Here is a 72,089-nt window from a genome sequence, read left to right on the forward strand (position 1 = left end):
TCCACCAAGAGAGAACCTGTTGCAGTAAGCAACTGGGTGTGGGAACCATAAGAAGATGATTATGTGTTAAGTGCTCTATCCACAGCTATGGGTCCTTAGAAGAAATCACTAAAACAAACAGCTTTCAGAGTTTCATCCTTCCATTTCAGGAGTCAAAAAATAATTTAAATTATAGAGCAAAAACTTACACTATATCTAGGGAGTTGGGGTTGTCCTGTCTGCTATCAACTCCTCTACTTACTACTGTGAATATCTTTGGGAAAATAGAATTCCTTCATCAGTGCAATACACAATAATCTGCAGACTAGCAGAACAATTCTGCTCTTTTTCAGAGAGTTGTTGTAAACATCAAATGGGATACATGAAATCTAGAGTTATAAAGGTCATATAAATATATTATATATACATATAAACATACACGTTTTATACATATATATATGTATGCATGTGTATGTGCACCTAATGTGTATAGATATATACCTGTATGTGTGTGTGTATATATATTATATATACACACAATTATATATATATATATATATATATATATATACACATACAAACATATAAAATCATGTGAAAGGACCATATGTGATGTATTAAGGAGAATTGTTCACCAAATTTTATGATAAGCTGTTACTGAGTCATGTCTGCTAATTATCCAATACCTCTTTTCAAAATACCAAGTTGCAGTATTTCCACATTATATTTTTTGACTTAATATCTTGTTTATTTTAAAAGATCAAATTATATTTGTTTTATCAAAGCCAAGTTTTTTATATTTAAGAGCTGAGTCTGATAGGTTACATATATTAAAAATTGAGTGAGCTCTTGCCATCCTAGAGAGACATCATATTAACATGTTATTGATATAATACTGTGCATCTGGCCTTAACTCTAGTGCCTAAATTTAGTCATCCATTCACATCCAGTTTTCTTGAAAAAATGAAGATGCATATTTTATTTGTTTAAAGATATGTAGTAAGGTTTTTTTAATTTATTTTTTTTTAATTTACACCCAAATTAGTTAGCATATAGTAAGGTTTTAAAGTCAAACATATTAGGTTTAAGTCTGTCTCCTCAGATATGTGAGTAGGTTCTAAAGTAGTATCTAGATACTAAAGTAGTGTCTTTAGTCTCAATTTTCTGTCTACTAAAAGGGGAATCTGCATACAAACACAGTCACTTCTTTGAAATTCTAATGTTAAATATTATGAAGAACAGAAGCATTTTGTAACTTAGTTATTGGAAAATGAACTAACATGAATCCATTCATCCAGATAACCTGACTTGAACTGATGTAAGACAGCTTATAATCTTTACCTATACCACTTAGTGTTAATATGCAGACATTTCACTCTAGAAAGTAATGTGTTTTATTAGATGGTTCTGCTCTAGATTCTGCTGGAGGTGTTACATTATATAAGATACAGGCTTTTGTATTACTTTTCTAAAATTCCCCAAACTCTCATCCCCAAGACATATCTGGCCCTAATATGGACCTATTATGCTTTCCTTGTCAATGTTCTTATGGGAATTACATGTTATCAGTGTTAAGCACCTGGCAAGCTTTCAGGGTGCCCTGAGATGGGGTCACATTGGAGTCCCTAGGGAAGGAGGATTCAGAACTCCATTTTCCTCATAGCTGATAGAGAACATCAGATATCCTAGCTGTTAAACCTGTTGGGATTTTAAATTTTAAAAAGCTGTCTAATTGGTCTATATGCTTCTACTCAAACTTCTAATAAATTTCCCCACACTGTGGCAAAAATCATTCTTTTGGAAGAAAAATCTGATACTCACTTACCCGTTTGCAGTCCTTCAAAGCCTTCCCATCAATCTTATAGTAAACACAGAAGCCCTTACTTTGGGTGCAAGGCCTTTGCAGGACCTTACCCAAGCTGTTGTCACTATCTACTTAGTTAACGTCTACTCATTCTTCCAGAGCAAGCTCAAATGTAGTTGTCTATGGCAAGCCCTCCAACATTCTTCTATCTTTTAACTCAGCCAAATCTCCCATCGAAACTCTCATTGCATCATAGCTGTATCCTTTGCAGCAATTCCCATAGTTGTGATTTTATATTTGTGTTAATTGTTGGTGAATTTCTCTTTCTCCCCCCCAGTATACTCTGAGGCCCTTAAGTTAGGTGTCTTTTTTTCTTCTTATTATTTTTCAATAGTGTGCCTTTATTTTTTATACAGGTACAGAATAAGCAACACTGTTTATGCTACAATAAATATATTGAGCTTTTAGTATATAATTTATTTTTGCTTTATATGGTTTTTTGATATTAAATATAATTTATGACCTTGCATTTTGTACATGATAGACTTCATTCTCTCCTTGCTGGGGGAAGAGTGACTCTTTCAACCTTCTCAACCAGCACCTGGGGCGGTGTCTATGTTAATTAAGCTGAGAAACACCTGACTGCTATCTCTTTTTTTTAAATGTAATTTATTGTCAAATCAGCTAACATACAGTGTGTAAAGTGTGCTCTTGGTTTTTGGGGTAGATTCCCATGGTTCATTGCTTACACACAATACCCAGTGCTCATCCCAACAAGTGCCCTCCTCAATGCCCATCACCCATTTTCCCCTCTCCCCCAGTTTGTTCTCTGTATTTAAGAGTCTCTTATGGTTTGCCTCCCTCCCTCTCTGTCTGTAACTATTCTTTTACCCTTCTCTTCCCCCATGGTCTTCTGTTAAGTTTGTGAAGATCCACATATGAGTGAAAACATATGATATCTGTCCTTCTCTTACTGACGTATTTCACTCAGCATAATACCTTCTAGTTCCATCCACTACATAACTGCTCTCTTACCAAAGGGTCATATGAAAGGAAAAAATGTGTTGCCCACCAGATACAGTTTGCCTCAGAGGCCCAAACCAAACAGTTGTATTATTTGCTCAGTTGAATTCCTTGAGAATTTCTCTGATTATTTTTTGGCAAATGTACAATACAGTTCAAAGCATATGAGGATAACTCAGGTACTCTGGTCATAAAATTTGCCTGATTTTGTTCATACTTTGTAGCAAAATCAATACTCTAAAAAGTTTGAGTTTCAGGCAAAGAAACTTTAAGGGTTTATGTAATCCCAGAACTCCCTAGATTGTCCTAGAATGGCCCAGAACAGAGAGACCTGAAGATTCTCATAGTCTATACCAAAAGATGAATCAACACACATTGTTTAGGAACAGAGTGTATGGTCAGCACTATGCTTGTAAGGATGGAAGGATTTATAAGTAGCTACTAAGTGCACATTAAGAATATCAAAGTGGTTAGACAAACTGGAGACACGTAAACACTTCCTTGTTGGCTCTTGACAATGTGCACATCATATGACCCTAGTTAACAGAAGTCCCAGAGTAGTATGGCCATATCAGGCCACACTACTGTCAGTGGTGAAGACCTGATACCTGCAGCCTCAGCTGCTGACCTCCTGAGGGCAAGGCCAAGAAGTATTTTAGAAACCCTTCATCCTCTCCCAAGTACACATTTATTTATATCTTGCAAGTTTACTTGTGATCCATTAGAAAAGATTTAGATTTAGATTCCCAATCTTGGGATTCCCAAGTTGTGACATAAACCCACTATGTCTACAATATCTCTCTGGGCTGCTCTATATCACCCACATGGGACCTGGTAACAAAGGGAACATATGCAAACAGGAATCTCAGGCTTCTTGCTGCACTGAATAATAAAGTCCTTTGTCTTGACGTAGGTGTCTTAAAGTTTCTGTCACAGCATCTATGACACTGGCAGATTAACATGCTCACATCCAAACAGGGTAAAAATCACAGATCCTTTCAGTTTTTTGTATTATCCTACTCTGCTATCTTCCTGATAGTAACAGTCTCTGCTTACTAGACGTACTTTCTTCTGCTCTTTGCCTGCATCTTAACAATGAACAGTCTAATTCAAGCTATCTTTAGTAAGGCCTCAGGGACTTGTGATTTGACCAAGGCCCCTCTCTCAGTAGTCCCACCTGCTGGTCCATTTAGTTACCTAGCTTTCACTCTCATTTTTTCGGCTGCAACCAGATTGATCACTGTCTCTGTACTCGTTGACAATTTAAATTAAAATGATGTTACATTATGCATACCTCCACCTACCTTACATAATGGTGAAGGTGGTATGTTTTATGCCAGGGTATTATCAAATATATGTGAAATGTGAACTCTCTTCTACAAAATAAGAGAACAGTCTTATTTCTAGCTAGCTGCATTATCTATTAAATGTAGCACAGTGAATGCAAAAATTAGATGTTTAATGAATGAATGGAAGAATAAATTAATAAATATCTAAAGCTTTAATCCTTAAAGATTAACCTTTTTATTGTGGTAAAAAATACATAAAGGAAGTCTAACCTCTTAACAAATTTTTAAGTGTATAGTACAGTGTTGTTAACTATATGCACTTTGTCATACAGCACATCTCTAGAAGTTTTCAGCTTGTATTACTGAAACTCTATACTTGTTAAACAGAAACTCCTTTTTTCTCTCAATCCCCATCCCCTGGCAATCACTATCATTCCTTCTGTCTTTATAAATTTGACTACTCTAGGTACTTCATATAAGTGGAATCATACAATATTTGTTCTTTGGTGTCTGGTTTATTTCAGTGACAACGTCCTTGAGGTTCATCCATATTAAAGAATATGACAGGATTCCTTTCTTCTTTAAGGCTGAATAATATTTCATTGTATGCATATACATATTTTTTATTTTTTTATTTTTTTATTATTTTTTAATACGAAATTTATGGTCAAATTGGTTTCCATACAATACCCAGTGCTCATCCCCACAGGTGCCCTCCTCAATACCCATCACCCACCCTCCCCTCCCTCCCACCCATCCACCGTCAAGCCTCAGATTGTTCTCAGTTTTTAAGAGTCTCTTATGTTTTGGCTCCCTCCCTCTCTTTTTTTTTCCTTCCCCTCCCCCATGGTCTTCTGTTAAGTTTCTCAGGATCCACATAAGAGTGAAAATGTATGGTACCTGTCTTTTTCTGTATGACTTATTTCACTCAGCATAACACTCTCCAGTTCCATCCACGTTGCTACAAAAGGCCATATTTCATTCTTTCTCATTGCCAAGTAGTGTTCCATTGTGTATATAAACCACAGTTTCTTTATCCATTCATCAGTTGATGGACATTTAGGCTCTTTCCATAATTTGGCTATTGTTGAAAGTGCTCCTATAAACATTGGGGTACAAGTGCCCCTATGCATCAGCACTCCTGTATCCTTTGGGTGAATTCCTAGCAGTGCTATTGCTGGGTCATAGGGTAGATCTATTTTTAATTTTTTGAGGAACCTCCATACTGTTTTCCAGAGTGGCTGCACCAGTTTGCATTCCCACCAACAGTGCAAGATTCCCATTTCTCCACATCCTCGCCAGCATCTATAGTCTCCTGATTTGTTCATTGTAGCTCTGACTGGCGTAAGGTGGTATCTGAGTGTGGTTTTGATTTGTATTTCCCTGATGAAGAGCGACGCTGGAAAAAAGACAGTCTCTTTAACAAATGATGCTGAGAGAACTGGACAGCAACATGCAGAAGAATGAAACTAGACCACTTTCTTACACCATTCACAAAAACAAACTCAAAATGGATAAAGGACCTGAATGTGAGACAGGAAACCATCAAAACCCTAGAGGAGAAAGCAGGAAAAAACCTCTTGGGCCTCAGCTGCAGAAATTTCTTACTTGATACATTTCCAAAGACAAGGGAATTAAAAGCAAAAATGAACTATTGGGACCTCATGAAGATTAAAAGCTTCTGCACTGCAAAGGAAACAATCAACAAAACTAAAAGGCAACCAATGGAATGGGAAAAGATATTTGCAAATGACATATCGGACAAAGGGCTAGTATCCAAAATCTATAAAGAACTCACCAAACTCCACACCCGAAAAACAAATAATCCAGTGAAGAAATGGGCAGAAGACACTTCTCTAAAGTGAATAGACACTTCTCTAAAGAAGACATCCAGATGGCTAACAGGCACATGAAAAGATACCACATTTTTAAATCCATTTATCCATCAACAGGTATTTAGGTAGCTTCTATCTCTTGGCTGTTGTGAATGATGCCACCATAAATATCAGGGTGCAAATACCTACTCAAGATCCTGTTTTCAGTTCTTTCTGGTAAATAGCCAGAAGTGGGATTGCTGGATTGTTTGGTAATTCTAACAATTAATTTCGAGTAAATTTAATAACGATATGTTAGTTTAATATCAAGTTAATATTCTCATTTCTGAATTTTTTATCAAAAGTTCTTGAACCTGAGAATTCCCATGAATTTGCTACAATTCAGTGAAGCATAGCTATGTCTTTTTCTTCCATCCTGGCAGAGCTAACTTCATACCTGTTATGGAGCTCCAATGAGGAGGCATTTCCTTACACTTTCTCTGTATCACATTCTTCCAGTTACAAAGTACTTGGCAGTTTGAGATCTCTCTACTTCATGAGACTCACCCAGCCTTTCACAGGAACTATTTCCTCCTTTCTAAGTAATCCTCTCTTATAGTGAAATAGAAAAACCATATCTAAAACCTCTTCACCTTTTCCTGAAATTAGACCACAAGTTTGCAATTAGCCCATAGAGCAGATGGTTGCCTGTGGCAGAATCCTGGCATCCACTACAATTGGACTGAATTGAAAGATCAGTTTTATTGGCCCTATAATTTCTAGATGTGAAATCAATTTATGATCACTGCTTCTTCCCTCAATAAATATCAATGTTTTCTGTCTATTTACTAGGCTTGTGGGTCTTGAAAAGTTACTTCTTAAACTTTGCCTGTACGTATATAATAGGCAGTTCACTGATTACTAGAATTAGGAATGATTAGGTCCAACTTCCTGTACTGAGTACAATATCAAAACTATTTGCCCTCACCCTGCTGGCTGACATTTCTAAATCTTTCATTTGTTACCTTGGTTTTGCACCTCATCCCTAGGAGTTTATACTGGCACTTAAAATTTTTTCATTTGGTTTCAAATATTTTGACAATTCTATTTTAAAATCCAACAGCTTTTGTCAATGGAAACATTTGCATTGTGCTGTGCAAGGAACATTTTAAAGTACCCAAGGGAGCCCAAAGCATCCCACAAAAGATAACTCACTTGCAATGTCTCTGAGGTGATTAAGGGAATCAGGACATATGTGTTTCTGGATGCCAGTATGATGGGTTCACTGGCTTTATCAGTAGGGTGGATAAGGTCATTGATAATTATACACTCTATTCATGACTCATTTTTATTGAGTTTCATAAGCATATCTGGTAACTATTATGCTCCTATCAGTCATATTCTCTTTACTCTTCCTGGATTTATCACACCTGCCACAAACATTAATGTGCCTAAAGTATAACTGGCAATGAGTGCCATGATGCATTTGATGTTTGAGGAATAATGAAATGTCAGTTCCATTATAGAACAATGTGGCATTTAATGGAGCTATGCAGAGTTATTTGCATTACTATATCACTGTAATGATGTTGCTTGCAGTCACAACTGACAAAAATATCACTGAATGTTAATTCAGATGAACTTTAAAGTGAGCCACATGGGGATTGACCTGAAATGAAAGTTTCTGGTCTTTGCCTTGAAAAGAGCCTGCCCTTAAGGGTATCATTAGAGGTTCATCCCAACCTCTCAGGCTTCAAAGTTGGAAAGGTGTGTAAGAAGAGGAGACAGAGAAATAGCATAAAACACATTCATGCACATGCCTAAAGAGCTATTGGTTTTCTTCAAGTTGAAGCTATGACCTTGACCCTTATTAGGTGGTGCAAGTCTAAGCAACCAGGGTACTGATTGAGAAGTTAATGAGACTAATGTTTAGAATGTATTCACAGGAGTGTAGGCTTTGCTTGCAAAAAAAAATTAATTTCAAATAAAAGCTTCTCAAAAATCTCCTCAAACACATGAGCCAGGAAGTACCTTTAAATATAAAAGGAGGAAACCTTTCCTATATTTTATAGGTTCACAATGATTGGCTAGAAATAGTTTCTCTATTGCCCAGCTCCTCCAAATTTAGAAATATTTATTCAAACTAGAATGTATCCAGAATTTCAGTTCAATAATATACATACTGAAGAATAGTTTTAAAAAAGCTGCCTATTTTCGCTGTTATTCTACAAGAAATTATAGTTTTTTGTGTGTGTGAGAGGCAGCTTACTAGAAGGTAGCTGACACTCGTTATCCTCCTCTATGCAACTTTGACCATGTTCTCTGTTCTTTTTAATTCCCAAAGTTAGATTCATAATGTTAATACCATATTATAAATATCTCATAAAATTTATATTTCAAAGTTCTCTGCCTAGAAGAGATATTTAATAATAAAACAAAAAAGATTTTAAAAACATAAAAAAGATAAAGTATTTTGTAAAAGAACACTTTCAAATATTCAACAATTTACTTTCAAATATCAAATAATTCATGAAAAAAATAAGATCAGATGGTCAAATAGATGCTGTTTCTTAGTCATCTGATTCTTGGGCCTTTCATTTCTGTGCATCTTTAATGATAATGACCTTTCCTTCTAGTCTACCCCAGCCTCTGCACTGTGACCACATCCTAGAACTTCTCAACATGAGAAACTGTGCTATGATTAAAATCCTAAATTGAAATATGTCACTTGCCGACTATAATATCCAACCTATCCAAATTACTTTACTCATACCATTGTGTTACAGCTGATATTTCTCTACTTTGTAATGTTCAAACCATTGATCCCACTATGCATCAATTACCATTTTGACTATACTTGCCTTTTGTTAGACTCCATGGTGTATCATTAAAACCAGTCTGTAGGAAACAACCTGCACTCTCTTGCATATCTCTACCTTTGCCATAGATATCAGACCATAGTCTAATCCTGGAAGAACTCAACCACCTGCCTTCTCTTGTCCACATCTGAACCACTAAACATTGCTGGGGAGAAAAAAAAATCACACAACCAAGCAAACTGGTTTCACAATAAATTCATTATCACAATCTGTAAGTACTTATCACATTGCATACATAGGCTTGATATTGCAAAAACCAAGATAGTTATTTCCCGCATGGTCCTTTCTTCTAAAACCTCGTCTTTTGTCTCTCTTTCTCTCAGCTGACTTTGTCTCACACTGTAATAGATTTTCTTTTCAAGAAAGCAAATGAAATGCATTTATTTATATCTGCCTCCATTTGAAACCATTGCAAGATAATTACAAATAAAGTTTAAAAGTTACATACATCAGAGATGACTACAAATTTGGAAGATGAATGGTGGACAAATGAGCAATAAGTGATTTACTAGAGACAATTCTGTGCTACAGAAAACATTTAGAGGAAGATGACAAGAAGAAAGCACATTTTCACCCCAAGAAAAACTCATAAATTGGAGGCAGAAGTTGGGAAACTAGAGTGAGTAGAAAGCAGAAAAATTGGTTGAATTTCAGTGAATTCACTAAAGAATCATTCGGACACATAATGCCACAAAATACTATACAAAGATAGTTGACTGTCCATTTCTCACCCGAGGAGGAAACAGGGGGTTTAAATTAGCAAGATTGTAAAAAATTAATGTACCATGCTAAAAAAAGGAGGAACATATGAAAATTCAAACATTGAATGGTGAAATTGCCAGCTCCATTCCTGTGCTCTCTTTCCAGAACATTTGTTACTATGTTTAATTCTTAGGTAGAAAACTTGGAAGATCTCTGAAAAGAGAATGGACTTAGAGAAAAGAATTTTAGATGCACTCTTTGAAACTCCATTAATGAATGTGATCTCCGTCCTACAGAAAAACTGCCAACAGGGGTGCCTGGGTGGCTCAGTCTGTTGAGCGTCCCACTTTGGCTCAGGTCATGATCTCGCAGTTTCTGGGTTCAAGCCCCACCATGGGGCTCTGTGCTGACATCTCAGAGCCTGGAAACTGCTTCAGATTCTGTGTCTACTTCTCTCTCTGCCCCTCCCCGACTTGTGCTCTGTCTCTGTCTGTCAAAAGTAAATAAATGTAAAAAAAAAAAAAATTAAAAGAAAAACTGCCAACTAACCAGCCCACAAACCCAAAACTCCCATGCAGCTTTTTGTTGCCACCTTTTCAATTTTGCACTGAGAACTGCATATCACCAGACTTTGAGCAACACGAATGTAGGATTAAAACATTACCAGTAAAAACAAAATGAATACAAGAAAAATACATGGAGAAAATAAGCAAATGCACAAATAATAAAAATTTAAAATATATAAATAATATCTTGCCAGAAGTAAAAGATAAATTTCACCCATGACAAAAGACAGGATGCTTTTTTAAAAGAACTGAGTCCTGTCAATCGATGCAGAAAAGGCATTTGACAAAATTCGGCAAACTTTCTTAATAAAAACCCTCGAGAAAGTCGGGATAGAAGGAACATACTTAAAGATCATAAAAGCCATTTATGAAAAGCCCACAGCTAACATCATCCTCAATGGGGAAAAACTGAGAGCTTTTTCCCTGAGATCAGGAACACGACAGGGATGTCCACTCTCACCGCTGTTGTTTAACATAGTGTTGGAAGTTCTAGCATCAGCAATCAGACAACAAAAGGAAATCAAAGACATCAAAATTGGCAAAGATGAAGTTAAGCTTTCACTTTTTGCAGATGACATGATATTATACATGGAAAATCCAATAGACTCCACCAAAAGTCTGCTAGAACTGATACATAAATTTAGCAAAGATACTAGCAAAGATATATTTTGGCAGGATACAAAATCAATGTACAGAAATCAGTTGCATTCTTATACACTAATAATGAAGCAACAGAAAGACAAATAAAGAAACGGATCCCATTCACAATTGCACCAAGAAGCATAAAATACCTCGGAATAAACCTAACCAAAGATGTATAAGATCTGTATGCTGAAAACTATAGAAAGCTTATGAAGGAAATTGAAGAAGATATAAAGAAATGGAAAAACATTCCGTGTTCATGGGTTGGAAAAATACATATTGTCAAAATGTCAATACTACCCAAAGCTATCTACACATTCAATGCAATCCCAATCAAAATTGCAGCAGCATTCTTCTCGAAGCTAGAACAAGCAATCCTAAAATTCATCTGGAACCACAAAAGGCCCCGAATAGCCAAAGTCATTTTGAAGAAGAAGACCAAAGCAGGAGGCATCACAATCCCAGACTTTAGCCTCTCCTACAAAGCTGTCATCATCAAGTCAGCATGGTATTGGCATAAAAACAGACACATAGACCAATGGAATAGAATAGAAACCCCAGAACTAGACCCACAAAAGTATGGCCAACTCATCTTTGGCAAAGCAGGAAAGAATATTCAATTGAAAAAAAGGCAGTCTCTTTAACAAATGGTGCTGGGAGAACTGGACAGCAACATTCAGAAGGATGCAACTAGACCACTTTCTCACACCATTCACAAAAATAAACTCAAAATGGATAAAGGACCTGAATGTGAGACAGGAAACCATCAAAAGCCTAGAGGAGAAAACAGGAAAAGACCTCTCTGACCTCAGCCGCAGCAATTTCTTACTTGACAAATCCCCAAAGGCAAGTGAATTAAAAGCAAAAATGAATTACTGGGACCTTATGAAGATAAAAAGCTACTGTACAGCAAAGGAAACAACCAACAAAACTAAAGGCAACCAACGGAATGGGTTAAAGATATTTACAAATGACATATCGGACAAAGGGCTAGTATCCAAAATCTATAAAGAGCTCACCAAACTCCACACCCGAAAAACAAATAACCCAGTGAAGAAATGGGCAGAAAACATGAATAGACACTTCTCTAAAGAAGACATCCGGATGGCCAACAGGCATATGAAAAGATGCTCAACATCGCTCCTCATCAGGGAAATGCAAATCAAAACCACACTCAGATATCACCTCACGCCAGTCAGAGTGGCCAAAAGGAACAAATCAGGAGACTCTAGATGCTGGAGAGGATGTGGAGAAATGGGAACCCTCTTGCACTGTTGGTGAGAATGCAAACTGGTGCAGCCGCTCTGGAAAACAGTGTGGAGGTTCCTCAAAAAATTAAAAATAGACCTACCCTATGACCCAGCAATAGCACTGCTAGGAATTTACCCAAGGGATACAGGAGTACTGATGCATAGGGGCACTTGTACCCCAATGTTTATAGCAGCACTCTCAACAATAGCCAAATTATGGGAAGAGCCTAAATGTCCATCAACTGATGAATGGATAAAGAAATTGTGGTTTATATACACAATGGAGTACTACGTGGCAATGAGAAAGAATGAAATATGGCCCTTTGTAGCAACGTGGATGGATCTGGAGAGTGTGATGCTAAGTGAAATAAGCCATACAGAGAAAGACAGATACCATATGTTTTCACTCTTATGTGGATCCTGAGAAACTTAACAGAAACCCATGGGGGAGGGGAAGAAAAAAAAAAAGAGGTTAGAGTGGGAGAGAACCAAAGCATAAGAGACTCTTAGAAACTGAGAATAAACTGAGGGTTGATGGGGAGTGGGAGGGAGGGGAGGGTGGGTGATGGGTATTGAGGAGGGCACCTTTTGGGATGAGCACTGGGTGTTGTATGGAAACCAATTTGACAATAAATTTCATATATTGAAAAAAAAACAAAAAAGAACTGAGGAAGGGGTATCTGTTGGCTCAGTCAGTTAATCATCAAACTCTTGGTCTCAGTTCAGGTTTTGACCTCAGGGTTGTGCCGTGGGCTCCGTGCTAGGTGTGGAAACTATTTTAAAAAATAAAATAAAATAAAATTAAATTAAATTAAATTAAATTAAATTAAATTAAATTAAATTAAAAATAAGCTGAGGGAATGGGAATAAAAGGTACAGAGTAGGGAATATAGTCAAGGATATTGTAATAGTATTGTATGGTGACACTTGTAAGCATAGCATAATGCATAAACATGTTGAATCACCTGGAATGAATACAATATTGTGTGTCAACTATACTGAAATAAAGGGGAAATTTAAAAAAGATCTGAGGGAAAATAGAGATACTATAAACAAAATAAAAATGTTTTATAAGTACTGAAATGTACTTCAGGAAATATCTTTGAAAATAGATAAAAAGTAAAAACTAGGAGAAGTACAAGTGAGGAATAATAGGGAAAGTCAAATATATTATTGAGAATGCAGTTCCATAAAAAGAGAAGAGAACAAAATTGAAAGAAGGAAATTAACCAAAAAAAAAAAAAAATGAAAGATATTTCCTGTAACTGAAGAACATGGTATTCTAGGTTCATAGAACCCACAGTGGGCCTCACCTAATGACTAAGAAAATATTTTTGAAAAAAGCACATTATCATTATATTTCAAATCCTATAGACACACAAAAAATTATAAAAGTTTATATATGGAGAAAAGAATAACAATTTATAAAGAAGGATCATAAATTAGAATTAAATTAAAATTCTCAATAGAAAAATCTAGATAATAGATGACATTAAAGGAAAATATTTTCCAGCATGGAATTTGAAAATCTGTAATTGAAAAAAATTATTCAAGAAAGGCAATTTCTTATGAGTATTGTAGAACTATTTTGTAATAATAGTTTAAATGTAATGAAAGAAAAGGAAAGGAAGTAGAATTCATGAGCCAAAACTCTCTCAATTCTTCACTAAATCTTCCGAAAGTCTTAACTTACCTCTACTTTTTCTTTCTCCTGGTTACAGCTTATAACATGTTTCTTCTATAAAAGGCCAAACTATAAAGCTACAGAGAGATTTCATTGCTTCTATTATACTTCTTCTTTATCACCAGGCCCTTCATCCTTATTAGTCATTTTGATAAGCACAGAAATATTATAACAAATGCTACCTTCAAGTTCTGTAGGTAAACCACTTCAAATCTTACTTATTAAGATTTTAAATCTTTAAATCATTTCTTATTCTCCAGATTCATTCTCATATCTGCTTACATATACAACCAAATTTGTTGAAAGAAATACTCATCCACTCTACCTGTATTTTCCCCCAAATTGTAATCTTTATCTATTTATTTTTGGTGTTTTGTTTAATGTTTTAAGTTTTAATTTAAATTCCAGTTAGCTAACATACAGTGTACTATTAGTTTCAGGTGTACAATGTAGTGATTCAACACTTCCATACAACACCTGGTACTCATCACCAGTGCACTCTTTTGTCCCCATCAGCTATTTTACCCATCCTCCAACTCACCTCCCCTCTAGTAACAATCAGTTTGTTCTCTATAGTTAAGAGTCTGTTTCTTGGTTTACCTCTCTCTCTCTCTCTCTCACTCTCTCTCCCCCTTTCCTCATTTCTTTCTTTTTTTTTTTTTGTCTCTCAAGTTTCACATATTCTTTTTTTATCGCTGAGTAATATTCCAGTGGTGTGTGTGTGTGTGTGTGTGTGTGTGTGTGTGTATACACACCACCTCTTCTTTATCCATTCATCAGTCAATGGGCACTTGGGCTGTTTCCATATCTGGCTATTGTAGATAATGCTACTCTAAACATTGGGGACACATATATCCCTTTGAATTAATATTTTTGTATTCCTTAGGTAAATGTCTAGTAGTGTGATTGCTGTATTATAGGGTAGTTTTATTTTTAACTTTTTCAGGAACCTCCACACTATTTTCAGGAATGGCTGCACCAGTTGGCATTTCACCAGCAGTGCAAGAGGGTGCCCCATTCTCCATATCTTCACCAATACCTGTTGTTTCTTGTGTTGTTGATTTGTCATTTAGATAGCTGTGAGGCAATATCTCACTGTAGTTTTGATTTGTATTTCTTTGATGATCAGTGATGTTGATGTTTTCACATGTTTGTTAGCTATCTGTATGTCTTCTTTGGAAAAATGTCTATTCATGTCTCTGCCCATTTTTAATTGGATTATTTATTTTTTGGGTGTTGAGTTTTGTAAGTTCTTTATACATTTTTGACACTAGCCCTTTACTGGATATGTCATTTGAAGATATCACCTCCCATTCCATAGGTTGCCTTTCAGCTTTGTTGACTGTTTCCTTCACTGAGCAGAAGCTTTTTGTTTTGATGAAGTCCCAATAGTTTATTTTTGCTTTTGTTTCCCTTGCCTCAGGAGACATATCTAGAAAGAAGTTGCTATGGCCAGTGTCAAAGAGGTCACTGCTTGTGTTCTTCTCTAAGATTTTAATGGTTGTCTGTCTCAATTTAGGTCTCCATTCTGGTTTGAATTTATTTTTGTGCATGGTGTAAGAAAGTGGTCCAGTTTCATTATTTTCCATGTCATTGTCCAGTTTTCCCAACACCATTTGTTGAAGAGACTGTCTTTTTCCCATTGGATATTCTTTCCTGCTCTGTTGAAAATTAATTGGCCATTTAGTTGTGGGTCCATTTCTGGGCTTTATATTCTGTTCTATTGATCTATGTGTTTATTTTTGTGCCAATATCATACAGTTTTGATCACTACAGCTTTGTAATATGACCTGAAGTCCAGAATTGTGGTGATTCTGTCTTTTTTTTCCTTTTCATTGCTGCTTTGGCTGGCTATTTGGGGTCTTTTTGCATCCATGTGCATTGAGGATATTGTCCTTTAATTATCTTCTTTAGTGGAGTCTGTATCTGGTTTTGGTATCAGGGTAATGTTGACCTTATGGAATGAATTTGAAAGTTTTCCTTCATTTTCTATTTTTTAGAATAGTTTGAGAAGAATACATATTAACTCTTCTTTAAATGTTTGGTAAAATTTGCCATTGAATCCATCTGGCCCTGCACTTTTGTCTGTTGGGAGATTTTTGATTACTGATTCAATTTATTTGCTGGTTATTAGTCTGTTCAAGTTTTCTACTTCTTCTTGTTTCAGCTTTGGTAGTTTATATGTTTCTAGGAATTTATCCATTTCTTCCAGGGTGTCCAATTGGTTGGCATATAATTTTTCATAATATTTTCTTATAATTGTTTGTATGTCTGTGATGTTGGTTATTCTCTTCTCTCATTTGTGACTTTATTTATTTGGGTCCTTTCTCTTTTCTTTTTGATAAGTCTGGCTAGAGGTTTATCAAGTTTATTTTTACAAAGAACCAGCTCCTGGTTTCATTGATCTGTTCTGTTGTGGGTTTGTTGTTGTTGTTGTTGTTGTTGTTGTTGCTGTTTGGTTTTTTTTGTTGTTGTTGTTGTTCTCTAGGTCATTTATTTCTGCTCTAATCTTTGTTATTTCATTCTTCTGCTGGCTTTAGATTCCATTTGTTGTTCTTTTTCTAGCTCCTTTATGTGGAATGCTATATTGTTTTCTTGAGATATTTTTGCTTCTTTAGGTAGACCTGTATTGCTATATGCTTCCCTGTTAGGGCTGCTTTTGCTGTATCCCAAAGTTTTTGAACCACTATGTTTCATTTCCATTTGTTTCCATGTATTTTTTTCCTTTATTTCCCTGTTGACCCTTTTATTATTTAGCTGAATAATCTATGTATGGGTGGGTAAAAAAAACCAATGAGATTTCACCAAAAAATACAAAAAAAAAAAACAGACAATAAAAAAACTTTGAAGGAAAGAATAATTATCAATAACTGTAAGACCAATACTTCCCAGAGCTCATACACGGGAAAGAAGTACCTAGGCCCCTTCCAATCAGAGTGGAGACACATTTTGAAAGGAGGAGAGAGGCCTTAGAAGTAGATTGATTGTTTTACAGAAAAGGTTTAATACTCTTTAAAGGAAAATAATATTCAGCACTTGGCAATGTAAAATTCAAAATATCCTGGTTCCAATAAAAATTATTAGGTACAAAAAGAAAGAGGAATATGTGGGTAATAACCAGGGAAATATCAGTCAATAGGAATAGAAATAATAGAGATGGCAAAATCAGCAGATAAAGTCATTAAAACAATTGTTGTAAATATGGTCTATAGGCTCAAGCAGGTAGAGCAACACAGAAGCCTAATGAGAAGAAAAGTGGAAGATATAAAACAGAAAACCAAATAAAATTCCTAGAGATAAACAATAATATATCTGAAATGGAAAGGGGATTAATAGCAGATTAGTTATTGTGGAGAAAAGATCTAAGAACCTGAAGAAATGGCAATAGAATCTATACAAAATAGAGTATACAGAGGGGGAAAAAAAGAGAGAAAAACAAAGGAAGTAATAACGACCAGTGAGAAAATATCAGTGATCTAATATGCGTGCAGTTGGAGTCCCAGAAGAAGTAGGGGGGTAAAGTTTTTTTTTTTTTTTAATGACTGAAATATTTATAAATCTGGTGAAAACCATAACTTCACACACACACACACACACTCACACACTCATACGACTGCACTAAGGATTATAATAGTAAAATTTCTGAAAACCAGCAAAGAAGAGAAAATTCTAAAAAGCAGCCAGAGGTAAAACACATATTGCATACTCTGAAACAGACCAAGAGTAGAATTTAGAATTTAGGTTGGAAACAGTACAAGTCAAAGACAGTGGAACTTCATTTTTAATATGCCAAAAGAAAAAAAAAACCCTGTCAACATACAAGTATTTATTCTGTTAAAATATACTTTAAAATAAAGGAGAGATTTTCAGATTTCTGCTCAGGAATTTAGAATACTGAAAGAACATTGCCCCCACACTTACAAGAATAAAGAAAAAACAAGCTTTAAGTTCATGACTTTTCCTGAACCCCTGACAGCTAAGGTGCCAGGGCAAGAAACATGTTTAAACTATAAGGAGAGATAGCTGCCTGCAGGGAGATATAGGACGCAAACCCTTGCTTAAATGGGTCCACATTTGTAAGAATTTTGCTGGAATAATTAATAAACTGGTGGGGGTCAGTTGGGGGCTGGTGAGAGTATATGGAGACCCCGGAGGTCACAGATGTATAGGAGGAGTTTGTTCCTACTTGCCATCATTTTCTACATAAATTCTACCAGGTACTCACATAAAAAGTGATGAGAGTCCCAAGAAAGGACTTGGGAGAGGAAGAGCAGCTACTGCAGGAGGCCATGAACTTCAACCCAGGACTTTCTCTCTTACCTTTGTTACAAAACAAAACTTCTGTAGGACACAAGGGCAATCCTAGGGTACTGGTGAATAACTCTTGCACTGGGTAAGAGAACAGAAAAATACTCTCCACCTGGGAGAGGGACAGGTATTCAGGGTCCAAAACCACAGAAGAAAGACTAAGAGCATTTTTGTTCACAATAGCAGAGATGTATTGACCATTGTAATGAATCAATATTGATGGTATAATTTTAGGGGCATCCTTGAGGATATTCCTAATACATGTCATAACCTGTCTACAACATAATCTTAGTAAGACAAAAGATAGGGAATAGATAGCAACCAAAGCATGAGGCTCCTTTAAAAATCTGCAAATGTGGGGGCACCTGAGTGGCTCCACCAGTTAAGCCTCCAACTCTTGATCTAGGCTCAGGTCATGACCTCACAGTTCGTGAGCTTGAGCCCCCGCATCCCAAGAGCCTGCTTAGATTCTGTCTCTCCTTCTTTTTGCCCCTCACCTGCTTGTGCTTTCTCTCTCTCTCTCAAAATAAATAAATAAATTGTAAAAAATCTGCAAATGTGTTATGAGTATGTTCTGGTTATTCCATTTTTTTCTCAAGATGGGCAGAGGAATTTCCTTGCTGGAGAGCTATGGCTATATGGTAGGAAAAACATGATTTGATTTTATACTCCCAATTTTAGAATCTCAAATTCTCTCTTCAGTAACAAAGGTGTACATTTCACTAATATTGTTTTTAAAAGAAACCTCTAAACCTTTACCATTTACTCAGAAGTAGCAGTATCCTTATCATCCATAAGCTTCAGGGTGAAAAGTGAACAGAAATAATAAATTCTGTAAATTGTATTTTTCTCCTGTTCATCCATAGTTGCTAGTTTTCAAGTTTATTTCTCTTAGACTTATCCATTTATTCATGTTAGCACTCTAGAATTCTTTGTGCAACATCTCTCCCTTTGGTTATGTATTATTATTGTGCTAGAGATATGTCATCAAGTGATATGATAAAGTACTCAATAAATAAAAGCATTTGTCATTCTTTCTCTCTCTCTCTCTCTCTCTCTCTCTCTCTCTCTTTCTCTCACTTTCTCTCTCTCTCTAACCAGAATCAGCAGAGCTCTCAGAAACCCTCAAACTTCCACGACCTGAAGTATTGCCATTTTTCCTGATGGAAATAAGATCTATGCATAGATCTGGGATCCACAGATTATTTCCTTGTGAGTTAATAACAGACTGTCTCTGTGTTTGGAAATGTTACTTCCATGCTTAGATTCATCTCTATTACAATTGGTTAAAATAAATTGCTGCAGGAGACTACTATGATACCAACAAGTACAAGCTGATATTTTCAAAACACTCACCTAACCAGCCATTGCACGATGAGAATCCTAGAGTTTGGATATGCTGGGAAAGACATCATGTAAATACTACATTTGAGACACAATAGAAAAGAACTTACATTGTTAACAACAAAAAGCAGTAAAATTGCAAAGCAATGATCCTCGGATGCATTATTCCCAAATAAAAAGAAATACATCACTTTCTCCTGGCTAATAGATGTTCATTCTATTAAGAGACTTCAGATAAGGATTCTTAGGAATTCTCTAGGAACTGACAACTGTACAAGCTGTACTGCAGCTTCCACACAAGGTGACAGAACAAAAGTAGATCCCTTTGGCACAAAATGCTAGAGAAAGATTACACAAAGATTATCGTAAGCGACTCAGCTCTCATCTTAGCTTTCATGACACACATAGCTGCAAGTGAAGGGGTTGGGAAAAAATATTCCGTGTGAGTGATAACCAAAAGGCAATAAGATTATTGTAATCTTTCTCTAGCATTTCAGAAACTTTACTACCTCTTTTTTCCCTTTTCTTTACCATTAACTTATTATTATACTTTGATACCCTGTATATCTGACTTGCCTTCCTCTCATTCCTTTTAATGAACTCCAGAATTATTTTGTTTCTCAGCTAAAACCACTTGTTTAATCTTTAAAAAAATGAAATTCCTTATTATGCCTTATCTTCTGCCTGGCTTGGTTCGCTTTCTCCTTCACCCACCAAACTTCAATCACACTGGCCTCCTTTCACTTCCTCATTCTTGGAGATTTTTTCTTACCTGAGGACCTTTGTGTGTACTTTTGCTGAAATGCTATTCTGCTTGCTGGTGTGATAATCATAATTAAGAGACCAGTGATGCCTCTTGTTGAAATGTTACCCTGCTCTATTACACAGGCCTAAGTAAGCACTTTTGTTTTAGGGGTATTGACTTCTATTAGTCAAGGTTCCCCAGAGAAACAGAGCCAATAGTATATCAGAAGACGTTAATACTGTAATGGTGGTGCACAAGTCAATTTCAAATCCATTGTAAAAATAAAAAAACAGAAACATTAGAAATAACCCTAACTACAGTTGTAATGGATACACAATATAAAAAAATGTAAATTGTGACACTGATAACATAAAGCATGTATGTGAGAAGTAAAAGTATAGCTTTGTATATCATCAAAGTTCAAATGCTAGCTTAAAAGTAAAATGTTGTAACTACAAAATATTTTATGTAAGACTCACGGTAAACTCACATTAAAACCTGTAGCAGATACCCAAAATATAAAGAGGATACCACAGGCACATCCCTGTAGAAAAATCACCAAATCACAAAAAGATAGCAAGAGAGGGGGAAAAAAAATAAAAGGAACTAAAAACAGTGAGAAAACAGTTAACAAAATGACAGTAATAAATCTTCACCTATCAACAATTACTTTAAATATAAATAGACTAAACCCCGATCAAAAGACATAGAGTGCCACATAGATTTAAAAATAAATAAATAAAAAGAACCAACTATATGCTCACTATAAGAGACTCAGCTCTCACCTCAGCGTTCATGACACACATAGACTGAAAACAAAGGGGTTAGGAAAAATTATTCCATGTGAGTGATAACCAAAAGACAAAGTGTGTTAGACAAAAGAGACTAAGTAAAAATTGTCACAAGAGTTAAAGGGGTCAGTTCAATAGTACATTATAACAATCATAAGGATATATGCACCCAACACTGGAGCCCCTACGTATATAATGCAAATACTAATAGATCTGAAGGGAGAAATAAACATCAATACAATAATAAGAGACTAACACCCCAATTTCAACATTGAATAGATCATCTAGACAGAAAATCAGTGAAGAAATAGATTTCAAGGACACTGTAGTCTAAATGGACCTAGGAGCCATATGTAGAATATTCTATCCAAAAGCAACAAAATACACATTTCTCAGGTGGACATGGAACATTCACCAGGATAGATCATATGTTAGGACACACAAAAAGAGGTAATAAAATTAAGACAATTGAAATATAAAGTATCTTTTCTAACCAAAATGGTATGAAACTAAAAATCAACAGTAGGTGGACAATTGGGTAATTCACAAATACGTGGAAATTAAACAAAATACTCCTGGACAACCAGTTGATAGAGAAGAAATCAAAAGAGAAATAAAAAAAAATATCTTGAGATGAACAAAAAATGGAAATATAACAAAACTTATGGGATATAACAAAGGCAGTTATAAAAGGAAGGTTCACAGTAATAAAACAATTTCTGCATCAAGAAAAAAAGAGAGATCTCAAATAACCTACTTTATACCTCAAGAAAGTAGAAAAAGTAGGATGAACTAAGACCAAATTTAGCAGAAGGAAGGAAATAATACAAATTACAACTGAAATAAATGAAATAGAGACTACAAAAACAATAGAAAAGATCAACAAAAGTAAGAGCTGCTGTTTTGAAAAGATAAATAAAACTCTGTGGTTATACCAATAGCAAAATGCTAATTGGAACATATATCCTCATGTAGGAATAAGGTTTTAACCTTAGAATTCTAAAATGAATAAAATGAATTTGGCAAAGCACCAAGAGAAGTTGTTAGCTGAGGAAGACATTAGGTTGGACATAATGCCAATCAGGCGTAACATTACAGTGTTTTGAGATGTTAGTTCTTGTTATCTACAATGAATTTTTACTTTCATCTGATCTCTGATCACATGTTCAGTTTTCCCAGTGCATGCAGGAATACTTGACCTGCATAATGTCCATTGTTTACTACTAACCAAAATGTCTGCTCACAATACCTTTCTGCTCTTCTCAGATAATAAACGCCTGGGAATGAAGGCCCAATTAAATCCCCTTAAGGCCAAAGCATAGCTAAATGTACCTAGACAGGGCCTAATTTCATGCTTTCTTGGATTTCATCTCCAGATGAAGGCAAACCTTGGTTCATTACACCACCCTGGTAGGAAAGGAGGAAGGCAGTACAGCAAGAAATAAATAATGTCTGGTCTTTTTCCTTCTGCATTTCTCAAAGATTTCCCCCGCAATGATGTAGGTGCCTTGTGTTCATTTTATTACTCATTAATTTGTTTGATTAATATATTTATTATGTGCCTAGCAAATGCCAGACATTGCATACTAAGTACTGGAGATTCAGTGGTGATCAAAACCATGGTCTCTGTCCTTCTGGGGCACAGAGACAACAGAAGGAGAAAGACATAATCAAATAATAACACAGATATATACGAATCACAATTGTGAGAGTGCTCAGAAAGAGTCCCCACCTTCTCATACTTCTTAGCACAAACCCCAATCCTTTTCTGAAGTGAAGAATTTGTTAGAAATAATAGAGGATATGGGGGTGGAGATAGGGTAGGTTCAGCCACTATGTGCAGATACATGTTGGGAACAGAGGAAGCAGAGGGAACAGATGATGATAATAAAGAAATATGCCTTTGATATAAGGAGTCAAGTGGTTCATTAAAGATTGGCAGAATTTGTATTTTCAATGTGATTAATAAGTTAGTGAATTGATTAAAAAAAATCAATTTGGCAAGTGATATCATTGCCAGATGAATCTATACAGCAAGTTCAGGACAGTGGGATGTGGAGCTTTGAAGAGCTGGGAAATGGTAAATGAATTTTTGGAGCCAGGTCTGGCACTTTGTAATTTGAGACATCATGGTGTTTCCGAAGGAGACTAGTCAACCTTCTGTGTGAGAATAAATGACGTTTCTAGCCAACCTCCAACAGGGTGGCCTCTCGTTATCATCACAGAGAGAACAGATTGTCTGTTTAGAAAAGAAACCTTGGCCGAAGAGGATTTCATTAAGAGGAGCCTTGGGGTAAAATTGTGCCAACAGTTTAATAAAAACAAACTTACTTGGTGGGAAGTGGGGGAGAGGGGAGAATGGACTCAGTTGTTCTTGCTCTTAATTCATGCCCTTATTTTAAATTAACTAGTTGAAATGCCTATTAAAATTTTATGGACTTGCACTCCTTTCAAAATCCTTGGACTAATTTTTTTATTATACTATTTTCCATTCAGTAAAAGAACACAATAGGATCTCAGAAGGCATTTGTTGATAGATGCAAGTATTATATTTGTGTTTCAAATTATTACTGCTGTTGTTATTTTTTCATTTTTATCAAATAAACAGGAGGCTGTAGCAGAATCATATTGTAAAATACATAATTCATGCGTTAAGAATACAGGATGAAAAGGATTGCAGAGCATTAAAGATGAAAGTCTGAGGAGAAAATTTGAATATATATTTGGATTCAGTAATGAATGACTTATAAATGGTATTTGCAACTTAGTTTTTCTTTTCTAAAAAATGAAAATACAAATATTTATCCATACTGTGGCAAATACCATTCAGATTTAAGTTACCCACATATATACTAGGCTGTTACTAGAAAGTTCTCATATATAAGCTATAAATATCCACTGAAGTCACAGTGTTCTTTGATACTATAAATAAAATTTATAATCCCCATCTCACATTCCTTGAGAAGCCCTATATCCTCTATGGCATTTCAGTGAATCCTAAAGCCTTCCCTTTTCTTGGCCACCTCTTGTGTTTTTTCTTCCATGGATTTTTTTTTGTCTCATTTCAACTTCCCATGCTGCTGCTGTTCTGCCTTATTCATATTAACCCAGATGTGGAATATATAGGTGTATGTGTGTGTGTGTGTGTGTGTGTGTGTGTGTGTGTATACACATATATATATGTATATATGTGTGTATATATATATATATATACACACACACACACACACACACACATGTATGTATATGTATACACATTCCAGAACTCAAAGAATACATGAAATTTTGCATATGGAAACTCCAACTCCATTTTTCAGGTTGCTCTCCTTAGCTCCTTCCTTTCACACACCTTTGGTCCATTAGCAAATCCTATGAGCTCTACTTTCTGAATATGTTTGAACTGTGTCCATTTCCAAACATTGCTTCTGCCACTCTGTTCCAAGACCTCTTGCTGGGCTTCCTGCCTTTGTTTTCAGTCTATTCTCAACCAGCAGCCAGATTGATTCTGTCGAAACATAACCTGTCGCTTTTCTGCTCAAAATTCTCCAATGGCTTTTAGCTCACTAAGCACAGAAGCCAACAGCCACTAAACCCCTATGTGATCAGATTCCCGGTTACTTCTTTGACAGTCTCTGAATCCTCATCCCATCACTTGCCAACCCCAGCTTCACTGGCCTATATGTTGTTTCTTGAAGATCCCAAGTACATTCCCCCCCCACACTTAGACTTTGCATGTGCTGTTTTCTATGCCCAAAATGCTCTTCCCTCTAGTTCCTTGATAGCCAGCTTCCTCATTCCTTTAAAAGAACTTTATCTCTTAGAGTGCCTAGGTGGCTCAGTTGGTTGAGCACCCAACTTCGGCTCAGGTCATGATCTCACAGTTTGTGAGTTCGAGCCCCACATCGGGCTCTGTGCTGACAGCTCAGAGTCTGGAGCCTGCTTCATATTCTGTGACTCCCTCTCTCTCTGCCCCTCTCCCACTTGCTCTGTCTCTCTCTCAAAAATAAATAAAAACATTAAAAATTAAATAAAAAGAAGTTTATCTCTACAGTTAGGCCTTTCCTCCTGACATTAAATAAAATGTAGCACCCTCACATGCCAGAACATTTTCAGTGCCCAATGTGTCTCTTCTTTCTCTTTCTTCCTCATCCCATTTCCATTATCATCCCCTAATTTTTCAGAACAGCAAAATATCTCTGACTTACACTGTTTTTGCAAATCATGCTTTGAGATCTGAACTTTTTTGTATATGCAGCTTGTCAAGAAATTTAGCTAAACAAGAGATTACCTGATTAGAAGAAGACAAAACTTTAACTTGAAGTCAATGGTGATTTTCAGCCCTGACTAATACAGTAGTATTTTTTTCAAGAATGGAAGTAAAATCTAGTAAATTAATAATAATTAAATTTAATATATCGATGATCGTAAGTAACAAAATAATAATACCTTAGTTACTAACAAATTAAATGTAATTAGTAATTGAATTATTTGTAAAATTAAAATTACAATATATGTAAATAGACTTTAGCCAGTTAAAAGACATGAAATTTTCAGATTGGACATAAAAAAAAAAATCCTGATCTATCTTGTCTATAAAAGACACAGTTTTAAAAAATGGGGGTGGGGCCTGGGTGGCTCAGTCAGTTGAGTGTCCAACTTTGGCTCAGGTAATGACCTCATGGTTCTTTTTTTTTTTTTTTTTTTTTATTTATTTTTTTTATTTTTTAATATATGAAATTTACTGTCAAATTGGTTTCCATACAACACCCAGTGCTCATCCCAAAAGGTGCCCTCCTCAATACCCATCACCCACCCTGCCCTCCCTCCCACCCCCCATCAACCCTCAGTTTGTTCTCAGTTTTTAACAGTCTCTTATGCTTTGGCTCTCTCCCACTCTAACCTCTTATTTTTTTTTTTTTTTCTTCTTTCCTTCCCCTCCCCCATGGGTTTCTGTTATGTTTCTCAGGATCCACATAAGAGTGAAACCATATGGTATCTGTCTTTCTCTGTATGGCTTATTTCACTTAGCATCACACTCTCCAGTTCCATCCATGTTGCTACAAAAGGCCATATTTCATTTTTTCTCATTGCCACGTAGTATTCCATTGTGTATATAAACCACAATTTCTTTATCCATTCATCAGTTGATGGACATTTAGGCTCTTTCCATAATTTGGCTATTGTTGAGAGTGCCGCTATAAACATTGGGGTACAGGTGCCCCTATGCATCAGTACTCCTGTATCCCTTGGATAAATTCCTAGCAGTGCTATTGCTGGGTCATAGGGTAGGTCTATTTTTAATTTTCTGAGGAACCTCCACACTGCTTTCCAGAGCGGCTGCACCAATTTGCATTCCCACCAACAGTGCAAGAGGGTTCCTGTTTCTCCACATCCTCTCCAGCATCTATAGTCTCCTGATTTCTTCATTTTGGCCACTCTGACTGGCATGAGGTGATATCTGAGTGTGGTTTTGATTTGTATTTCCCTGATAAGGAGCGACGTTGAACATCTTTTCATGTGCCTGTTGGCCATCCGGATGTCTTCTTTAGAGAAGTGTCTATTCATGTTTTCTGCCCATTTCTTCACTGGGTTATTTGTTTTTCGGGTGTGGAGTTTGATGAGCTCTTTATAGATTTTGGATACTAGCCCTTTGTCCGATGTGTCATTTGCAAATATCTTTTCCCATTCCGTTGGTTGCCTTTTGTTTTGTTGGTTGTTTCCTTTGCTGTGCAGAAGCTTTTTATCTTCATAAGGTCCCAGTAATTCACTTTTGCTTTTAATTCCCTTGCCTTTGGGGATGTGCCGAGTAAGAGATTGCTACGGCTGAGGTCAGAGAGGTCTTTTCCTGCTTTCTCCTCTAAGGTTTTGATGGTTTCCTGTCTCACATTCAGGTCCTTTATCCATTTTGAGTTTATTTTTGTGAATGGTGTGAGAAAGTGGTCTAGTTTCAACCCTCTGCATGTTGCTGTCCAGTTCTCCCAGCACCATTTGTTAAAGAGACTGTCTTTTTTCCATTGGATGTTCTTTCCTGCTTTGTCAAAGATGAGTTGGCCATACGTTTGTGGGTCTAGTTCTGGGGTTTCTATTCTATTCCATTGGTCTATGTGTCTGTTTTTATGCCAATACCATGCTGACTTGATGATGACAGCTTTGTAGGAGAGGCTAAAGTCTGGGATTGTGATGCCTCCTGCTTTGGTCTTCTTCTTCAAAATGACTTTGGCTATTCGGGGCCTTTTGTGGTTCCATATGAATTTTAGGATTGCTTGTTCTAGTTTCGAGAAGAATGCTGGTGCAATTTTGATTGGGATTGCATTGAATGTGTAGATAGCTTTGGGTAGTATTGACATTTTGACAATATTTATTCTTCCAATCCATGAGCAGGGAATGTCTTTCCATTTCTTTATATCTTCTTCAATTACCTGCATAAGCTTTCTATAGTTTTCAGCATACAGATCTTTTACGTCTTTGGTTAGATTTATTCCTAGGTATTTTATGCTTCTTGGTGCAATTGTGAATGGGATCAGTTTCTTCATTTGTCTTTCTGTTGCTTCATTGTTAGTGTATAAGAATGCAACTGATTTCTGCACATTGATTTTGTATCCTGCAACTTTGCTGAATTCATGTATCAGTTCTAGCAGACTTTTGGTGGAGTCTATCGGATTTTCCATGTATAATATCATGTCATCTGCAAAAAGCGAAAGCTTGACTTCGTCTTTGCCAATTTGGATGCCTTTGATTTCCTTTTGTTGTCTGATTGCTGATGCTAGAACTTCCAGCACTATATTAAACAACAGCGGTGACAGTGGGCATCCCTGTCGTGTTCCTGATCTCAGGGAAAAAGCTCTCAGTTTTTCCCCGTTGAGGATGATGTTAGCTGTGGGCTTTTCATAAATGGCCTTTATGATCTTTAAGTATGTTCCTTCTATCCCGACTTTCTCAAGGGTTTTTATTAAGAAAGGGTGCTGGATTTTGTCAAAGGCCTTTTCTGCATCGATTGACAGGATCATATGGTTCTTCTCTTTTTTTTTGTTAATGTGATGTATCACGTTGATCGATTTGCGAATGTTGAACCAGCCCTGCATCCCAGGAATGAATCCCACTTGATCATGGTGAATAATTCTTTTTATATGCTGTTGAATTCGATTTGCTAGTATCTTATTAAGAATTTTTGCATCCATATTCATCAGGGATATTGGCCTGTAGTTCTCTTTTTTTACTGGGTCTCTGTCTGGTTTAGGAATCAAAGTAATACTGGCTTCATAGAATGAGTCTGGAAGTTTTCCTTCCCTTTCTATTTCTTGGAATAGCTTGAGAAGGATAGGTATTATCTCTGCTTTAAATGTCTGGTAGAACTCCCCTGGGAAGCCATCTGGTCCTGGACTCTTATTTGTTGGGAGATTTTTGATAACCGATTCAATTTCTTCGCTGGTTATGGGTCTGTTCAAGCTTTCTATTTCCTCCTGATTGAGTTTTGGAAGAGTGTGGGTGTTTAGAAATTTGTCCATTTCTTCCAGGTTGTCCAATTTGCTGGCATATAATTTTTCATAGTATTCCCTGATAATTGTTTGTATCTCTGAGGGATTGGTTGTAATCATTCCATTTTCATTCATGATTTTATCTATTTGGGTCATCTCCCTTTTCTTTTTGAGAAGCCTGGCTAGAGGTTTGTCAATTTTGTTTATTTTTTCAAAAAACCAACTCTTGGTTTCGTTGATCTGCTCTACAGTTTTTTTAGATTCTATATTGTTTATTTCTGCTCTGATCTTTATTATTTCTCTTCTTCTGCTGGGTTTAGGCTGCCTTTGCTGTTCTGCTTCTATTTCCTTTAGGTGTGCTGTTAGGTTTTGTATTTGGGATTTTTCTTGTTTCTTGAGATAGGCCTGGATTGCAATGTATTTTCCTCTCAGGACTGCCTTCGCTGCATCCCAAAGCGTTTGGATTGTTGTATTTTCATTTTCGTTTGTTTCCATATATATTTTAATTTCTTCTCTAATTGCCTGGTTGACCCACTCATTCGTTAGTAGGGTGTTCTTTAACCTCCATGCTTTTGGAGGTTTTCCAGACTTTTTCCTGTGGTTGATTTCAAGCTTCATAGCATTGTGGTCTGAAAGTATGCATGGTATAATTTCAATTCTTGTAAACTTATGAAGGGCTGTTTTGTGACCTCATGGTTCTTGAGTGCAAGCCCCACATCAGGCTTTGCCATGGCAGGAGGCTGCTTAGGATTCTCTGTCTCCCTCTCTCTGCCCCTCCCCTACTCACACTCCTCTCTCAAAGATAAATAAATAAACATTTTTTTAATAGAAAAAAAACTTGGGAAAGTCTGAAAGAATAGAAAATGATATACATGGTAAATATTAGCCAGAAGAAATCTGGGGTGGCTATATTAGTTCTAAGACAAGATAGGCATCAAAAAGGTCACTACATAATGATAAAAGATTCAATTCAATGAGTAGTTATAGGTCTATAATAGTTTTACCTAAAATCCTTGAGGTAAATGTGTTTCAAAATTTAGCAGTTACAGTTTTATGTGTGGTTCAAATTCCAAACTTGGTGATTAATGGAACCAGCCGTAGTTACTAGGCTTTAATAGAACTGATAAATGAGGGAAAGAAAGGACAAAGGCAAAGGGATTAGCTAAAAATAAAATGGATTAACTAAAAAGGTTAGAAGAGATCTCTCCATCTCAGAAAGAAAAAGGAATGGGGCAAACAGTTCACATGAATGTTCCACAGGAACTTCAAAGGAAGCCTCTAAACATGTATGTCCTAGGCTCTCCTGGAAATAGCTTAGTAATGTGTGTAAGTCACACCTCCACTTCTTTGTTTTTCTACTTTTGTTATTAGCTTATTTGACATCAGATGGAGAAATGAGTTCATTATGCTCCTTGGTTTATGGCACGTATTAATCTTTAGGTGGGGAAAGTTCCCTCTCTTGCCTGATTGCTTGATTTTCTTTCATCTCCATTCTTCATGCTTAATCTTCTCACCACCATGGACAATCATCTTAATTTCTTAAATATTCATCTTTTTATGTGATTATGTTATTGGAAAATGACTGCTGCTACTTTATGTTCGTGTATCTTTAATTTACTTAAATGATACTATTATATTTCTCCTTCTGTTTCTTAGAAACAGAAACAGACATTTAACAGGGATGAGATAACAAGTAGCCCCCAAGGAAGAAAATAATCCTGGAGGGAATTGTCATTTGATTAATTTACTTCCCCTGTTGTCTGACTAAACTTCTCACAATTGAATCCTTTGTCTGTTTCCAATAAAAAAGAAAATTTCACTTTTATTTAAATTTGCTTAATAAGTTTCTCTTTCTTGCTGCAAAAGTAGATGCCAAACAAGGAAAGAGAGTATGATTAATTTTGTTATCTTTTATTCTGAGTACATATGCACTGTGGTTATTAAAGTGATAGATGAAAATTGGCTCCCTCTTTCCACAGTGAATATATAAGAAATAATTAATAGAAAGCAAACTAAGACAATAACACATTGTTAACTGTGAGCTACTTGGTCTGGTAGACCCTGAGATACTTCGATAAACAAACAATTCCCTGGAGTAAAGATATAATTGAATCTTCAATATACCGAAGGACTAAACAGGTTAGTCTTCTCTGGGGAAATCTCAGATGAGGGAACAATGGCTAACTCCCCATCTACATTCAAAAACTATTTCCTTATGAAAACTACATATTTGCCGGCATGAAGGACCTTGGAGAAAATACCACATGCACAAATATCCCTTTTATAGAATAGTTTTTGTCACTATAAAGTAATATGTATTCATTTTGGATACATTAGGGAGGCAGTATGTTGGAATTAGGAAATTGCAGAGAATGATGAATATTTGAAATATTTGTTTTAAGCAATCACAGAAGCACCTTCTTAGGGACACATAAACATACTGTTTAGCAATACTAAAGGCAAAGCTGAGCTTAAATGGGAATCAGATCATTTGTAGCATTTTCAGTCTTGATCTTTCTCCAGTATTGTTTGGAAGCCTGGGCAGAGGAAGACAGAGGAAGGCTTGAAGGGTGGGATCCAGCTAGGAGCCAAAGGCCCTCAGGGCACTGGCACTAGACTGGTTGGAGTGGTGGATTGTGTGGTCCAGATTAGATAGAATAAGGGGCAGAGATCTAAGTGTTGAGAAGACAATAGAGGAATGAAGATCATAGGACTTGTTGGAGTCAAATTGGAATAAGAAAGTGATATGACCATAAATATGGTCATTTTTCACTTTTCAAATATAAAATGGATGTTAATGATGACAAGAGTGTGTCTATGAGCATAAGCTACTATGGTAAAGTGGAGGTGAATGCTTTTGGAGTCACAGAACTATGAACTTAGAGTATGGATAGATAATTAACCACTAGACTACCAATAGAATTTGAGAACAGAAATGAACAACATTAATTGAGATTCCAAAGTCATTGATGAATAGATGAAAATAGTTTTGGTGGTGGGCTTGTAAATGATAGCAATATTGAAGGATGCAGGAAGTATGACTACATGACCTAAATGTAAAAGAAGTCATATTATTTATACTACAGTAGAAGAGTAATGGTTTCTTGCCAGTATTAGGAATTGAGAATAGAGCCCTATTTACCTTGTGCATTTACCTTTGGTAAATCCTTTGGCCCTGCCATCACATCTTGTGCAAAAGTCTAGACAGAAAACGAGTTCTTTAAGTCCTTTGGAGGCCAGTTTTTCTTTTCATAATCTCAGTAATGGATCATATTAATGATTCCTTGCATGTCTGTTGCTTCTTCGATTACACCTCTAGAATCCAACTCATTGTAAGTCCTGGATACACACCAGCTTTGCCTATCACTGGCTTCCAAAGCAAAAACCATTGTCATGCTTTACAGAAACTCATTGTTCTCTTTTGCCTTTACAGGCTACCTTAAATAACCCCTAACCTCACTGGACAGTGAGATGAATTAAAGAAGATTAATAGTTTTATTATTTTTATTTAGTTTTTAAAGTCTATTTTTGAGAGAGAGAGAATAAGCGGGGGCAGTGCAGAGAGAGAGAGGGGGAGACACAGAATCTGAAGCAGGCTCCAGGCTCTGAACTGTCACTGCAGAACCTGATGCAGGGCTTGAACTCGCAAACTGTGAGGTCATGACGCAAGCCTAAGTCAGACACTTAACCGACTGAGCCACCTAGGCACACTAGAATTAAAGGAGATTAAATACTGCTTATATCCACAAAGCTCTATTGGTATGTGCCCTCACTGGTTTATATTCATACTGCACCAACTTGGCTTTCTCCATCTATGAGTAGAAATAAAAAACAACAGAAATAATGTTTTGAGGCAGCTTGGAACTTTTGCAACTCTGTATTATACATGAAAATGACAGAGAAAGCAAATATAGTTACTTGAATTGTGAATAACTTGTTCTGCAAGTGTTTCACAAGACAAGCATTTCCAATAAATTTTAACTTGATAAACCAGCGATGTCTTGCAATACAAGTAGTATGTGACAATATGACACTGAATGTTGTGTGATCACAACTGAGCCGATGGTTCTTCTCTCTCTCCCTCTTTCTCTCTCCCTCTTTCTCTCTCTCTTTCTTTTGCTGCATAGTTGTGGGTGATCTTCTCCCATGCTTGGATACTTGGTCTTGGGCCACGGTGCTGGGCAGAAATCAGTGATTTTTCAGAATGTTGAAAGGTGCCCACAACTGGCACTAGTGTATTTTTTGTCACTTCAAGGCACCTATGGACAGTCTTTGCTTTTCCATACAAGAGTAAGTTTAGGAATGCTTTGCTTCATTCTAGGTCATTGGATAGTTTCCTTGTTAAAGTTGTAGAAGAAAAAGATTACATTGAGCCAATAGATACCAGTGATTTCATTACTGATAGTGGAAATTGTCCTACACAATAACTTTCCTCTCTCTTTTCTCCCTCACACCAGCCACGAAGGTTTTCAAAGGTAAACGCAGGTTAATTTATTTTTCTTTATGTTTTGTATTTTCTTTATTATTTTGTATTATATTACAGAATTGTAATCATTTTTATATAAATACTTTTGGGTTGTGGAACGAATCATCGGAGTTTCCATTATTTCTTGTGGGGAATTCACTTTGATATACAAGTGCTTTGGATTACAAGCATGTTTCCAGAATGAATTATGCTCACAAACCAAGCTTTTACTGTATTTTCCTCCAGGGTGTGGTGGCTGCCAGGTGCAGGCACTTATGTGATTTCTAGCCTCTTTCTGTCTCTTTCTCCAATTCTCTTTCTCACTCTCCTCCCTCTCCCTGCTCCCTGCGCGCGCGCACACACGCACACACACACACACACACATACACACACACACACACACGAATATATCCCAGGCTCTGACACTCACACATAATGTATACACATAGTAGAGATCAGGTATCCCAAATTCTGACTTTAAGGGCCAGAATGGTAACATACATCATGGAGAATCCAAGTTGGATATAGGGAGTAGATAAGCACATAACAGAACAAGAGAATGTGATCCTATCCGACGACATGCACATTCAAAACTTTTAAATTCTGTTGCCTGAAGATAAATATCTGCATAGTTGGCTGTCAGATGTCAGTTTTCAGTCTCAGTAAATATGGAAAATTATAAAGAAATTGTCCACTAGATCCCTTCCTTTATCAGATACATATTTTCTCAGTTTGCTTTTAAATGTCATAATTGCCACAAATATTTGATAATCACTCATTATCTAAGTATGAATAAAGTAAATCAACTATGCAATGGAAATTCACAAACAGAAACCCAACTTAAAAATCATAGACCAGTGCTTTTCAAAGCGTGGTCCTCAAATTATGCTAGTTCCTAACCATCAGTCAAAGGTTTGGAAAAGAGTGGCAGTTTTCAAAGGAAAAAAAATATTATAGATATTGTATTCACACACATGTCACAAACTTGAAATATATAACAGTAATTATGCCTTTTTTGGAAGCCCTTTATATGTGATTTTCATGAATAAAGATTATTTATGCACAATAAAGCAAGTACAGTTGGAATCTTTAGTGTCTTATAATGAATACTATATACAAGTGTGTCCTTGTATAAAAATACAACTGTGTATTTTTATCTCACTTGCCTATTTTGTAGTATTTTTGTTAAATTTGATTTTTTTCTTATAACTAAATGTTGTGTTATATCCTCAATGGAGATAATAGATTAATGGCTTGAGAGTTGCTCATAGAAATAAAAATGTTAAAATAACAACATAAATAGACAAATTGTATGTTAGGATATTGACTCTGCTATTTTAAATGAAAACAAATGGCATTGACTTACATAGAGTTAAAAGGGTTTTTTTCCTCTTTTCTGTAAAATTCTTACCTGGTCGAACATTCCAGGAAGGTATGAAAGCTCTGCCTGTGAGGTCATCTGAGTGCCCAGGTTCTCTCTGGAGAGCTTCCCCATTTCGTAGGTTGTCATCCTCATCATTATGGTGAAAAGTGACTTATTACCATAATGTCTCAATTCTGGCTCTCAGAGTGTGATAGAGGAGGTGGGCGGGGCATGGGAGGAAAGAGAGTAACTTCATTTAAAGGACACGTCCCCCCAAATTATACATTATACTTGCTCATGTGCCATTAGGCATCAATTAGTTACCTGACTATATCTATTTGCAAGTAAGGCCAGAAAAAATGGGTAACCATGTGCTCTGACAGAAACAAAAATTAATGTCAGAAGCAATATTAAACAGCCCTGTTAAAAAAAAAAAAGAATATGAGTTTGTATGTACAAGCACAAGCAAGTCTGGGATTGTGAGGGATTATTACAAACAGCTGGAAAAGTAAAAGTTGAATATAATAAAGATGACAATGTATTAAACCTAGATTGTATTAGACTAATTATCCTTTTGCCTTAGTCTCTAAAAAGCTGAAAAATACAGCATTTTGTCTACAATAATTAGAATTGAAGGCTTTCTATCAATTTAAAAATAAGTGTAGTTACTACTTTGATAAACAATTGACTTTGTAAGGAAAAATTCTATTACCAATTTTTACTATAAATTGAATGAATTTTGAGTGAAGCAACACAAACTGGAAGCATCATTCAAAATCGTACTTTTATAGCAAAAATGACCCAATTATACTCTTGGAGAGAAGCTTGAAAACTAGTCTAAAAAATTATAAATAGCAATAGCCAAGGCAAAGCAAAACAAACCACACACAAAATACGTTTATTAAATAATAGAACAGCATCTCAGTATTGTGAGTCATTCAACATGGATCATCAAATTATTTCATGATTTACCAGCAGATAATTTAATTTGTAGATGGGAAATCCTTAATATGTAAAGTTTATATAATATACATGTGGTATGTACATGAGAGTTAAGTCCATGATATTTTTTTTCCTGTTTATTAGTAATATCCTTTGGTAGAAAAGTTTATTTTTTTTCATTTAGTCAATGGTTACTTTGTGAGTCATGACGTAGAGTGAATTGAGATCACACATAATCACCATTATTTATTTGAGTGGAAGAAAAATGTTACTCATAAGGTTGAATTCCCATGCCATTCCACACTTTATTTGTCCAAAGTGGACAAAATGACTCAATATGCCTCTTAATATTGGTCCATGGGAAAATTTTGATGGCCTGAAATGAAGGTTGCTTGCTTGAGAGAACAATTGGTTTGGCTTCTAGCAAGACCATGGTCAAAGTAACTTCCAGCTTACTCTAAATTTTCAACCTGGGATTTTGGATCACATCAGGAAGAAATCTGTGCTGTAAAGTCAGATGAGGACTAATCTGTTTCAGCAGTTTTTCTTTTGCCTCTGTTAAGCTTTAAGGTTCAAGAGGGTTGCTTTACCCAGCAGTCTCTTAAGAGACTGTGGGTGGGGGTATTCCTTATTGATTTTCCCTTACAAAATGGGCTCTTTAGGTTTCCAGGTTTTTAGGGGGAGCACCTTCTTTTGGGCTCTAGACTGATATTTTTCTCCGGTTTCCAGGAGGATATAAAATGTAAAATTCAAATTAGCTTATTTCTTCAAAAGCTCCCAGTGTGAAACTGGCAGACAAATTCCATTAACTGTGTAGTATACAGCCTAAATAAGTAGCTAAAAAGAAATTCAAATCACCATATTAAATGGTGAGATGGCAAAACCAGATAGCCTTTATTTAACAAGAGCTGGAAAAGCTGAAACCAGAAAATGTAGCTAGCGAATACAGCTATCAAAACTGACATTCCCCTCTGTAAAACACAAAATAATCTTTACCTTTGGTGTCAGAACCTATGTTATAATATGGTTTGAGGCTCTGAGATCTTTGGAAATCTAGAAGGCTATAGAATCAATTATTTTCTAAAGTTCAGAATATACATTACACATGATTTGTAGAACGTACCAACATATATTGTAGATGTACTCCAATTGGGCAGTTACAACTGGAGAAAAAGAGTGGAGGAGCTAGGGCACTGTTAACTCCTGATTATTTTTGCTTTTCTTTTATTTTTTTAAGTTTATTTACTTATTGTTTAATTTACACATAAGTTAGTTAGCATACAGTGCAACAATGATTTCAGGAGTACATTCTTTAATGTCCCTTTCCCATTGGCCCATACCCCTCCCCCAACCCCTCCAGCAACCCTCTGTTTGTTCTCTATACTTCAAAGTCTCTAATGTTTTGTCCCCCTCCCTGTTTTTATTTTATTTTTGCTTCCCTTCCCTTATGTTCACCTGTTGAGTATCTTAAATTCCTCATATGAGGGAAGTCATATGATATTTGTCTTTCTCTGACTAATTTTGCTTAGCATAATTTCCTCCAGTTCCATGCACGTAGTTGCAAATGGCAAGATTTCATTCTTTTTGATTGCCAAGTAATACTCCAGTGTGTGTGTATGTATACACACACACACACACACACACCCCACACCTTCTTTATTCATTCATCTGTTGATGGACATTTGGGCTCTCTCCATACTTTGGCTATTGTCGATAGTGCTGCTATAAACATTGGGGTGCATGTGCCCGTTCGAAATAGCACACCTGTATCCCTTGGGTAAATACCTAGTAGTGCAATTGCTGGGTCATAGGGTAGACCTACTTTTAATATTTGAGGAATGTGCATACGGTTTTGCAGAGTGGCTGCACCAGTTTGCATTCCCACCAGCAATGCAAAAGTGATCCTCTTTCTCTGCATCCTCACCAACATCTGTGATTGCCTGAATTGTTAATGTTAGCCATTCTGACAGAGGTGAGGTGGTATCTCCTTGTGGTTTTGATTTGTATTTCCCTGATGATGAATGATGAGCATTTTTTCATGTGTCAGTTGGCTATCTGGATATCTTCCTTGGAGAAGTGTCTATTCATGTCTTTTGCCCATTTCTTCACTGGGTTATTTGTTCTTTGGGTGTTGAGTTTGATAAGTTCTTTATAAATTTTGGATACTAACCCTTTGCATGGTATGTCGTTTGCAAATATCTTCTCCCATTCTTTCGGTTGCCTTTTAATTTTGCTGATTGTTTCCTTCACTGTGCAGAAGATTTTTATTTTGATGAGGTTCAAATAGTTTGTTTTTCTTTTGTTTCCCTTGCCTCCAGAGACGTGTTGAGTAAGAAGTGGCTGTGCCCAAGATCAAAGAGGTTTTTCCCTGCTTTTCCTCGAGGATTTTGATGGCTTCCTGTCTTACCTTTAGGTCTTCCATCCATTTTGAGTTTATTTTTGTGTATGGTGTAAGAAAGTGGTCCAGGTTCATTCTTCTGCATGTCACTGTCCAAGTTCCCAGCACCACTCGCTAAAGAGACTGTCTTTATTCCATTGGATATTCTTTCCTGCTTTGGCAAAATTAGTTGGCCATACATTTGTGGGTCCATTTCAGGGTTCTCTATTCTGTCCCATTGATCTGAGTGTCTGTTTTTGTTCCAGTACCATACTGTCTTGATGATTACAGGTTTGTAATACGTCTTGATGTCCGGGATTGTGATGCCTCCTGCTTTGGTTTTCTTTTTCAAGATTGCTTTGGCAATTTGGGGTCTTTTCTGATTCCATCCAAATTTTAGGACTGTTTGTTCTAGCTCTGTGAAGAATGCTTGTGTTATTTTGATAGGGATTGCATTGAATATGTAGATTGCTTTGGGTCGTATCGACATTTTAACAATGTTTGTTCTTCCAATACAAGAGGATGGAATGTTTTTCCATTTCTTCATGTCTTCTTCAATTTCTTTCATAAGGTTTCTATAGTTTTTAGTGTATAGATTTTTCACCTCTTTGGTTAGGTTTATCCCTAGGTATTTTATTGGTTTGGGTGCAATTGTAAATGGGATTGATTCCTTGATTTCTCTTTCTGTTGCTTCATTGTTGGTGTATAGGAATGCAACTGATTTCTGCACATCAATTTTATATCTTGCAACTTTGCTGAATTTATGGATCCGTTCTGGCAGTTTTTGGTGGAGTCCTTTGTTTTCCATATAGAGTATCATGTCATCTGCAAAGAATGAAAGCTTGACTTCCTCCTGGCTGATTTGGATGAATTGGTCTGTTCAAATTTTCTATTTCTTCCTGTTTCAGTTTTGGTAGTTTATATGTTTCTAGGAATTTGTCCATTTCTTCCAGATTGCCCATTTATTGGCATATAATTGCTCATAATATTCTTTTATTATTGGTTGTATTTCTGCAGTGTTAGTTGTGATCTCTCCTCTTTCATTCTTGATTTTATTTACTTGGGTCCTTTCATTTTTCTTTTTGTTCAAACTGGCTCGGGGTTTGTCAATTTTGCTAATTTTTTCCAAGAGCCAGCTCCTGGTTTCATTGATCTGTCCTACTGTTTGTTTGTTTGTTTCGATAGCATTGGTTTCTGTCTGATCTTTATTATTTCCGGTCTTCTGCTGGTTTTGGGTTTTATTTGCTGTTCCTTTTCCAGCTCTTTGAGGTGTAAATTTAGGTGGTGTATCTGAGACCTTCATCCTTCTTTAGGAAGGCCTGGATTGCTATATACTTCCCTCTTATGACCATCTTTGCTGTGTACCAGAGGTTTTGGGCTGGTTTGTTATCATTTTCATTGGCTTCCATGTACTTTTTAATCTTCTCTTTAACTTCTTGTTTAGCCCACATTCTTTAGTAGGATTTTCCTTAGACTCCAAATATTTATCTTTCCAAAATTTTTCTTCTGGTTGATTTCAAGTTTCATAGCATTGTGGTCTAAAATTATGCACGGTATGATCTCGATCTTTTTGTATTTGTTGAGGGGCTGATTTGTGTCCTAGTATGTGATCTATTCTGGAGAAGTGTCGTGTGCACTTGAGAAGAATGTGTATTCTGCTGCTTTAGGATGAAATGTTCTGAATATATCTGTTAAGTCCATCCAGCCCAGTGTGTCATTCAAAGCCATTGTTTCCCTGTTGATTTTCTGTTTAGATGATCTGTCCATTGTTGTAAATGGCGTGTTGAAGTCCCCTACTATTATGGTGTTCTTATCAATGAGTTTCTTTATGTTTGTGATTAATTGATTTATATATTTGGGTGAATTCCCGTTTGGAGCATGAAGGTTTACAATTGTTAGGTCTTCTTGGTGGAGAGACCCCTTGATTATGATATAATGCCCTTCTACATCTCTTTTTACAGTCTTTATTTTAAAATCTAGATTGTATGACATAAGTGTGGCTACTCCAGCTTTCTTTTGGCAACCATTAGCATGATAGATGGTTCTCCATCCCCTTATTTTCAATCTTTAGGTGTCGTTAGATCTAAAATGGGTCTCTTGTAAACAGCATATAGATAGATCTTGTTTTCTTATCCTTTCTGTTACCCTGTGTATTTTGATTGGAGCATTTAGACCATTGACATTGAGAGTGAGTACTGAAAGATATGAATTTATTTCCATTTTTTTGCCCATAGAGTTGGGGTTTCTGATGGTGTACTCTGGTCCTTTCTAGTCTTTGTTGCTTTTGGTCTTTTTTTTTTTTTTTTCATCTTTTCTCCCCTCAGAGAATCCCCCTTAAAATTTCTTACAGGACTGGTTTAGTGGTCACAAACTCCTTTAATTTTTGTTGGCCTGGAAAACTTTTTGTCTCTCCTTCTATTTTCAGTGATAGCCTTACTGGATAAAGAATTCTTGGCTGCATATGTTTCTGATTGAGCACACTGAATATATCCTGCCACTCTTTTCTGGCCTGCCAAGTTTCTGAGGATAGGTCTGCTGCGAATCTGACCTGTCTTTCCCTTGTAGGTTAAGGAGTTTTTCCCTTGCTGCTTTCATGATTCTCTCCTTGCCTGAGTATTTTCTGAATTTGACTATGATATGCCTTGTTGATGGTCATTTTTTTATTGAAGTTAATGTGATTTCTCTGTGCTTCCTAGATTTTGATGTCTGTGTCTTTCCCCAGGTTAGGAAAGTTTTCCACTATGATATGCTCCCATAAGTTTTCTACCCCTTTTTCTCTCTCTTCCTCCTCTGGGACCCCTATGATTCCAATGTTATTCCTTTTTAATGAGTCACTGAGTTCTCTAATTCTTATTTCATGATCTTTTGCCTTAGTCCCCCTCCTTTTTTCTGCTTCATTATTCTCTGTAAGTTTGTCCTCTATATCATTCATTCACTGCTCTGCCTCATCCATCCTTGCTGTTGTGGCATCCTTTTGAGATTGCAGCTCAGGTATAGCATTTTTTATTTCATCCTGACTAGCTTTTACCTCTCTTATCTCTGCAGAAAGGGATTCTAATCTATTTTCAACCCCAGCTGGTATTCTTGTTACTGTGATTCCAGTTTATGGTTCAGACATCTTGCTTGTATCTGTGTTAAGTCCCTGGCTGTCATTTCTTTCTGCTCTTTCTTTTGGGGTGAATACCTTCTTTCATCATTTTGAAGGAAGAAAAGGAGTCAATAGAGTAAACACACACACACACACACACAATTAAAAAATTAAAAACAACACAAAGAAATCATATAAAGAATGTCAGATTCTAGGTGTGTTTTGTCTGGTTGTTGAAAGAAGTTTGATAGATTGGAGAAAAAAAGTAAAGACAATAAAAGAAATAAAGGGGTAAAAGGGGGGGAAAAGGAAAACATTCGAAAATTTGAAAAAATGAATACAATAGAATACAATTAAATGATGAAAGTAAAATAAAATTTTAAAAACTTATAAAAAAGTTAAAACTATGGTAGAAAAAATATTAAAGAAAAATCTTTTTAATAACAATGGAAAATAAAAATAATTTTTTTTCTTTTTCTGTATTTAAGAATAAGAAAAGAAAAAGAAAAAAAATTGAATGAAAGGACCAGCAAACAGAATGAAATACAATTGAAATTACATCCAGTTTCCTGTAGAAGTCAAACCATGAAGCACTTTATAGTCCATAAACTAAGTAGGCAGAGAGACTTGTCATGTTCCTCAAGCGGGACAATTGGGCTCAGTTGGGCAAGGCTTAGTGTAATGGCTCCAATCTCCACTAGATGGCGCTGCTTAGCTTCCTGGGGTGGATTGTTGTGGCTCCTATAGGGGTGCATGTGCATGCACTGGAGGGGTGAAAATGGCGTCACCTACATACCCAGTCTCCAGTGTCAGAACTCTGTGCTCTCCCCGACCAGTAACCAAGCACCCCCTTTGTATCTGGCTTTCTTCCTCTCCCCGCTTTTACACTGTCCATGACCAATCCATCAAGTTGCCAGGTGGCACCTCCCTCCTGAGTTCTATCTCAGATGCGGCTGTGAGATGTCCCTCACTTCTGAGGGACTGGGGATTTGACCCACTCAGACCCTCTGGGGGAGGGTGTTGCTGAGCAATGGCTGGTGCCGGCCTGCCTCCAGGAACGTTCTCGAGACTGTGCTGCTGCCGATGCCCAGAGACCCTGGCTGGGTGCCAGCCCACCCTAGAAAAAGTTCATGCAATCTTGTATCAGCAGTGTTTCAGGAATTATGGTAAATCACAACACACACCTGGCGCCAGGCTTAACCTTTAACACCCTTGTTCCAACACCAGTGAATGTGGTTGTTTTCTGGGATCCACTGGGACCTTTGTGGATGGGGTGGCTGCACAGCCTCTATCAAATGTCCTCCCAGCAGGGGAACTGCCACTCACCTTGTAGGCTGTAGACCCCTCAGACCTCACTTTCTGCTCTTGGGGATTCGCCCTTCCCACCAGAGCACCACCAGTTATCCAGCTGCGGAGTTTCGGACTCTGCACTGTCCCTGTTTATAGAGTCTTAATGGAATTTAAACTCTCCTTTCTCCTTTATCCCTTTTTTGTTCAGACCCTTGTGACTGTTTCCACTTTTTCTTTTTCTCCCCTGCTGCTTTTGGGGGGGGGGTGTGTTTCCCGTATTCTCCACCTGCCCCCCATCTCTGTCCTCTCTCTGCAAGCAAAACCAGCTCCCTGCTCTCCGCGGCTTCTCTCTCCCCCAGTTCACCTCTCTGTGCTGCGTACCTGCCAAGTTCTGTGGTTCAAGTTGTGCAGATTGTTGTGTTAATCCTCAAATCAATTTTCTAGGTGTACAAGATGGCTTAGTGTTAATCTGGTTGCATTTCAGGGATAAGAGATGCAAAAAAAACACTTCCATGCTGTTTCTCTATCTTGGCCCCTCCCCTTATCAGATTTTTAGCTGCATTAAAATATTGGTGCCTTAACAAGGAGGACAGAATCTAAACCTTGATTTCTTTGCTTCTAGATGAAAGATAGAAGCAGACTGTAATTTCCCTCTGACACATAAATCAGCTATGCTTTTTTAAAGTTCTACCTGTAAGGCTGATGGAGGCTCAGCCCTGGAAGGACAAAATTTTGACTATATCTTTGCTTTCAAAACCAAATAAGATAATGAAGTGGGCCAAAACTCTACACTCTTTGCCAGAACTTCTCACTGGATGGTCTGCATGCCAGCTACATCAGAATTAACCTAAGTGCTAAACAGATTTCTTGGCCCTTACTACCAGATCAACTAAATCAAAATCTCTGCAGGCTTATCCGATATACATTACTATTTGAAAACCACTGCTCAATGAAAGGCAATCATTCATTAATTCACTTATGTGTTCATCTGTGCCTTCAGTTAACAGAGAATTTTGGAATGCCTCCTACACAAGGAAACTGTGCTAGTCATGGAAGAGGAAACAGAATTAAGACACAGTGACTGGCTAGTCACATTTATATTTTAACAGAGGAGATTAGAAATATATACAACTGACTATAATACTGTGAAAAGCCTAAAACACATAGGATTCTATAGATCTTATAGAGTGTTTTGACATGTGTTATTTCATTTTAATGCAATATCCTGCATTGCACTTATTAGGCTTACTTTGTCAATGTTTTTATGCCCATGAGACCGTTAATTCCCTGAGTAGGGGCCTCAACTTAGTTGCCTGGATATGTCTTAGACAAAGAATAGTAGGGCTCACGCATCCAAATTTGAAGTTTGTTAAACTGAATAAAAGGTATTATTATGCCCTATAGTACAGGCAACTTCAATATGCTGAAAAAATTCTCCAGTTCCACCACGTTATAAAGATATTATTTTATCTCCTTATTCCTCTCATGTCCTCATATATTTTCCCAAAATTATTGTGGTATAAACTTCATTCAAATCCAATCACTTTTTGACCATTTAACATATTTTATATTTTGTGTTAAGTGCTTGAGATAGTCAAATAAATGACATGCTCTCTGCTTAGAAGGGTGTTGTATGCTAATGAGGGAAACAGACACATAAGTAAATTAATATTATTTAATGTGAAAAGCCCTATGATAAATTATAGTAAAAAAACACTTCAAAAACAGAAACACTGAACAATCATTTAAATCCATGGGGAGTGGCAGTCAAGTTATATTTCATTATTTTATTTTATTTTTATTTTAATGCACATTCAATTCATTTTTCAACATTCTTTCCAGCATCAGATACAAGTTTATATAAAAAAGATCATATTGCTCTTTTTTTGTGGTACCTCAAAGGCAGTAAGCTGCTTTAGGACGAAGCTGAACATCTCTTGCTCAGCTACTGGCTGCCAAAAGCTCATAGAAGTGGATGATGAACACAAACCTCATACCTTTTATAACAAGGGTATGGCCACAGAAGTTGCTGCTGATGCTCTCGATGAAAAATGGAAGGGTTATGTGGTCCAAATAAGTGGTGGCAATGACAAGCAAGGCTTCCCCATGAAGCAGGGTGTCTTGACCCCTGGTCATGTCCACCTGCTGCTGAGTAAGGGGCATTCCTGCTACCGACTAAGGAAGACTAGAGAAAGAAAGTGCAGATCTGTTTGGCGTTGCATTGTGGATGCCAATCTCAGAGTTCTCAATTTGGTTATTGTAAAAAAAAGGGGGGGTGAGAAGGATATTCCTGGAGTCACTAATACTACTGTGTCTTGCCACCTGGGGCCCAAAAGAATGAGAGGAATCTGCAAACTTTTCTAAAGAAATGATGTCCACCAGTATGTTGTGAGAAAGCCCCTAAACTAAGACGGCAAGAAACTAGAGCCAAAATGGCCAAGATTCAGCATCTTGTTTCTTCATGTGTCCTCTGACACAAACATCAGTGTATTGCTCTGAAGAAGCAGCATACTAAGAAAAATAAGGAAGGGGTTGCAGAATATGCTAAACTTTTTGGCAAAGAAAATGAAAGAAGCCAAGGAAAGATGCCAGGAACAGATTGTCAAGAGATGGAGGTGGTATCTGAGAGCTTCTACCTCTAAGCCTGAGTCCAGTCAAAAATGAGATTTTCTAAGAGTAACAAATAAATAAGATCAGACATCAAAAAGAAAAAAAAGACCAAATTACATATGCTCTTTCAGTAGAAACATGGTTCTAAAAATAGCTTTTTCTTTATTTTCTATCATCCTCTTCCATTCATTCCAAGGTAACCAGCGTTAATTAAATTCCATGCTTTTGTTTTTAAGGGACAGACTCTGCAGTGGGATGGGAATGCCAGATTGAAGACTGTGTGTACTGTCAAAGCAAAAACTGCACTGGACAAAGTTAATCGGATGCTGAAAACTTTATTCAAGGCTATTGCAATAGGGGAGACAGAACATAACTAAGTTATCTCAATTCTACTGAAACAAAGTGAGTTTTCAAGAGCTGGGATTAGACTAAAGAAATCACAGGCCATCTTTGTTGGCTAATTAGCTTTACCCAAAGGAAAAGTAAACAGTCTTCATATCTTCCTGACAGGACACAGTTTTACAACTTGAAGCAAGGCATTCACTGAACTTAGGCTCCTACCACCCCCCCAGACATTAGGGAATGGGGGTATTATCTTCCTAGATGAGTACATTTCAAAAGGATGGCTCCCAGGTCCTTGAGAAAGATAGGCCTGGGTTGTGAAATTGGCAAAAGACTTTTGAAAGGACTCACGTCTCAAAGGGATGGAGAAAGAATTTACAGTTACTAGTTTTCTAAAGTAAGTGCTCTAAGAGAGATTTTCTAAAGTAAATCCTCTCTAAGAGAGGAGGAACCTCAGTGGTGTAGGCCATCCGGATTCTGTAAGGGCCATGGTAAGAAGGAGGTCAGGGACCAGTAGATAGGAAGAAGCCTGTCTATAAAGGTCAAACTGAGGGAAATATCAAGGCCATCTTAGCCAGTAGATTTAATTTTAATGGCTATCGCCAGATTGATTATTTTATCAAAGACCTATAACAGTTGATATTTTACCACTTCTCCCTTCTCAACATTAGAAATACAACTGACTTTGTTTTTACATTGTGATAGGTTAAAAAGTGACACTTTATTATTGTTTGAACTTTTATTTTCCTGCCTACTAAGAAGACTGAGTATCTTCTCACTGTTTAATTAGATGTTTCTTATAAATTTCATATCTGTCCATTTTGTCTTCTTTTTGGTTGGCCTTTTTATTTTTGTTAATATTTTTTAATGTATTGTTTGTTTATGGACTTTTATTATGTTTGCCATATAACTATTGGTTATTTTGGTTAAAATATTTTTTTGAGTAATTGCCTGGGGTCAGGGTGAGGGGAAAGGATTAACTGCAAAAGAGCAAGAAGGAATGTTTTAGGATGATGGAATGCTCTGTATCTTAGTTGTGGTGAGGCTTACATTTCTCAAAACACCTCAAATTGCACACTTAAACTAGCTAAATTTTATATGTAAATGATGCCTCCATAAACTTGGGGGAGAGAAATTAGAAAAAAAACTCCATAGCAAACGGTACAGTTAAGGTTTGTGTATTTCATTGTATGCAAATTTTATATCAAAAGAAAACCCTAGCAAATATTGAATTCTAGTTAACAATTTACACGTTGAAATATTTAAGGAATATGTTGATGCCTTCAAGTTCCTTTGAAATTCATTGAAAATAAGATGAATTAATGAATAGATAAAAGGACAGATAGATATTGACAAAAATGTCTTATCATTTATATAAATTATAAATGTTGATATAACAATTGTTAATGGGAGGTCTACGTGGTGAGTACATGACTATTTAGCAACATCTTGTAACTTTGCTGGAGGCTTGATAACTTTCATAATAAATGTTTACAATAAAAATATATTCTGAACACCTAGGTTGCTATATAGTATACTAAAATTCCTTCTAAAATTTTACTGCTTCATACAGTAGAATTATAAGATGACCCTCAAGATTCCTATCCCCTGATATTCATTCATCTTCTTCCATTTATTCTTCAATAAGAATCTAGTTACTGCTGTGAAGAGATTTTGTAAATGTAATTAGCATCCCAAATCAGTTAATTTTCAGAAAGGGTAATTATCCTTAGTGAGGCTAATCAAATGTATCCTTTTAAGGCTTTTTCTGACTCCAGTGTTAGCTCAGTTGTGAAGCAGTGTCACCAGGACTCATTGTTCTGCTTCACCATCTTTGGTGTATTGCTTGATCTTGTAAAAGGATTAAAGTAGACATAATAGAGCAAAATCTTTTGTCTTCTTGCTCTTTTCCTCCTCTTTCTTTCATTTTCTATTTATGTATTTAGTTAGCAAGTTCCTTCCTTCTCTCTCCTTAAAATTAAGTAATAGAGAAACTTCAAGGCTTATAAAAATAGCTCTCAAAAGCACTCTTCTTGGATTTCATCAGTGATTCCAATGAAGAGGCAATAAAGAAGAGAAGAAGAGGAGGAGGAGGAGGAGGAAGAGGAAGGAGGAGGAGGGAGGAGGAGGAGGAGGAGGAGGAGGAGGAGGAGAATCTCCAATCAATCCAGTGAAAACTGCTACCTGACCCAAAGCACCAGGACCCATACCTCTTCTTCTGAATCCACAAAACTACCCCACATTGACTTAGGGAGTTAGCCACCCTTCAGATGCTCCCTCATACTTACCAGATGAATAAAGTATCTGAACTCTATTTGAGTTACTTAAACTATTTTTTCATTGACAGTCTTTAGGCTTATCACTTTATAGTTGTAAGATGGTTGTTACATTTTCTGGAAGGGCATGGAGTGACAATGTCCATGGGCAGAGGAAGTTTTTCTCCTGTGTTTATTTTAAGGAAGAAATTATATCCCAGAGACTGAGTCAGATTTCTCCCTCAGATGCCAGTGGCCAGGACTGAGTCACATTCTGATGTCCTACTGCAATGGAAGCAAGCAAAGTGACTGTTCAATATTTTTAGCTGCTCTAATGGGAGGTAAGTCAGCAAGAAAGAAATCCTGGGGAGGGAAGAATGGCTGTAGAGTATATAGCCAACAGTGCATAGCACCACATTTTCCCCAAATATTATTGAATATGTCGTATTATTTCAAGTTAGTATGTTCAATATTTCAAGTGTACAGACAAATTTTATGCCACTCTTTCCTAATATTTTGATTGCAATTAGAAGAGATCTCAAGTAAAGCAAAACTGTGTTAGCATACTTTAAATAATAGACTCTTTTCCTGTTTGAAAATCAGCTTGAAGAAAGCCATAGAGAAGTTCTTCATAAGAAATGTAAATGCTGACATATAGTTATTGGAGCAAAACAATCAGCATCAATACAAATAAAACACATTATCAAAAGTGAGACAAAATGGTTAATTTGTATGTTAATATGATTAATAGTAAGGGCCATGTGCTAGCCCTGAAACCAAACTAGGAAACCAGAACAATGTCTCCTGCTGTATGTCCTCCATTGTTCAAGGATGTGTTTCTGTTCAGGTCGATATCCATGATAGGTACATTGCTAGTGAAATAAGCAGGGTTGCTAAGCAACGGGGCGGGGGGGATGATGTTGGAGAAAGCCATCTCTTTCAAGCAATAGCTGACAAGAGAGCTGTTGCTAAGTGTCGTTTAACATGCATAAAAACTGAACCTTGTCATCATCTGCAGTTAAGTGTGTCATGGCGCTCGGCACTGCTAACGTTTTTCAAGTTGAATAAAAGGTAAGGAAGAGGATGAAATACAGGCCCTTCCGTCATGCTGCAGGTGGCTCAAAGAGGACAGTCAATTGATGATTCCCACATGTTTGTGTATTCTGAGGTATAAATTGTCAATCAGTAATCATATTATTGGGGTTTTTTCCCAATAATATGGCCTCTTCCTATTTTTTTTTCTCTTTGGTCCATATTTGCAAAACATATGTCTGATAAAGGACTGGTATTTGGAATATATAAAGAACCCACAAAACTGAATAAGGAAATAAACAGCCTAATTAAAAATAGGCAAAAATATTTAACAAATATTTCACCAAAAAGATTAAAATTTTAAATACGGATGGCAAACAAATATATGAAAAGAAGCTCAACATCAGTAATCATTAGAGAAACCCAAACTAAAGCCACAGTGGCATACCTCTTCACACCTATTGCAGTGGCTAAACAAACCAAGACAAGAACAACCAAAACCCCCAAACTTGAAAATACCAAGAATTACTGAAGGTGTAGTGTAACTGGAACCTTCATACAGTTTTGGTAGAATGTAAAATGGTACTATCATTCTGGAAAACAGTTTGGGAATTTTCTTATAAAGTTAAAGAAGATACTTTTAACAACTCAGCAATTCTGCTTCTAGATATTACTCAAAAGAATATTTTATGTCCTCCCAAGTACATGCTTGTAAATATTTCCAACTAGTTTTATTCTTAACATTCCAGAAATGAAAATAATTTAAATATCTATCAACTGCTGAATGGAAATACAAACTGATAAATGCATCCTACTCAGAAATTCAAAAGAACACACTACTGATAAATGCAACAGTATAGATAAATCTCCAATGCATTGTACTAAGTGTAAAAAAGCCAAACAAAAACAAAAATGAAAACAAAAACAAAAAAAGGCTTCATACCATATACTTTCATTTTCATGATAGTTTAGAAAGTTCAAAACCACAAGGGACAGAAAACCAATCAATAGTTGCCAGGGTCCGAGGGTAAGAGGAGGGGCATGAGAGAGCTTTTTGTGGTGCTAGAAATGTTCTATATGTTGATTGTGATGGTGATTATGTGACTGTGTACATTTTCAAAATTCAAAAATCTCTACACTTCAAAAGGGCTAATTTACTTACTGCAACAATATTAAACCTTAATAATCCTGACTCCATAAAGTGACAAGAGTAAAACTCAGGTACAGTCATTTACTCTCACAGAGCTATGGGTCATCTGGGGAAGTTTTGCCTCAGGTTGGTATTACTAATAGAGTTCTGCTTCTTACTGCTCACTCTCTTGGGACCAATGGACTATCTAGGTCATGATTCTTATAATGGGGCTGGCATTTTAAAGCCCTTGCTTTCATAAGGTCTTCCAACATCTCACTTGGAGAGCCCAAAGTCAAGGATAAGGTATCCAACTGGTGAAACTTCACTCTTACCTGTATCTTCCTATCCCTGGAAGAGTGGAGAGTTGAAGTCAATACTACATCTATGATAGTACCCCAAAAAATTGGTCATGCATAATTTTAAGGAGCTTTTGGTGAGTCAGGGTTATCATGGAAAATTAGAGGAAAGTGGCATTAGCTTCTTTCCCACAAACACACTAGCAGTTATAATGAAAGCAAATCTCAGAGCAAATTTTATCACATACCAACATTTATGGAATGAATATTCTTTAGAAGAAGGAAGAAAATATTTCATATGACCTGTTCCATCAGTTTGATAAATGCCCATCTCTCTCTCTCTCTGTCTCTCTCTCTTTAGGCACTGACCTGATCTTGCATGAATAGCTGACTTAAGGCAAGTATAATTATATTCTATATGCAAAATTCTACACACTTAGAGTTGGCTTATAATTATCATCAGCAACCAAAATCCTCCATGCCAATAGATGGAGAAAGGATTCTTTCAAAACTGTCTTCAGCACCCCTCTCAGGCACACAGGCTGCAGGATTTGCTAGCTGCATATATCCTGCTCGATTAATGTGGAGAGTGTGTCTAAAATGGTCTAGCTAATCTTCTTATCTTTATTTTCATTGATTTTGCCAATGAGATCCCACTTCCAACATTCATTATGCGAACCAGCAAACCACTAATTTCAGCAGTGAGTTCCTGTATCAAAAATTCAATTGTTCAATGTATGGCCTTAAAATAATGCAGTACATGTACCTCAAAAGTAGCTGCTTCTAAAATGGAGCGGTTCTAATTAAAGGCTAAGTGACAATGCCAGAGATGTGAATCCCTGATTACAACGATTGACAACACCTAACATGTAGATTGCCTGACAGTAATTAATACATGTAAAATACCACGATGCTATGCTGCAGTATCTAAAAGCAAATCGCCCAGGAGAAATGTGTAAGTGTTTATAGCAACATTATTCAAAAATACCCTAAACGCCCAACAAGAGAGTGGGTAAAAAAATCATGCAGTGTTCCAATAATGGAATACTACAAAACAACAAATGGCATAAAGCCATGGGTGTATCACAAATGTTATGATGAATGAAATAAACCAGGCACAAGAAAGTAAATACTACTTGCCTGGTTCCATTTCCAGGGAGTTCAAAAATTGGCAAAGCTTTCATGTGGTGATAAAGCTCCTGTGTGGTTGGGCTGGAGTGGCACTGATGCAAAGCAAGAATGAGAAAATCTTCTGGGTGATGGAGATTTTCTCTATCTGAATGTGAGTGACTGCATTAAAGGTGTATACATGTATAAAAATCAAGAAGTACCAATGATCTGTGTCCTATATGCACCTCATTGTATACAATTTTTTAAAGTTTATTTTTATTTATTTTTGAGAAAGAGAGATAGAGAGTGAGCAGGGGAAGGTCAGAGAGAGAGGCAGACAGAATCCCAAGCAAGCTCATGCTGTCAGTGCAGACCCCAATGTGGGGCTCAAACTCACAAACCATGAGATCATGACATGACCCAAAATCAAGAGTTGGACATTTAACTGACTGAGCCACCCAGGTGCCCCAACATTTTATACCTTAACTTAAACATGAGTGACCAAAAACAATTAAATGAACTACAGTCATAATATTAGTATAAAACTTAATTCTGGTTTCAGTGGCCCCAAATATGTACAGTAAGTTATAAACTATGAGTGGCAAAGGAGATAGAGAAGTATCTAGTTATCACTTCAGAAACACACTCTGGAATTCACACGAATTATGGAAAATTGTTCTCATTACCCACCACCAAGACTCCTGCTTACCTCTGCCTCATGTTTGGGCACATTTCTCTCCAATGACCTGCTAAGTACCGGTATAAATATAGACTTCTTGGTAGCTATACCTCCATCCTCAAACCTCATCTTCATCAGAATTGTTACTTCAAGCTCTGTGTTCTTGTAGTGATTTTTTTAACATAATTTTATCAGGGTAATTATTTTATGTGAGATATTTCTTTCCAGACTGTTTCCTCCCTCAAAAGATTTATGGAGGTGTGGAACTGTGTCTGATGTGGAATTTTTATTCCCAGAAACAGAGAATGCCTGCACATAGGAGAGCCTGTTTGCTTGTATTTAAAGAAGGAATCATTTCTTCTTCCACCTTTCCAAAGGTGACAGGAAGTGTCTTTGAGGTTATGAGTCCACCCTCTATGTTCTACAGTGAGAAAGAACTGAGCTTTTGTTTTTCTATTATCTTTACTTTGGTTATCAGTATTTTCACTGTACCATGGTAGGAGTCAATAGGCTATTTCTTTGTCTCTATCAGATCTGTGCAATTTTTGGTTTTACGGTGACTGCCTAACATCAGTCTTCATCAACTGCCTGAATAGCAGCAATGGCCTCCTACTTAGTTGCTCTGTATCTAATTTACCCCTAACTCCCCTAGTCCTCATGAGCTCCACAAACCAGATTTCACTACCACAGACCAAAGGATCTTTCTATAGTGCTAGCTGAGCATTCTGGACTAAGTGACCTTCCTTTTTATTCTCAGAGCAGCACTCGTAATAACATATCATAATTTCTGGTTTGCATGTCTATTTTCAGCACTACATTTCAGGGGAGGGACTTTGTTTTCTTTAATATTCTATACCTAGCATCTAGGACAAGGCTAATACAGAGTAGATGCTCATGAGTTAAATAAGTGAATAAATAAAAAGGCTTTATATTTTTCCACATGCAATCAGTTCTCCCTGTCACCTAGATCTTTATAGAGAAGTCTTCTGAATCACTTCTACATCATTTAGTCCCTTTATTGTATGTATGTGTGTGTGTGTGTGTATAAAATATTTTTCATGTGTTAAAACACATGCATAAATTGATCTAAACCTTTCATTTGTTAGTACATAATTTTATCAATTATTTCTGTGTCACTTTGTATTCAAGCTTGTTCTTCCAAATATGTTAAAAGCTTTTTGGAGGGGAACAATTTATCCATTGTGCCTTTTACATATTCTTACATACATATCATACTTAGTAAAATACTACACACAATAATCACATATTACTTCAATAATTACTGTAACTACCAAAGGCTTACTTTTATCCTAAATTTGGCCAATTGCTATTTAAGTAAAGTTTAACTTACAAAATTAAATTTAAAATTGTATAAAACAGAAGTTTACACATACTACACACTTCTAATCTACCAGGTGATTCCCCCCAGCCATGCACATCCAAAATAGAACACACAAAATGTCATCTTTTCCCACAAGAATCTCATAATTTAAAGAAGAAAACAGCCAACCACAAAGGACTTAATGTGATGGAGTGTACATCTGGGTGACACGTTCTCATTTCCATGTTAGTGGATTGTTTGATGGTCGATTTGCCACAGATGTTGAAACTACATTCAGAGTATGAATGACTCTCCTTCTAAACAAGAATATTATGGAACACTATTTGGTTGATCTGTAGAAAGAAACAACAATTCTTGTAACTTAACATTTTCCATGGCACACCATTTATAGTTCAATACTGAAACCCTGGAAAGAGTAATGAGATGTTTGCCAGGTACACTGAGTTACTTGAAAATAAGGATTGCATAACCACAAGACATGATGAATACAGCAACATCAGAAAAGGTATTTCTAAAATCTAATTTCAGGAAAAATACTATTCTTTCATTATCTTAATGAAACTCGAGTAGCCCCTGCAGATCTAAGTGCAAACCACTTTTATTTTTTCTAAAAATAAAATGTTTCTTTGACTTAGCTGTATTCTTTAAAAGGATTTAGGAGAGGGCATGCTAGTCAGAAGCTTAGAGCAAGAAAAAGTAGAAGCCACAGAATGTCATGACTGAAAGAAATAATGGTATAGAATCTTCTTAAACATTTTTTACTTATAAAAGAAACATTTCATAGTGGCTGTCAAATAACAGATAAAAGTTTGGAAACACGAATAACTTGTGCTTCCTCAAAAATAGCCATAGATCTTTCATCAACTTCTACAGCAACCATTCCATAGAATTTTGTTGGAATTACACTTTCATTTACAATAGCACATTAGCCATCATATATTTTCACATACCCAACATATACACATTTTTTAAATATATATGAAATTTCTTGTCAAATTGGTTTCCATACAACACCCAGTGATCATCCCAAAAGATGCCCTCTTCAATACCCATCACTTACTCTCCCCTCCCTCCCACCCCCCATCAGCTCTCAGTTTGTTCTCAGTTTTTAAGAGTCTCTTATGATTTGGCTCTCTCCCACTCTAACCTCTCTCTTTTTTTTTTGCCTTCCCCTCTCCCATGGGTTTCTGTTAAGTTTCTCAGGATCCACCTAAGAGTGAAAACATATGGTATCTGTCTTTCTCTGTATGGCTTATTTCACTGAGCATCACACTCTCCAGTTCCGTCCACGTTGCTACAAAGGGCCATATTTCATTCTTTCTCATTGCCACGTAGTACTCCATTGTGTATATAAACCACAATTTCTTTATCCATTCATCAGTTGATGGACATTTAGGCTCTTTCCATAATTTGGCTATTGTTGAGAGTGCTGCTATAAACATTGGGGTACAAGTGCCCCTATGCATCAGTACTCCTGTATCCCTTGGGTAAATTCCTAGCAGTGCTACTGCTGGGTCATAAGGTAGATCCATTTTTAATTTTTGAGGAAACTCCACACTGTTTTCCAGAGCAGCTGCACCAGTTTGCATTCCCACCAACAGTGCAAGAGGGTTCCCATTTCTCCACATCCTCTCCAGCATCTATAGTCTCCTGATTTGTTCCTTTTGGCCACTCTGACTGGCGTGAGGTGATATCTGAGTGTGGTTTTGATTTGTATTTCCCTGATGAGGAGCGACGTTGAGCATCTTTTCATGTGCCTGTTGGCCATCCGGATGTCTTCTTTAGAGAAGTGTCTATTCATGTTTTCTGCCCATTTCTTCACTGGGTTATTTGTTTTTTGGGTGTGGAGTTTGATGAGCTCTTTATAGATTTTGGATACTAGCCCTTTGTCCAATATGTCATTTGCAAATATCTTTTCCCATTCCGTTGGTTGCCTTTTAGTTTTGTTGGTTGTTTCCTTTGCTGTGAAGAAGCTTTTTATCTTCATAAGGTCCCAGTAATTCACTTTTGCTTTTAATTCCCTTGCCTTTGGGGTTGTGTCGAGTAAGAGATTGCTACGGCTGAGGTCAGAGAGGTCTTTTCCTGCTTTCTCCTCTAAGGTTTTGATGGTTTCCTGTCTCACATTCAGGTCCTTCATCCATTTTGAGTTTATTTTTGTGAATGGTGTGAGAAAGTGGTCTAGTTTCAACCCTCTGCATGTTGCTGTCCAGTTCTCCCAGCACCATTTGTTAAAGAGACTGTCTTTTTTCCATTGGATGTTCTTTCCTGCTTTGTCAAAGATGAGTTGGCCATACGTTTGTGGGTCTAGTTCTGGGGTTTCTATTCTATTCCATTGGTCTATGTGTCTGTTTTTGTGCCAATACCATGCTGTCTTGATGATGACAGCTTTGTAGGAGAGGCTAAAGTCTGGGATTGTGATGCCTCCTGCTTTGGTCTTCTTCTTCAAAATGACTTTGGCTATTTGGGGCCTTTTGTGGTTCCAGATGAATTTTAGGATTGCTTGTTCTAGCTTCAAGAAGAATGCTGCTGCAATTTTGATTGGGATTGCATTGAATGTGTAGATAGCTTTGGGTAGAATTGACATTTTGACAATATTTATTCTTCCAATCCATGAGCACGGAATGTTTTTCCATTTCTTTATATCTTCTTCAATTTCCTTCATAAGCTTTCTATAGTTTTCAGCATACAGATCTTTTACATCTTTGGTTAGGTTTATTCCTAGGTATTTTATGCTTCTTGGTGCAATTGTGAATGGGATCCGTTTCTTTATTTGTCTTTCTGTTGCTTCATTGTTAGTGTATAAGAATGCAACTATTTCTGTACATTGATTTTGTATCCTGCCACTTTGCTGAATTCATGTATCAGTTCTAGCAGACTTTTGGTGGAGTTTCTCAGGTTTTCCATGTATAATATCATGTGATCTGCAAAAAGTGAAAGCTTAACTTCATCTTTGCCAATTTTGATGCCTTTGATTTCCTTTTGTTGTCTGATTGCTGATGCTAGAACTTCCAAAACTATGTTAAACAACAGCGGTGAGAGTGGACATCCCTGTCATGTTCCTGATCTCAGGGAAAAAGCTCTCAGTTTTTTCCCCATTGAGGATGATGTTAGCTGTGGGCTTTTCATAAATGGCTTTGATGATGTTTAAGTATGTTCCTTCTATCCCGACTTTCTCAAGGGTTTTTATTAAGAAAGGATGTTGAATTTTGCCAAATGCCTTTTCTGCATCAATTGACAGGATCATATGGTTCTTATCTTTTATTTTATTAATGTGATGTATCACATTGATTGATTTGTGAATGTTGAACCAGCCCTGCATCCCAGGAATGAATCCCACTTGATCATGGTTAATAATTCTTTTTATAAGCTGTTGAATTTGATTTGCTAGTATCTTATTGAGAATTTTTGCATCTATATTCATCAGAGATATTGGCCTGTAATTCTCTTTTTTGCTGGATCTTTGTCTGGTTTAGGAATCAAAGTAAGACTGGCTTCATAGAATGAGTCTGGAAGTTTTTCTTCCCTTTCTATTTTTTGGAATAGCTTGAGAAGGATAGGTATTATCTCTGCTTTAAACGTCTGGTAGCACTCCCCTGGAAGCCATCTGGTCCTGGACTCTTATTTGTTGGGAGATTTTTGATAACTGATTCCATTTCTTCGCTGGTTATGGGTCTGCTCAAGCTTTCCCTTTCCTCCTGATTGAGTTTTGGAAGTGCGTGGGTATTTAGGAATTTGTCCATTTTTTCCAGGTTGTCCAGTTTGTTGGCATATACTTTTTCATAGTATTCCCTGATAATTGCTTGTATTTCTGAGGGATTGGTTGTAATAATTCCATTTTCATTCATGATTTTATCTATTTGGGTCATCTCCCTTTCCTTTTTGAGAAGCCTAGCTAGAGGTTTATCAATTTTGTTTATTTTTTCAAAAAACCAACTCTTGGTTTCATTGATCTGCTCTACTGTTTTTTTAGATTCTAAAGTGTTTATTTCTGCTCTGATCTTTATTATTTCTCTTTTTCTGTTGGGTTTGGGGTGTCTTTGCTGTTCTGCTTCTATTTCCTTTAGGTGTGCTGTTAGGTTTTGTATTTGGGATTTTTCTTGTTTCTTGAGATAGGCCTGGATTGCAATGTATTTTCCTCTCAGGACTGCCTTCGCTGCATCCCAAAGCGTTTGGATTGTTGTATTTTCATTTTCGTTTGTTTCCATATATTTTTTTAATTTCTTCTCTAATTGCCTGATTGACCCATTCATTCTTTAGTAGGGTATTCTTTAACCTCCATGCTTTTGGAGGTTTTCCAGACATTTTCCTGTGGTTGATTTCAAGATTCATAGCATTGTGGTCTGAAAGTATGCATGGTATGATCTCAATTCTTGTATACTTATGAAGGGCTGTTTTGTGACACAGTATGTGATCTATCTTGGAAAATGTTCCATGTTCACTCGAGAAGAAAGTATATTCTGTTGCTTTGGGATGCAGAGTTCTAAATATATCTGTCAAGTCCATCTGATCCAATGTATCATTCAGGGCCTTTGTTTCTTTATTGACCATGTGTCTAGATGATCTATCCATTTCTGTAAGTGGAGTGTTAAAGTCCCCTGCAATTACCACATTCTTATCAATAAGGTTGCTTATGTTTGTGAGTAATTGTTTTATGTATTTGGGGGCTCCAGTATTTGGTACATAGACATTTATAATTGTTAGCTCTTCCTGATGGATAGACCTTGTAAGTATTATATAATGCCCTTCTTCATCTATTGTTACAGCCTTTAATTTAAAGTCTAGTTTGTCTAAGTATGGCTACTCCAGCTTTCTTTTGGCTTCCAGTAGCTTGATAAATAGTTCTCCATCCCCTCACTCTCAATCTAAAGGAGTCCTCAGATTTAAAATGAGTCTCTTTTAGACAGCAAATAGATGGGTCTTGTTTTTTTTATCCATTCTGATACCCTATTTCTTTTGGTTCACGCATTTAATCCATTTACATTCAGTGTTATTATAGAAAGATACGGGTTTAGGGTCATTGTGATGTCTGTATGTTTTATGCTTGTAGCAATGTCTCTGGTACTTTGTCTCACAGGATCCCCCTTAGGATCTCTTGTAGGGCTGGTTTAGTGGTGACGAATTCCTTCAGTTTTTGTTTGTTTTGGAAGACCTTTATCTCTCCTTCTATTCTAAATGACAGACTTGCTGGATAAAGGATTCTCGGCTGCACATTTTTTTTGCTGTTCATCACATTGAAGATCTCCTGCCATTCCTTTCTGGCCTGCCAAGTTTCAGAAGAGAGATCAGTCACGAGTCTTACAGGTTTCCCTTTATATGTTAGACCACGTTTATCCCTCTCTGCTTTCAGAATTTTCTCTTTATCCTTGTATTTTGCCAGTTTCACTATGATATGTCGTGCAGAAGATCGATTCAAGTTACGTCTGAAGGGAGTCCTCTGTGCCTCTTGGATTTCAAAGCCTTTTTCCTTCCCCAGATCAGGGAAGTTCTCAGCTATTATTTCTTCAAGTACACCTTCAGCACCTTTCCCTCTCTCTTCCTTCTCTGAAATACCAATTATGCATAGATTATTTCTCTTTAGTGCATCACTTAGTTCTCTAATTTTCCTGGATTTTCTTGTCTCTCTTTTTCTCAGCTTCCTCTTTTTCCATAATTTTATCTTCTAGTTCACTTATTCTCTCCTCTGCCTCTTCAATCTGAGCTGTGGCTGTCTCCATTTTATTTTGCAGCTCATTTATAGCATTTTTAGCTCCTCCTGGCCATTCCTTAGTCCCTTGATCACTGTAGCAATAGATTCTCTGCTGTCCTTTATACTGTTTTCAAATCCTATATTTAAACAATCCTATATTGTTTAAATCCTTTTTGATCAGTTCGTTAGCTGTCGTTATTTCCTGGAGATTCTTTTGAGGGGAATTCTTCCGTTTCGTCATTTTGGATAGTCCCTGGAGTGGTGCGGAACTGCAGGGCACTTCCCTTGTGCTGTCTTGAATAACTTGCATTCATGGTTGGAGCCACAGTCAGACCTGATGTCTGCCCCCAGCCCACCACTGTGGTCACAGTCAGACTGGTGTGTGCCTTCTCTTCCCCTCCCCTAGGGGTGGGATTCACTGTGGGGTGGCATGGCCCATCTGGGCTACTTGCACACTGCCAGGCTTGTGGTGCTGGGGATCTGGCGTTTTAGCTGTGGTGGATCTGCAAGGTGCACAGGGGCGGGAGGGGCAGGCTCAGCTCGCTTTTCCTTCAGTGATCCACTTCGGGTGGGGCCTTGAGGCACTGGGAGGGAGTCAGACCTGCCACCGGAGGGATGGATCCCCAGAAGCACAGTGTTGGGTGTTTGCGCGGTGCAAGCAAGTTCTGTGACAGGAACTGGTTCCCTTTGGGATTTTGGCTGGGGGACAGGCGAGGGAGATGGTGCTGGGGAGTGCCTTTGTTCCCCGCCAAGCTGAGTTCTGTCGTCCGGGGCTCAACAACTCTCCCTCCAGTTGTCCTCCAGCCCTCCCGCTCTCCGAGCAGAGCTGTTAGCTTATAACCTTCCAGATGTTAAGTCCCGCTTACTGTCTGAACACACTCCGTCTGGCCCCTCCTCTTTTGCAAGCCAGACTTGGGGGCTCTGATTTGACGGTGGGCTGCCCCTCCTCCCCAGCTCACTCCGGCCAGTCCGTGTAGCAGCGCACACCGCCTCTCTGCCCTTCCTACCCTCTTCCGTGAGCCTCTCGTCTACGCTTGGCTCCGGAGAATCCATTCTGCTAGTCTTCTGGTGGTTTTCTGCGTTATTTAAGCAGGTGTGGGTGGAATCTAAGTGATCAGCAGGACACGGTGAGCCCAGCGTCCTCCTACGCCATCATCTTCCTCAAGAAAAAAACCAACATATACACATTTTAAAAGGAGAAACATTTGCTCTGAATAATGCCTTCCTTCTCATCTTTTTGCTTTGACATTTCAATTTCTGGTTGATTTCCAAAGCAGAAAATGTTTACTTGGCTTTGCCAACAGACACAAATAGTTAAAGTAGAAGAGCACCTACTACTTTTCAATAATAAGCAGGGCCAGTTAGCAAGCATCATCTTTCTCAGTCTCCTTCGGCTTGGGGGTACATGTCTGCCAATAGCCCCAATGCACCTCTTACCTTTGAGCATCCTTAAATACTCTAGTGCAACCAAGGCAACTGTCTGATTGTTCTTTCTCCAGGTCAGAAACATAGAGTCCAAACACAAACCTAAAGATAAATCATTTGCAAATATCACATTCTTGTTATCCACAAATGCAAAAACAAAATATCATTTAAGCTGGTCGTTCATCACAGGGGATACTCTTTAAGAATGTGAAAGTGCACAGTGGTGAGACCACAGAAATAGGAGGAGTTCTTCAGAGGCTTCAGTGAGAATCCTCACTCAGTAACCTTCCTTTGGGTGAACCCACACAGAATATCTGTAAGCCTTATTTTCTTTCTCTGGATCACCATTTTAATAGCCTCAGGGAGTTCATCTACCCCACTGTCCATTCTGGAACTTGGAACTTCAAGATCTAAATTTACCAGAACTCAGGAGGTTGAGTGGCAGCTGTTATTTTCATTATTACCTCCAGCATTTCTTTCCTGAGCAAACCTGGGCAAATTACTTAATTTCTCTGTGTCTCAGTTTCCTTAATGACAAAATGAGAATTCCACACTGGGAGTATAAGCAGTGGTAAGGGTACAGGTGCTGAGCTAAACTTGTTTATACCCTGTCTCTGCTATTTATTAGCTCTGTTACATGAACAAATTACTTAACCTGTCAGTGCTTCAAGGTTTTTTCCCCCATGTAGGCAATAGATCATAGCAATTCTTATTAAATAGAAGTATTACAAATATTTTATTAATCTGTAAATTTTAAATATATAAGAAGTATTTGATAAATATTAGCTGCTATTATTATTATTGGTGTTAACTGTTTGAATTTCTGAGGGAACTGCCAAAAAACAAAATTTCTTACCATAGATTATTAAAAGAATGAGAAATTAAACAAAGAGTAAATAAAGAGGGCAAATTGTTACCTTTATTACTGGCTTTTGAATGGTAGAATTAAGCTGATTTACATTCCCCCCAGCCCCACCCCACAGCAGCTTCCAGGTGATATAGTCTACCAAACAAACTTAGGGCATGGAGGAGGTTTGTGCTTTCTGTAGCCAAAGCACTTTCAAGAGGAAGAAGAGGATGCAGTTGAAGCAAAAGGGCCCAATTACTCTTCCCAAATTTAACTTTATGACAAACCATTTGCTCTCCCCAGAGGCAGAATAAGTAACAAGGGGAGGAGAAACCCTGAGTTGCAACACTTTAGCTCCATTCACAGGAAGGAAATAAGAGGAGGAAGTTTTCCCAAATAACATTATCATCGTCATCCAGCCCCCAGCACAAAGGATGTGCTCTTTTTAGAGGCATCCACACAGGGTACTCCCCCTTCCTCTAAATAATTTTAATTTTTAAAAACCCATGTGTATTAACTAAAAGCTAAGGAATTTAAATGTCTCTGGTCCCTTAGTCATGTGTCAAGTCCCCTACTAGCATGTATGCTTGCCAGTATAAACTGGATTGGGAGTTGTTTAGCATCATTTAAAAATAATTATTTCATGTAAAGCTACTATCTTTCTTATGTCAGGCAAACAATTTGCCTTCTGCTGTGCTGAAATAGAGATGTAGTCAAAATCAGGAGTTCAGACTGTCGGGAAAATGGGCTTTACACCCACTGTGTAACAAATGCCATGAATAGAGTTCACGTTGAGAGAGAGAGAGAGAGAGAGAGAGGGACAAAAATAGTAAAACCAATATGGCATATCTGAAACATGACAATGTAGACCAAAAGAAAGGGAAATTCACTAGCAATGAAAATCCAAAAATAAATTAGGATAATAACTCCATTTACAGTAGCATCCAAAAGAATAAAATACTTCACAATAAATTGAATAAAAGAAGTGTAAGTCATGCTTCTTGAAAATTATAAATATCAAAGGAAATGGAAAAAGAACTAAATAAATGGACATATCCTATGTCCATGGATTGAAACATTAAAATTTTTAAGGTGGCAATACACACCAAATTGGTCTATAATAAGCGAAACACAATTATCAAAATCCAAGCTGACTTTTTAACAGAAATTGAACACCTAATCCTAAAATTCACATAGAAATTAAGGAACCCATGAATAGCCAAAACAATATTTAAAAAGAGGACCAAATTGAAAGGACTCATAATTCTAAATTTTGAAGCTTATTGTAAAGATACAGTAATTAAGACAGTGTGGTTCTGGCATAAGGATAGACATAGTGATCAATGGGATAGAACTGAAAGCCCAGAAGCAAGCCCTCACATCATGATCAATTATTTTTCAACAAAGTTATTAAGAAAATTTAACAGGAAAGAAATAGGCTTTTCAGAAGCTGGTTCTGGAACAGTTGGCCATCCTCATTCAAAAGATGAATTTGGGCAAGGCAAATAACCCAATTTAAAAATGGGAAAAAGATTTGAATAGATATCTCTCCAAAGAAGATATAGACATGGCCAATACGCACATGAAAACATGCTCCATTACAGGAATGCAAATCAAAACCACCTTAGGGTATCATTTCCAACCAACTAGGATAGCCATAATCAGAAAGATAACAGGAGTTGGTAAGAATATAGAGAAATTGGAACTCTCATACATTGCTGTGAGAATGTATATGTGCAGCCACTTTGGAAAACAATCTAGCAGTTTCCTCAAATGTTCATTATAGAGTTAATGTATGACCCAGCAATTCCACTCCTAGATACATACTCAAGAGAAATTGAAATGTAGGTCCATATAAATAAACGTATAGGAATATTTGCAGCAATATTATTTAAAATAGTTAAAACTTAGAAACAATACAAATTTTCATCAACTGGATAAACAATATTTGTATATTTATAGAATGGAATATTATTTGGTAATAAAAAAGAACAAAGTATTTGTGCATGTGAATGGGAAATGACTATATGTGAGTATGAGATTTCTTTGTGGATGATGAAAAGATTCCAGAACTATAATATGGTAGTGTTTGTAAGACTCATTACATATATTAAAATTCATTAAATTGTATACTTAAAATGTATCGACTTTATGGTACATAGATTATGTCTTATTAAAACTGTTACAAAAAAAAGAAAACATTGTTTTCTGAACTGAGAATGAAGCATTCTCTCAAAAACTATACCCTTCATGGGGTATCTGGGTGGCTCAGTCAGTTAAGCCTCTGACTTCAGCTCAGGTCACCATCTCACAGCGTGTGGGTTTGAGCCCCATGTTGGGCTCTGTGATGACAGCTCAGAGACTGGAGCCTGCTTTAGATTCTGTGTCTCCATCTCTCTCTGCCTCTCCCTTGCTTATGCTCTCTCTCTCTATCTATGTCTCTGTCTCTCTCTCTCTCTCTCTCAAAAGTAAATAAACATTAAAAAAAAATTAAAAAACTATGTCCTTCAAGTTTCACATTTCCTTAGTGATTATAATTTAAAACAATGTCATATTTATGATTTAATTTAATGCTTATAATTTTATGAAGTGGAAATTGTTATTTCTGTTTCACAGAAGAAACAGGCTCAGAGAAGTCCATTTATCCACAATGGTATTACAGTAGGTGGGGAACACCAAATCCAAATGCAATGTTTGGTTTTTTTTTAATTCGAATTCATCTAATATTTTGTTAGTGAATGTTGTACTACAAATTGTCCCATGTATGTTCAGTGGCTCAAATGCAATAGAAATCTATTTCTCCACCATGAGAGATTTCAAAGCAAGAGTCCTGGTCAGGAATTAGGAGATCCAGACTCCTTTCATCTTGTGGCTCAATCATTCCCTAGGACTTCATCATCATTTCATTTACTGGCAACAGAGGAAAGAGGGCATGGAGGGTTGTTTAAAAAGCCTTTGCCTTGGAAGACACACTTTTTTTCCTCACATTGCGTTGAGTAGGATTTCAGTCATACTTAAATGCAAGGGTAGCTAGAAGTGTAGACTGGCCATGGGTCCTGAAAGAAGAGGATACTAGATCTTGGTGAACAGCCAGCAATCTCTGCCACAGAAATGTAACCTTTAAGAAAATTTGCTACTTGATCTGAAATGGCAAGTTTAAAGTCAAATTTATCTAATGCATTCTCATATTCTTACAGAATGAACTGAGGATATGATTTGCTATGAAGAAGCAATCAGAAAAAAGCCTAAACATTTATTCTGAGTTTCTAATTTTGCTTATCAAGAATATAATACAAATCATGTTCCTTTTTTAATTGCCTGGGTAACCAGGAATTATATGGTTCTAAGTTGATAGTGTTCAAGCACTGACTAAATCTCCACGTAATCAGTTCATACTTCAGCTCTGTCATTTATCACTATGCAATTTGGACATGTTATTTAATACCTCTGAGTTTCAGATTCTCCATCTGCAGAAATGGAATAATACATCTAACGGTCAAGGGTTACCAGGAAGATTAAACATCCCTAGAACATTAGCTGATGTAGTAACCATTTAATAAATGTTATTGATCATCAGCTTTACCTTATAAGGTCCTTTAAGACACTGTTAGTCTATGGTGGTGATTAAAGACCTACAACAATTTACTTTATTTCTTCAGTGTATCCTTTTTCAGATACATCTTCTTTTATTATTTTTAATGTTTATTTATTTATTTTGAGAGAGAGAGACAGAGCAAGGGGGCAATGGGGGAGGGGAGAGAGAGAGAGAAGGAGAGAGAGAATCCCAAGCATACTCCACTTTCAGCATGGAGCCCGATAGGGCTCAACCCCACAACCATGAGATCATGACCTAAACCAAGATCAAGAGTCGGACACTCAACTGATTAAGCCACCCAGGCGCCCTATGTCTTATTTTATGAAAATGCGTAGCAATAATATATGCTTTGCTTCTTCTCACTCCTCCCCTTTCTAGATAATTAACTCAATATGTGTTTCTTTCTGGACATTCCAAAATGACAGTTTCAATCATATCAAGTGTGAAAACAAAAAAAGTCACATATGAGTCTTGCTGAAAAGACTGGCACATGGTCATGTGTACACAACTCTTCCATTAAGATGGATCTCTTGCTGGTAGATGTCTGGGTCCTCATTCTGAGTTTCTCATTGTTTGCAGACAGGTTCTCTCCTTCATTTTACTTATGCAAGAGGAGCAGACTATATTAGCTCTCGGTGCTACATCTTCCGCTTGCTTCACCTTCCTTCCAAGAAAAATGTCAGAAAGAAATCTTTGCTTTCCATTGAATAAGCTGACAGGAGCAGGGGTAATGAAATGCAGCTTCTTGTTAGACAGAAAAGGGGAGATGATGATAGATAACTCTGGAAAAGTTTTCTTTTGTTTTGATTTGGTTTTCTAAAAATTGATAATAGGCACATGGTAATGAATAATTACACATGAACAATGGGAAACCAACCTAGAGCCCAAACTGTGGCACAATTCAGTGGTCCCCAAACATGGCTCATCACATATCTAGGAAACCTCTTACAATGCAGATGTCCACTTACCATCCCATACCTACTGAACCGAAATTTCTGAATATTGGCCTCCAGAGGGATAGCCAAAAGCTGGCATTTTTTTTGTATGCATCATAATTAAACCATATAAAAAAAACCATATGTCAATACTTGACAGTTTTTTTTACCTACAAATAGTAATTTTATACAGTTCAACCTAATATTTAACTAGGTTCATTTGTCTAATTTTTTATCCCCCGAGTGGCTTTTTGAAAGATATATATTCCCAGGTTTGACTTCCAACCCACTAACTCATAACTCTTAAAGAAGGAGATTGTACTGCTCTGGAACTTGCTAGGAACTATCCTTAGAAAGTACAAGGGCCTTTCCATTTGTAAAGTTGTGGAGGTCTGGAAAAAGGAACATTGTGATGGTGCCTGTGTGAATAAGGAGGAGTAAGTTCTGCTGCTTCTTGAATGTGGAATTCGAAAGCAACTGCTTAAAAATCAAGTCCTTTTACATAGATCCGAATGTCTGGAAAATGAAGTGCTAGGGTGAAATTTTAAAATGTATTTTATGTTTATGTATTGGATAAAGTATAACTTTTACCTTACTAAAATTTTTTTTATCCCATATGAATTTATGAACACAAACTTGAAAAAGCATATTCCACATTAATTCTTTTTTTTTTAACGTTTATTTATTTTTGAGACAGAGAGAGACAGAGCATGAACGGGGGAGGGTCAGAGAGAGGGAGACACAGAATCTGAAACAGGCTCCAGGCTGTCAGCACAGAGCCCGATGCGGGGCTCGAACTCACGGACCGTGAGATCATGACCTGAGCTGAAGTCGGCCGCTTAACCGACTGAGCCACCCAGGCGCCCCTCCACATTAATTCTTCAAGCAGCCTTGGAATTAGATGTGTGAGAACATGTCTGTTGTGTATGGGGTAACTGTTTGGATAGAGTCTGGTCTGACAGGAACCGCAATGGCCCAATATTTATTTGACTCACCGTATTACCAACTTTTGACCCTTGGTTCTTCGCTTTTTGCATACGTGTGGGAAGGAGGGAGGGAGGGAGGGAGGGAGAGAGAGAGAGAGAGAGAGAGTGTAGTTCAGCCTGACTCTGTATATCTAGCTCTCTTTCTATCCACTGGCTTACTTTTGTCCAAATGCCTTCAGAATATCTGCATTGCAAATCCACAGGACTTGAAATTAGTTTGCATAAAATTGAAATTTTATGTAATGAGCAAATACAACTCTGTGGTATATATGCCTGGAGTATTTTCTATGTATTCAGTAGCCAATAGTTTGTTTCTACATTCCAATGTCCACCTCTGACAGTGGTGTTGATGGAGTATTTGTTGGCTTAAAGTGTCCAGTTTGCATGCCTGAAAATGAGTTCAGTTCTTTCCAAAATCATTCTAGTCTCATTTGGAATAAAGCAGTCTAATTTTAGGTATATGTTCCATCACATTCAGGCATTTCTATGCTCAGTGAGTAGTCAGGTCAAAACCCTGTTATAGTATCACAGGCAGAGCTTTTGTGAATGCCTACAGTAGTCTGAGAACTTGACAGTAGGTATGGAGGAAAATTCTCTTTATCCATCTATTATCTACATCTGAGTGATGGGAAATGTAGGAGATTACCAATATGATTGCCAGTACGTCAGTGTTGGTATGTTTGTGGCTTTCCTCCAAACGTATTGCTGCAAAAAGAAGAACAAAACAAACCCCTGCCCCCCCCGCCAAATTCTGACCACTAATGTCTCTCTGTGCTGCCAATGTTCAAATACCAGCTCTGTTGTGAGAGGTGCTTGATGTTCTTTGGGTACTTCATGTTGGAGAGAGAGGTGCAATCTCTTGCCCAGGAATAGCCTTGCCCTACACTTCACACAGTGTGTCATCCATCCCTTCCATCCCTCCCATTGTCTCTTTATCCTAGACACCTCATGTTCTAATAAGCAGCCTTCTAGTGATATTTCAAGATGGCATAGCCCTGACCACCTAAACCGATCTATTCTCCAGTCACTGGAGATCCACTGTCTTTGCCAGTTTAAGTGGTGGGAAGGCAGGTTATTCCCAGACACCACCTTCTTTAATTTAACTAAAATGTCTCCTGTTGTCTCTATACTTCAGCAGCATCAAAAGTGTCGACCAGTTCTTTGACTCCACAATTTTCTGATTAAAGTTGAACATGATTTTTTCTTAATTTAGCACAGGTAAGAGAGCCCTAAAATCTTAGAAGGGGAAAGAAGTCAGATGCCATTCTTTCTCACTCCCAGTGAGGAGAGCAGGAAAAGGATAGTTGGCACTTTAAAAAGAATCTCTCCAAGAAGACAAAGATTTCCCTTGGTTCCTCTGGTGACCCATCTTCGGGAGGGCAAGGAGGGCATGTTTGAAAAAGGTGTTTTCATGCAGTTCCAGGTGTTAGGAAACACATTAAGAGTGGTACCTACTTAGGGGTGGGGGTGAAGAGAGAGTTTTAAGAGGAAGTGGCATTTGACCTGTGCATGGAGTTAACAAGAGGACTAACAGAGGAGAGATCAGGATGAGACAAGTCAGGAGCGAAGCAAGGGGTTTGAGATAAAACTATAGAGATGGGAAGGGAATGATAGCATGTAAGACCTTCTAGCCCAATTGAGGCTTTTGGACTTCAATAAAAGACAATAGGATTGGGGTGCCTGGGTGGCTCAGTCGGTTAAGCGGCCGACTTCGGCTCAGGTCATGATCTCGCGGTCAGTGAGTTCAAGCCCCTCATTGGGCTCTGTGCTGACAGCTCAGAGCCTGGAGCCTGTTTCAGATTCTGTGTCTCCTTCTCTCTGACCTTCCCCCATTCATGCTCTGTCTCTCTCTGTCTCAAAAATAAATAAACGTTAAAAAAAATTTTTTTTAATAAAAAATTAAAAAAAGACAATAGGATTCCATCAGGACATCAACAATGGACTCAAGCAGGAGAGTGACAGTACGGCAAAATATGCTTTCAAGAAGCTCACTATGGCCAATGTGTCAGTAAAAGCTTAGGAGAGCAAAAAGCAAAGTAGGTGACCAGTGAATAGGTATAATAGCATAGGTATAGGTATAATAGCAAGCTTTAGGTATAATAGTATAATAGCAAGCTTTCATTTAAATACTAATAATTGAACAAGAAATTTAAATTAATTCTAATAAATTTTCCATGTTCTGTTCATTATAGCAATACCGTGGGCTATTTGAAATGCAAGTATAAATGTACACATATTACTGAACTTATTTTATTTCTTCAATCAAGAAATATTTTTCATGTTACTATATAGCAAGCACCAATCAGAAAATCACAAAGGTAAATGACTATATTCTGCATGGAAAAAAGGTATTAAGGTGCCAAAAGACTTACACATGTACAAAACTAATTACAAAATAATGTGACTATCCTGACAAATAATTGATATGGGAGTGAGGAAAGAAGGAACATAATACATCCCTCTGACCGTATTGATTCATCTTTTGTTTATAAAATCTCTGAAAAATGAATCAGTGATGGAATTTCTCTATTATGGTACATTTTACAGGAAAGATTGTTCTTTACATACTATTGCTATCATTTTCTGGCTCTATTGTGGTTGCTGGGAATGAGGATTGTGTAGGGGAGGAGCATGAATTCATGTGTATGTGTGTATTCATTTTGTGTGGTGTGAGGTGTAAGCGTCTCACTTCTTTACAAAGCCAGTGTTGTTCACTTTAATACATCATGAATAAAATAAGACATTCTACAATTGCTATTAAAACTTGAAGACTTCCCTTCTCATAAAGATTTATTTGTGTATTTTTACCTTGTGGGCAAAGTCAAGTCACATAGACACAATTTTTTAAATATGATTTGTTATTTACATTTGTCTCTGCTTTCAAAGACAGGAGAGTGTGTAGACAAAGTAGACTGGGTACAGAGCCCTGGAGTATGCTAACACAGAGGTGAAGTCATGGAGAACATCAGAGGAACAGCTATGAAGGGCAGTAAGGAAGCAGGAAAATCAGGAGAACGTAATGTTCTTGAAACTAAGAGAAGAAAATGTTCCCAGAACAAGGAAATGGTAAACAGTGTCAAATGATGCTGAAAAGGAAAGATGAGAGGGAGTGGTTACTGCTGCTTGCTGATGTGTTCTTGGTGGTACTGAAAAGAGCCACTGTGAGTAGTGACTAGGGTGAACTGACCTAATCAAAGAAGTGAAGAAGTGGAGAAACTATGGGAAAAGTTTTCAAAAAGTTTTCCTGTAAATGTAGAATAGAATATATGAAGAAGAGAGAAATAGTATGAGAGAAGTTTCCCCTCAAAAAGAGGTTCAAAAATATATTTGTAAAAAAATGATAAGGAGGAGGATGAGGAAGAGGAAGTGGAGTGGGAGGGAGGAGATAGGTAACATTTACTAACTACTTTCTATGCCCGGGGCACTATTCTGAGAATTTTACAGGCATTAATTAATATCATCCTCATTACATCCTAGCATCCTTAGATGTACATGCTATTACTAGCCCATTTTATAGATGGTGAGATTGAAACTCGTGGAAAATCAGTAAATGCTCTACAAACCTATTCATTCAGTTAATTGGTCTACACAGCTAGAAATAGGGGAAGCAATACTCAGTTAAAGCAGGTTCTACCCAGAAGCCACCCCTGAGCCACTATGTTATATCCTTTTGTAGAAAGGGAGGAAAGTGGGTAATTCAAGGGAGAGAAGAGAGAATATTAAATCACTGACAAAAAGTTTAATCAATTGCAAACCATGGAGGCGAGAAAGTAAAGAATGCAGAGCATCAATCATGATAAGCAAGGTCTCCATATTCTATAGGAACCCAAGAGCTACCAGAGAAAATATACAGAAATGCAGGTAGGATGGTAGGTAGAATAAGAACAAAATGAAGAAGTTTTGATCTTTTTTTTCAATGAAATACAGATTTAGGTCATGAGTGAAGAGGGAGGAGGAATAGGGGGTGATGTGTTAGGGAGAAGAGAGTAGACAAAAATGACACAGTATCACTGCCTTCTTAAAGATTACTTTACTACAAGGTGTGACATCATCAATGTAGAAAATATATAGATAATAAAAACAAGAATAAAAGAAGTATTTCTATTCCAACCTCCAGAGAAAACCACTACTAATTTTTGTTTTTCTTTCTATGTGTTTTATGTAACAATGGTGCATAAGGTTTTTGTAACCAGCCTTTCTCATGTAACAGGAAGAACTCTTACCATTAACTGTCTTCCACTATTCTTCTAAGTGTTCCTCTTCTATCGTTAATAAAGGTGTTCCATTGTGCTGATGTACATTATTCAATTAATTCAACAGTTCTGGATGTTTAGATTCTTTCCAGTCTTTTCCTATTAGAAACAGTGAAATAGAGAACATCTTTATAGGTAAATAGTAATGATCATTTTGAGAGTGGGGAAGTGAGCATACTAGGGAGATTTAGTAGAATTTTTTTGACCCAATAAAGTATGCACTTGAAGCTTATGATCATGAATTTAAACAAAACAACAAGTAAGCAGTTTTTAACTTATCTTCTGCAATGTTTAGCTGCTCAGTATATGCACAGAGTAGGCAGATAATTGGGTCTAATTTGAACGGTAGTTTAATTAGATGAGGGGAACAAATAAAAAGAGGGGAGGGAACAGAGGGTTTAAAATGAGGTGATTATGATAGGCCACAGAAGCTAAGCTGAATAAAGAAGGAAATGAATTTATGTGATGGGTAGGAGAATCAGTGGGAGAGTCCAGGTGGTGGAGGTATTCATAAGGTAGAGGGGAGTGTGGGTGGCTCAGTTGGTTAAACTTCCAACTCTTGATTTTTGCTCAGGCCATGATCTCACAGATTCGTGGGTTCAAGCCCCAGGTAGGGTTCTGCATGGACAGTGCAGAGCCTCCTTGCGGGGGGGGTGGGGGTGAGGGTGGTCTTCCTCTGACCCTCCCCCACCACATGTGCTTGCATGCTTGTTCTCTCTTGCTCTCAAAATAAATAAATAAACTTACAATAATAATAATAAGGCAGACAAGTAACCAGAGAGGAGGCAGGGTGGCAGAGCTTGTAGGTTGGAAGGAAAACAGGTGGTGGTGACAATAGGAAAGCTCAAGTAGGGATTCTGAAGGCATGGAAGGGCGGCACAGTCTAGTACTTCAGAGCACAGGTTTCAAAGCCAGAATGCCTGGCTTCAAATACCAACACAGTCCATTTAACTCTGGTCAAGACTCATCTTTGTGTCTCTGCTTCCTTATGTGTCATATGAACATAATGGTATCTAGAACATAAGTTGTTGGTAATAAAGAGGTCAGTATGTTAAGTGCATAGAATATTACCTGGCAAATAGTAGATACAACATAAGTGTTAAATGCTATTAATACTCTTGAGGCTAAGTCCAGCATGCTTAAAACTTTGTTAAGAGGAGTAAGTATTTAAGAAAACACTAAAGTTTGACCATGTGAGATTTCTTTTAGCCCACTATTTTGTTTCCTTAAATATTTAAATAAATTCTATATTTCTAGTTAATTTATTTATATTTTTAAGTTTATTTATTTTGAAAGAGAGAGAGAAAGAGAGAGAGAGCAAGCAGGGAGGGACAGAGAGAGAGAGGGAGAGAGAGAGAATCCTAAGTAGGCTCCACCCTGACAGTACGGAGTCCCACGTGGGGCTCAAACTCATGAACTGTGAGATCATGACCTGAGCCAAAATCAAGAGTCAGATGCTTAATGGACTGAGTCACCCAGTTGCCCCTCTTGTTAATATGTTTAGAGTTTGATTGTGGTAGGTTTTTAAATAATGAAGGCAGCTTCCATGCATGAAAAATCCTTTGCTCATCTTTTAACTATTAATTGAAACAGATTTAAATTTTATTGGAATTTCTCCTGTGGCTTTCTTAGGTTTTACTTTTTAACCCCTCTTCGCTGATTTTACCCGTCCAGTAAATTTACCTAAAGGTAAATGACAAAACTGAGAAATTGAAGTAAAGGAAAACACATAGTCTAAATAACC

General features: G+C 37.0%; 1 pseudogene; it reads left to right on the top strand.

Annotated features, from left to right (window-relative positions):
* The first annotated feature begins 41,308 nt into the window (after positions 1–41,308).
* Positions 41,309–44,484, top strand: LOC125919829 (40S ribosomal protein S6-like; annotated as a pseudogene).
* The last annotated feature ends 27,605 nt before the right edge of the window (positions 44,485–72,089 follow it).

The sequence above is a fragment of the Panthera uncia genome, chromosome B4, assembly GCF_023721935.1.
Source record: "Panthera uncia isolate 11264 chromosome B4, Puncia_PCG_1.0, whole genome shotgun sequence".
NCBI classification, from domain to species: domain Eukaryota; kingdom Metazoa; phylum Chordata; class Mammalia; order Carnivora; family Felidae; genus Panthera; species Panthera uncia.